The sequence below is a fragment of the Lactuca virosa genome, chromosome 9 (genome assembly GCF_052849685.1).
Source record: "Lactuca virosa cultivar CGN04683 chromosome 9, Lactuca_virosa_CGN04683_v6, whole genome shotgun sequence".
Lineage (NCBI taxonomy): Eukaryota > Viridiplantae > Streptophyta > Magnoliopsida > Asterales > Asteraceae > Lactuca > Lactuca virosa.
Window position 1 is genome coordinate 278,413,997 of NC_136434.1, and position 72,089 is coordinate 278,486,085.

Here is a 72,089-nt window from a genome sequence, read left to right on the forward strand (position 1 = left end):
TGAAAATGATGAAGAAGACAAGAATGGATCTAACTGAAACTCAAATCCCTAATAAAACACAACATAAGATTTGCGTATGTGTTACACAATATTTAGCTCCGATACCAATTGTAGGAACAATAAACCTTAAGATCGATAGATTCTAAACAGTAAAGTGAATCAAATAACAAGCACAATGATCAAAGATGTTTCGAATGCTTAATATTATCAAAGCTTTAGAAGAGTTCAACGTCAACTTTTCTGTAAAAGCTAAATAGGGCAATACAATCGATTCACCCTAAACGATACATGCATGCATCTTAAATAGTCTAATCCTGGCATCATAAATACACGGATGGGCAGGCCCAATCCGTTAATAAAAGACTAAATAATTACATAAGAATTTGACACAACACATTAAATAACCCAACAAACTTTTGTGTGTGTGTCTATATATATATATATATATATATATATATATATATATATATATATATATATATATATATATATATATATATATATATATATATATATGAGAAATTAAATATCCTCTTACTTTTTTTCCTAGTTACATTCCTACCTATTTAAAATGATGACGAGTATCCAAAAATATAATTAATTTAATCAAAATATGACATTTGTCATTATTTCATATGGATAGAAAGATATGTAAGAAAAAAAGATAAGATGATATATATATATATATATATATATATATATATATATATAAGGGAAGGCTCATGCAAAAATACAATTAATTTGCGAAAATGAAAAGAACCAATCAGAAAATAACACATTATTAATCATATGTTTTAATATAAATCATATTCGAAAATAAAACTGTTATCTTCAAGGACATTTTCGTAATTCATATTAAATCCATTATAACTTCCATTCCACCCCACTTTTAACACATAACTTACACACACCTAAATTACATAATACGACTGGGAAGAAATTAAAACTTTTTTTTTCTTTTTTACTATAAAATCAAACTTTAACATATATTTTATTTCACAGAATTAGCTCAAAGACATTTGGTACCAAAATTTAACTTTTTTTTATGCACATCATCATTTTTATTTTTTTGCAAAGTGAAAAGGCTACTTTAAGACCAAAATTTGTATCAATCACGACTTCAATATTCTAACAAAATAAATTAGAAAGATTATGATGCACCAAAAATTAAAATTAAAATATAACAATCTCTTTATATTAGTGTAAAGAAAATTCTGAATTTCACCATAGAAAACTGAAACGTAGATGAAACAATGACTTTCATATTTTCAATCTACAAAAACAATTGTTTTTTGTTTAAAAAGTTAAGATCCCATATCATCTTTCTCTCACTAACTTCCATCTCCTTTGGGTCACCGATCACCAAATACGACTTTGCTACCATAAATTTCCTTCCTATCTCGTCTCCAAACATGCAACACGTCAAGCCACCACCATCGCTCCATTCATCTTTAACCCAGAAGCCATCGTTGTTACGTCTGCAAACCTGCAACATTCCAATCCACATGTGCAAGGCTGCAAGTAGAGCTATTGATCACGTATATTTTTTGGGTTTCAAGTTAATCGGGTAATTTATGTTTGAATATGTAACTGATACCCAACGTGAATTACATATCAGTTATTAGGATTTTGGGTAGGCTCGGTTATTTAGACAGATACCTGAACAGAGCTAAGAAAAAATCAAACCATTTCAGCAAGGGAAACCTCTAAACATCAGGTACTCCAAGATGCATCTTACTTAATTTATCCCTACTATTTTAAATCAAAAAGGAAAACTATATTCAATGGTATTGAAATCACATATTTAGACCATTAAATTCAGTTTTGTAGTATAAATTAACTTACGCCTAATGATAAAGATAACTTAACTTGAGCGCTTTAAATGACTATTAGTGATCCACATCATTAATTTTAAATTAACCTACTTGAAGCACTAGTAGCACATATAGATTATTATTTAATTAACAAAAATTGTTACAGAGCCTAATTCCACAAGTTCTTTCCAACATTCACTAATTTACAAACTAAAATGGTATATATCAATTTAGAAAGCAAAAGTTGAAGAGTTAAATGTCAATTTTAAAACCAAAGCCATGTCTATATAAATTACATTGCAACATTTAAAATTTTCAGGACATAATTTTAAATTTTTTAAAGAAAACCATACAACTTAAGCTATTAACAAATTCTAAAAGCATTATAACATTGGTAACCAATTTATAAGAAACCCATATGAGTTTGGAAGAAACTAAAATACCAAAGTGAGGTAAAAGAGACAAACATGACACCAAAAACTTACCATGAATGAGCATTGGCTGAAGCAATTGGAGTACATAGAGTAATAGACCTTCAATTCTTCAATGTTCCATAATTAGTCCCTGGAGTAGTGAAGTACATCAGGTATTCGGGTATACTCGCTTCTAAACTTTCCTACCCGAAACCCAAATTATAATTACAACGGGTTAAGAGATTACCCAATATAGCTTACCCAAAACTCGATTAATACAACCCAGTCTACCCGAATCATAAATGGTTCAGCTGATTTATTCAGGCATTGGTTTTTTCAACACCCCTAGCTGCAAGTCCAACTCAGGAGGAAATTAAACATGTGTATCTATTTTCTCCACATTAGAGCCATAATTTCTTAATCTTTTTAAATGAAAAACATAAGTTGTTTATCAGCAGACACTTTTTCCTTACAGTTGTACATGTAAACTTCATTTCTTCATCTTTAAAGTTTTCAAGTTTTGTAAATGACGCAAAGGCACTTGAAAGACTACTTGTATCATCAACATAAAACAATCCCACCAACATCAACATACAACCATTGAAATGAATTCAAATAATTTGTTGGAACAAAAATACTAGGTTTCTCATTTCCAGAAAACACTCCAACAACTTCATACATCATTTTATCCTCTTCATGTAGACGTGTAATAGTTCACACTTACTTGTCATAGTTGTTCTTATAAATCACTAATTTTGAAAAAAAAAGATGAAGATGTAAGAGTAGATCAGGAAAATAAATTTATGATACCGATTAACACAAAATCGAATCGTGTTAGTAGACTAACTCACTTGTGTCGTAGATAAGGGTGACAACTAATAATTTAAAAAGATTGAGATATCTTGAATGAAACCGATTTTGGGTTAGGGTTCTTGAGATACCACAATCGTTGAGTTATTGAGAGAAGGAAAGAGAGGTACCATCAAGTAAAAAAACCTGGTGCATGTGTAATCAAAGTCTGTCATGTTCCTGTGTGTCACAAAACCGCTACCATTACCATCCACACCTTTGCATTTTCGGCGAAGGTTGGGTCGACAAACATCACCTTCTATTATTTTAAATGAAAGTCAATAAATCCTCCGAGACCTACAAAGAACCTTCAATATCAAAATCCAAATCCACGAAAGGGAAATCAATAACTACGAAAAAGATAAGAAGAAAAAAGTGAAATGGGTACCACATCAACCGGTGATTTGGTGAGAAAATGTGAAGCTTTAGATCCAAAATTGGACCGATTTCACCAAAATGGTTTATCTTTCTTTTGCCGATTGACCAGTCTGATCTTTTAGATTTTGTTTGCTTCCCCATTTTTCTTTCAATGTTACAATTGGTATTGAGTTCGCGGCAACAGGCAGAAGAAGCCGATGGAGAGGGTGGGTGGGAGGTCGGAGGGACAAATCACTGGAGAGAGAAGGAGATTGAATAGCAAAGATAGTGGAAACAAAGGATTATAACCGTCCATAAAACCAACATGTAAAATCTCAATTTTATCCTTCCGTGTAAACTTTTAAATTACCATAATATAACAATTACTTTTATTCTAATATTACACTTGTCTTCTCCTTATTGGTTATTTTTATTTTCACAAATTACTTATATTTTTACATGAACCTACTTTTACATATATATATATATATATATATATATATATATATATATATATATATATATATATATATATATATATATATATATATATATATATATATATATATAAAAGACATTTTACCTGCATAAAATGGATAGCTCAAATAAAAAAATGGTAAAGATAACAATAAAACAACTATAATTAAGGAAATATATATATATATATATATATATATATATATATATATATATATATATATAGTGTTGTAAAACTTGCCGAGTCGGTCGATTACTGTCGAGTACTCCGCGATCACCCACTTACTGAAGTGAGCAGTGTTGTAAAACTCGGCCAATTCAGTGATTTATATATATATATATATATATATATATATATATATATATATATATATATATATATATATATATATATATATATATATATATAATAGTTAATGATTTATTATCTAACAGACACACGTGTAATTATTACTACATATATATATAAATTTTCAGTAATTATTCACGAAGTGAGACCATTGTGTGTTTTTCAATGTTGGTGTATTAATATGTATCTAATTTTGTTATATATTTCAATCAACTTATGATTTTGACATATATAATTTCCCAAAAAATATTTCTACATGAATTACTAAATCCGAATATTCTCAGAATAGTCACTACTCGACAGTCGACCGAACAGGTACCGAGTAACAAGTTTTAAATAAAACAGATATCTTGATATTCAACCTCAGCCACATAATTCGCATCTGACACTCTAACCTTTCGATGTACCGGCACGACGGGTCAGTTATACTTATAAATGATTAGGTAGCGCCACATATTCCTTTCAATCCCGCACCTTCCCCACCACCACAACTGACAGGTCCACCGCTACCACCACCTCTGCCACCAGCCGACCCCATCATTGCCACCTCCGTCACTTACACCACCGTCACCTATGCCACTACCATATTTTATGCCACCAACCGTTATAATCATATATGATTATTCAATATATGAACAGACACATAGGTATAATCATTTATGATTAGGCATATATGTATAAACATGTATAATCATATATGCTTATACCTCTCTACAGTATAATCATTTATGATTAGGTATACCCCGCTGATGCCGGTATGCTGGAGCGTTAGATCAGCAAATGAGAAATATGTGGTTGAGGTTGAATCTCAAGATTTTTTTCTTTTTTTTGAGTCTCAAGTGATCCGTCGCATATATATATATATATATATATATATATATATATATATATATATATATATATATATATATATATATATATATATATATATATATATATAGAGAGAGAGAGAGAGAGAGAGGGAGAGAGAGAGAGAGAGGTTCTTTTAAGACCATGTGAATTTTCTGAGACATTGTGACGCGATCCTAGCCACTCATCTTGGAGATCAAAAAATGGAAAAACAAATAACTCTAAAATGCAAAATAAAAAAAAATCTAAAATAAAAAATAAAAAAAAATAAGACCATGTTATTTTAGTAATTTTATTTACCCAATAAAAAACAAATTAATAAAAAAAATTACCGTCTTTTTTAATATATGTGAAATAATCTAATACTATATTAAACTCTAATATTCAAATGTAATTTTTAGAATGTTAGAATATTCTGATATTCTACTAGAGTTGTTATATATGTTAAAAGATTCTAATATTCTACTAAAATTGTTAAAATTTGTAGAATATTCTAATATTCTATTAGAACTGTTCGAATATTTGTAGTCTAATATTCTAATAGAATATGTGAATATTCTAACAATTTTGCTGTAATTTTTATACTATAATATTGTATTAGAATACTTCACAGATATTTCAGAAAAACGGTAATTTTTTTTATTTTTATTATTTTTTAAAAAACATTATTTTTTTGGAAAATATAAATGACGAAAATAATATTTAAAAAAAATTTCAAAAATTTCAATTATTTTGAATTTTAAAAATATTTTTTTAATCTCCAAAATGAGCATATATATATATATATATATATATATATATATATATATATATATATATATATATATATGGAGTGGTTTAAATGAGAACCACAAAAGATTAAGAATCATAAAAACCCCATTTTATAAGTAAATATTTACACAATACTTATTAAACATGTTAAAATCCTGATTTTTTTTTTTTGTCTTTTTGGTACGAAAAGGGTAAAATTATAATTTTTACAGTCTAATATTTTCATCTAATATTTTCATTCATACAATGATTCACATTTTGACACAACTTATATAAACTATAAAATTTAGTAGAGTTCATTTATAGTTATTCACAATTTAATACAATCATAATATCACCAATTCATTAACTTAGGAGAGTCAAACTCGAACTCCACCACCACCAACTACCACATGTCAGCACCAACCATCTACGTCAACGTCACAACCATCGTTCCTTTCAAACCAAATCTGTATATAAAATCATGTATTGTCAGTTTAAATACTATATTCATTGTTTAATAAGCCTATTAATTCAGTAATTTAGAGTTTAATACAACAATTATAAAAAATAATACATTCTTACATATTACTCCATAAAAAATACTCACAAGAAAATTAATACAAATATTCATATTTGAACATAAAGTTCATAAAAAATCACAAATTAATACAATCAATTCACGGTTTAATACAGTGAATTCACAATTTAATACACAAAATTAACAGCTTAATATATTAAATGCACAGTTTAATACACAAAAACAATATATTCACATGCATACTCTCTACTTAAAACTTACACTTATACATTTAGATATGTGGGCTAGTGTTTCTTTCAAATTTTAATTTACATAATATTTACAATTTAAATTTAACATATTTTATTCAAAATTAGAGAAAATAAAATCTATGTATAATGCTTCTTTCATCTCATATTTTAGAAGCAAACATAAATTTCATAAAATAAAAATAACAGCTTAATATACTCACTGCACAGCTTAATACATTTAATTCACAATTTAATACAAAAATTTACAGTTTAATAAAATATATTTACAGGATAAAACTTACATATGATGATGTTTGGAGCCTTGGAGGTTGTATTAGATAGCAGTTCACACACTCGCACAATTCACAACATAAAAAACCTAAATTCACATTATTTGAGAAAACACCAAATCGCACGTCGAAGATCTGGAAACAAACTTGATATGGACTTTGGAGTAGAGTGTGATGTTTTTGGTGTTCCGACGACGAAGCACAGTAGCCGATGTTAGGCGGTAGTCGGTGGTGATAAGTTCGACTATTAGATCTTGACCAAATTGCACCAGATCTAATATGTTTTGCCTTTTAGAGAGAGAAAATGAAGCTGAAACAATTTCTTGGCTCCAGATCTGAAACCAGGTGGCGACCGACGGTGGATATAGAAGTATTTTCATAAGATCTTGTCAGATCTATGTTTCTGTTGGTGGTAGGGTAACGACGGGGAAAAGGAATTTGTGGCGACAGTGATGGAGGAAGGTGTGGTTCTCATCGCTCGTCGGAGCTCATAATATGTAGGAGAAAATCGAAGATTTAAAGTCGAAAATAGTAGATCTGAAGACGAAAATCATAAATCTAAAGAGAAAAATCGTAGATCTGAAGCATAAATTGTAGATCTGAAGAGGAAAATCGTAGATCTGAAGATGAAATTGTGGATCTAGAGCCAACCAGAGCGTATGGATCTGATGGTGGTGGTTCGTCGGTGGTAAGAGGCGGTGGCGGTAAACAAGCGTGGTTCTTAATTATCGGTATGATTTCCTTAGTTCGATTTATGCATTTTGATTTATAACCAAAGACGACTTAAAATTCGGTGTAAGAATAAGATACTTTTATATAAGTATTTAATATTCTAAATACTTGAGCAATCCTTGATCATTAAGTTGATTAATTATAAGTAGGGAAGATACCCATGCTCTGCATGGGTCAGGTTGTCTTGATTGGTACTTTGCCAATAATAGTATTCTACCTATGTTTCTTTAAATATAGAAGAAAAATACAAACAAATTCATACCTATAAAGTAGGTTCTTATTATGGTTAAAAACTATAAGTACGTTGCTGTTATGGGAATAAGGCAAACACGTGGATCTTTTGCTGCTTTCCGGAATTATCTTTTTTATCTCGTTTGATTGATACGTAATGCAGAAAGCTCGCCTTTTTCTCCTGATGGCTGTTCCAATTATACGAACCTTATTCTTTTTTGAAAATACAAACAAAATTTTCCAAATAAAAGTAATAATGTTTTTAGGACTAGTCACCAGCTGTTTGTAATATTCCTTCCAGTGTTCCTCATTCATACCAAAGTTGGAAAAGTATGATAAATCAATATCTTGAAGTCTCCATGGCTTTTCCTCAAACCCATCAATATCCACTTCAAATATAGTCCTAAAGATATCAAAGAAAAGGTAGAACTTATTATAGAAACATAAACTTATAAATCTAGTTATATATGAAATATGATATTTATTCTAAAAGGTTAATATGGTCATTACTTATTTGAAGGAAGTGTGAAATTGAGTCTACTTCAAATATACTCGATATTCTTCCTTTGATCCCGTGTCTTTGCATTTTCCAAATCCACCGGATCCATATTTCCAACTCCTCTACAAATCAAAACCAAAACAACACCAAAACCATATCAATTAAAATCCAAAATACCTCAAACCACCATAAAAATGTAATTAAACATAATCTCAAAAGAGAGAGAAACAAAACTCAATGACCATATACGTACATAAAGTTTGATTTTTATATCTTCAATCAGCACCAGTTCCATTTTCTGCCATTGCAGGAACAATGTTGTAGTAGAAGAAAGAAAAAAATCACAAATGTCTGAGTTATAGTTTTAATTTAATGCTAAAATGTGGAGTTTACCTATATTATAACTGTGTAGTAACCATGACCAGATAAACCATATTGGTTTATCTGTCAAAGATCATCAAAACTGGGAGTTGTTAACATTTGTCTTCTCTATGTTTCATATACACTTTCTCTGTTGAAACTCTTTCTCAGGTAACAACATCGCTAACCAAATATTTTTCATCCTTTCAAATTGATTATAATTAAGGAATATTATGATTGAACGTAAACAATATTGGTCAGGGTAATCGTCCGATAAGCCTTTTAATTTGTTTGTTAACTCATGAAGCGGAACAAATAGAGGCATTACTAAGAAACTGCATATTTTGTTGATGGTAAACAAAAATAGGCATCTTTAAGTTGAATATCAAACTTTTTGTCAAGAATAATACACACAATCTGATCAAACTTTTATGATGTATAGTAGTTTTGAATGTGATAATCAACTAATTGACATTATCAAACAATCATATGGTAATGATCAGTTTACCTAAAATGGAAGAACTTAAACTATCAAAAAAATGTAAAAAGAAAACAGAGCAACCAAGTAGAAAGAATCTTTGACCAGAAGTAGGACCAAGAACAGATTGTTGAAAAGTTGTACTTAAAATGTAATTTTGAACTTGGGAGATTGTAAAATAAAAGAAAAATTTTACAGACACTGATTATGCAAGAGAATTGGATGATAATGGAAAGGCCATTGGAAGTTGATTCGTTTGAATTAGCAGTACTAACCTGATGATAAACAGTTGGTAAGGTGCATATGGTTTGAAACATTGTATGTTATCCCTCAAAAGGGGTCATTGGTCAGCGGTAAGATCACCTTCATAAAATCAACATGATACCGATCAAAAAAAGTTTGGGGTGTTCATTGAGGAAATATCACAAACACTTGGCGTGCAAGGTTGGAAACCAAAAATTAGGATTGAAATCTTACTCTGAAACTGAAGCGCTTAAGTATACACTTCTTCCCCATAAGGCTACACAAATTTCACTAATATTAAAATTGTTCTTGCACCACCACTTGCTTCTCATCAAACATTTAATAGAAACAAAACTTGAGATGAGTCTGTAATAACCGAGGTGCACCATAGCGACGATGTATAAGGCGGTGGTATTAAGAGCTTTTTCTAGGAAAACAGACAAAGAAGAAACAACACACAGGAATCAGTGAAAGGACAGGATAACAACACATAAAAGTACTGGGGACAATAAAAAGAGAAACTTACCAAGGGGGATGCTGACGGAGAGCGGCGGTGGAAGTGGGTGTTGTTGGCGGAGGGGCAGAACGGGAGGAGGACGGTGTTGGGTAGCCCAACGGAGACGACATGCCACTTTGATAAATCGATTTCTAGAAAGATGTAGAGATTGATCAGAAAAGGAATACAATTGAACTGAGTTTGTGACACCACCTTAGGAGCAAGAAATCGGTGGATCAAGAGAAGAACACGTCGGCTTGTAGACAGAAGAGTCGATGATTCACCCCTTTAGCCGCCAAGCCAATGAATGCGAACCATTGAGAAATTGTTGCTGAGACTTTCGAAGGAAAGCGAAGGGGAAGTATTGGACTGTGAGGCAGTGAAGATGATGGATGAAGAAAAAGACGTGGTGAAAAGAACTTGGTGGAATAGTGAGGATCTGGAAGGATGAATCAAAAGCAATGGACGAAACTGGATCAATCGTTGGGTTAAGAAGCGATTGGGTTCTTTGAAGAAGGAAGCCGGTCGGTGTAAAGGAGAAGGTAGCGGTTGAACAGTGGCGTTATATCCAAGGGATTCCGCCCTGAAGGAGAGGAAGAGAGATAAGAAAAAAATAAATAAATAAATAAATAAACGTGGAAGGATTCGGTGAGGATGAGTAAGCAAGTCTACATTATGTCACGTAAGGGGATATAACATTTCCCAATACCGGGTAGAAAATAAACACCACGTGTAAAGGACTTAGAGTAAAAGGTATAACAGAAAAGAAAAAAAAAGGAAAAAAATATTGGAGTGGTCCAATAACATTAATTTACTGTTTCTTTAGGAACAAAAACTTAATATATATATATATATATATATATATATATATATATATATATATATATATATATATATATATATATATATTCATAGTTAAACAACCGATTAATCAAACAATCCCATAATCTACTAAATAAGAAAAATATTATTACTTTTTTTATAATTACGTATGTAACTAACACTATTTTGTTGTATAGTTCAACCAAAATTAAATATTTAGTCAAAGTTATTCATAATACATTTATTATATTAGATGAAACATTAAAAGTGAAAGATAAATATATTAGAAAAAAAAATACTTAGTTAGACATATTTTTTAATAAACTAAATATTATTCTACTTATTTTTTCAACGTATCTTCGTATCACTTCACTTTTAGACGCATGACAATGTAATAAACTTTTTTTAACTTTATTAAATATAACAAATAATTTTTTTTTAATTTTATAAAATATAACAAATGTCATAATTGTGAGTGTACAAGATGATAGGAGAAAAGAAGTATGAGAATATTTGATTTCTATTCTTTTACAGTAAATTATATGAATGGTTCCTATGGTTTGGGTAATTTGCGCGTTTGCTTTCTAACTTATTTTTTTAACTCGGAAGGTCTCTACCATTTGTTTTTGTTAGCGCTTGGTCCCTACTATTTGTTTCTGTTACGCGCTTAGTCCTATCTTACCTAAAAAGACTATTATTTAAATAGGAAAAAAATGGTGGTATAGGTACGGTAAAGTGAGGGGGTGGGGTTGGGATGTGTTTATTTAAATAAATTAAAAAATCAATGGAAAAATAGTCTTTTTAGGTAAGGTAGGGACCAAACACGTAACAAAGACAAACAGTAAAGACCTAGTTAAAAAAAAATAAGTTAGGGACCAAACACGCAACTTACCCTAAACCATAGGGATCATTCGTGTAATTTACTCTTCTTTTTAGTGTTCATGACCTAGAGTTATAATAAAAATATTATTTAATAAAAATAATACTTAGTTGTATTCATTTTGAACATGAATTAATAATATCTTCCAAATTTACTCATAAGTATTACTGATATTAAAAAAGTTATATAAAACGTCATATTACTTAGTAATTAAAATAATTACGTAGATATATGATTTATTTCTAACTAAAAATAACAAATTGTTGAATGATAAAACACATGGGTATAGACCCACAATGACCCAACTGGCCTCACTCACAATTTTCTTGAAAAACTAAATATTTACGCCTTCTTATGACATATTTTAAACACCATCACATAAGTTTCTAATCATATTAATTTTTCTTTCATGTTGAATAAAAAAATCAGAGGAAGACAATCATCATAAAAATAACAAAAAAGGTTTACATTTCAAAACAAAACAATAACAAAAACAAAATATTTTCATCTCTAGATCTCTGCATACATAAAGGAAATAGGAAATATCATTATAAACCAAAAATTCCATATCTTTTCAAAACATAAACGATATATTAGTCTTTCTTTAAAATATAAATATGATTGAACTCATCATATATGCCGTTAAATCTTTAATATTAAACAAACTTTGAAAATTAAATCTAAATTTATTCTTCTATAATATTTCATGTTAGGTGTGATATTCGTGTACTTTTTGGGTTTAAAAAAAATATATATTTAATATAAAAGTTGTGAGCATTATATATATTTTTTAAGAATATATTTACATAAATACAAAGGATATAATGAATAAAGTAAATATTTCAATATATATATATATATATATATATATATATATATATATATATATATATATATATATATGGAAAAGTTCAATAGAAAACCTTTATTAATTAACGAACCAATAAACAAATCCAAAACGACGAAATTTAAAGCGATCAACAGCAAAACGAATGATTGTAGACTTTTACAATTTACGCACAAGCACCAGATTATAACAAAAACTAACTTCCTTTTTTTTAGTTTAATTTTTTTTGTCATGTTTTTTATCGAAAAAAAACAAAATATATTGTTGTTTATGATTTTGTGTCATCTTTCCAAAACGATCCATATTAATATATAAAAATGAATTTTTTTTTCAAAAAAATCCACTTCATTTTCTTTGTTTTTTAAAAAGTTACGGTCTATTCTTTATCGAAAAAAATTAATAAATATATCAAAATTCATATTTTTTGATACTCTTTAAACATAGATTAATATTGATGTTAAAAAAAATTAAATTTCCATTTTAGATTTACATTGTGAATCTGCTCAGATTCACAGTAGAAATAATAGTAATCAGATTCATATTGTGAATTCTCAAAAGTAAATTATATACAGTTTAGATTCACAATGTGAATAAATTAATTTATTGATTTTACAAACTAATTTACGAGTAATCAAAATGTTAAAATATTATAAAACTACATGGAAATATATTTCGATTCATATGTAATTTTACTTAATTTGTGACTAATCAAAGAGTTGGAATAGTAAATCAGATTCACATTGTATATGTTAAAAATAAAATATTTACAGTCACGGTGTCAATCTGAATTGATCGAGTTTTTTATTTTTTTTTAATTGATGTTGATGTTTATTAATAGATGATAGAAAATTGTGATTTTTTATATAATTAGTTTTTTTTTAAAATAAAATTAAATATAGAAAAAAAAACAACAAAATCAAGTAGGTTTTTTTTTCGAAAAAAAAAATTGTTTTTTAAATATCAACATGGATCTCTATGGAAACAAAATAAAAAATCATGAACAACGGTATATTGGGGTTTTTTTTCGATAAAAAATGTAGCCTAAAAAATATTTAAACAAAAAAAAAGAGGTGAGTTATAGGTAAAGATGTGAGTTTTATGATATTATACGGTATATGTGCGTCTAATTGTACAAGTGTACATCAATACCTTTGGCTGTTGATCATTATAATTTCCGATGCTCACGATTGGTTCATTAGTTCCTTGTTGATAACGGTTCTCTATTAAACATCACCCTATATATATATATATATATATATATATATATATATATATATATATATATATATATATATATATAACATATTTACATATTTTTGTAATGATGATGAATTTCTAAAAACTTCTTTACTAATTAGCATATGGTGTTCATTGTGTCATTTACATGGAGCACAAGAGTTTGAGATATCTGATGGACCAGTCAAATCTGAACATGAGGCATCGAGGTGGCTCGATGTGGTAAACGATTATGATTGTGAGATCCTCTATCACCCTTGGAAGGACAGTGTGGTGGCCGATGCCTTGAGCCGCAATGCGGCGTGGACTCCTATCCTGACATTCTGTATCTGAGGATGACAGTGATTGCTCCATTAATAAAGCAGATTCGCAAGGCTCAGGTCGAGGCCTCGAAGTAGAAGCACCGAAAAAGAGAGCATGTAGCGGGTTAGGTGTCCTCTTTTGATTATTATAGTCGGGTTTTGGTGAATTTGCATGTGAGGGTTTGGGTTCCGTATTTTGGTGGTTTATGGAAGATTTTGATGGATGAGGCGCACAATTCGAGATTTTGTATCCATCCGGGAGCGGAAAAGATGTACAGAGACCTTCGAATTGATTATTGGTGGCCCAACATGAAATGGGATGTGGCTTGGTATGCGGAGATGTGTCTAACTTTCAGGAAAGTCAACGTCGAGCATCAGTGACCTGACGGAAAAATGAAGTTGTTGGCTATCCTCATTTGCAAATGGGAAGAGATCACGATGGACTTCATCACAAAGTTATCGCGGACAGCGCGAGGGGTGGATTCGATTTGGGTCATCATGGATCATTGACCAAAAATGCGCATTTTATCCCTAATCAAGAGAGAATCTCCGCATAAAAGTTAGAAGACATCTATATCCGTGAAGTAGTTGCGCGTCACGGAGTCCCGGTATCAGTGGTTTCGGATCGACATGTATGTTTCACTTCCAGATTCTGGAAGAGATTTCACGAGGATTTTGGTACTTAACTACACTTCAGGACAACTTTCGACTGCCAGACTGATGGTCATAGTGAGCAGACTATTCAGACCCTAGAGGATATGCTTCAGGTATGTGTTTTAGACTTTGGTGGTAGTTAGGATTCGTACCTCCCATTGGTTGAGATTTCTTACAACAACAACTACCATGCCAGTATCGATCAATCTCCTTTCGAGATGCTCTATGGAAGGAAGTGTCGGACCCCAATTTGTTGGGGCGAGGTCCGTTAGCGATTCATGGATAGCACGGAGGTGGTTCTCCGGACTACCGAGTTGATACAACAGATATGCGGGAGGTTGCAGACTGCACATAGTCGGTAGAAGAGCTATGCGGATCAGCATCGATCCGATCTTGAGTTTCAGGTTGGCGACATGGTACTTTGATTGTGTCACCTTGGAAGGGTGTCACCCGATTTCGGAAGTGGGTCAAGCTGGGCCCCAGATATATTGGTCCGTTCAAGGTTGTTTCCTGGGTGGGTAGTGTTGCATACCATTTAGAGTTACCGGATGAGCTCAGTCATATTCATAGCACGTTCCACGTATCTCAACTGCCTAAATGCTTGGTTGACAATTCTGTAGTGGTGTCATTGGAGGATATTCAGATAGACGAGAGCCTAAACTGTATAGAGAGACCAGTTGCGATCCTCGATCGGAAGACGAAGACGCTGCACAACAACGAAGTGGGATTAGTGAAGGTGTAATGGCAGCACCAGAAGGGTTCAGAGTGGACATGGGAACCCAAGGAAGAAATGAAAGAGAATTATCTAGAGTTATTTGCAGCAGAGAACTTTGAGGACCAAGTCTGATTCAAGTGGGGGAGAGTTGTAACTCCCATTTCAAGTATGAAATAATCCATTATATTTTTAAGCCTTCATTTTGGGTGGCCACGACGTGGTGGAGCCTCACCACGACGTGGCATTATCTTCAAGGATCGCGGGATTTAAAGACTAGCCATGGCGTTGCAGCTGATTTTAATGAAACCATAATTTTTGAAATTTACACCTTATTTATAGGAATATGAACGGTAGGGTTTATACATCCTTAGCCTCCATCACCCTCAAGCTTCAGAACCCTAACCCTAATTCCTATTTGTGAGTTGTGAGTCCATTTTGGTTGCTTTTGAAGGTAGAAGAGACTTTAGAAAGGATTGTGGTGCTTCTTGGCTGGTGTGAAGATCTCTTTTGGATACCTATGGACCATTGTAAGTGTCCAAGCTCCTTTCTTTATGCTCATATGATGATACATCTCAGAGTTTGTCCCATTTTCTTCTTGTGTGACCGAGTTGGAATGGAAGGATTCCATAAAGTTTGCAACTTTATGGATCCTAGAGGTCCCTTTGAGATAATATGTTGTACATCTGGTGTTCTATGGTGAATGTTATCCTGTGTATGAGTTTGAAGCCTTTTATCACTCTTTTAGACCTAAAATGGAGGAGATGTGCAATGGGCATGCATCTCCATAAAGCAACCAACTTTATGGCTATTAGGGTAAAGAAAAACCCTTTTGGAAAGTTTGGGCTTCTTTCTTTTTTAATTAAGCACTTAATGGTTGAGTTGTACTTCTTGATGACCTTTAGAACATAGGTTTAGAGATCTTGTCTTAAGAGAATGTCTTAATGGATAAAGTTGGAAACTTTATCCATCAAGGTGTTGGGAAGAATTAGATCTGGGTTTTTGAGCCCTTAAAAATGAGTTACAAGCAGCTTATCTCGAATTTGTCATTCAGATTGGTCCCCATGGTGTGACACTAGGCCACCACGACATGGTGACCGAAGATCAGTCGGCTGTTTTGTCGTCTTGCGCCCGTGGTGTGGCCAAGGAAGGCCACGACGTGGAGGGGGTTCTGATGGAATTTTGAATTCTTTGACTTAGACCCAGATCAAGTTTAGACCCGTAGGCTACGACATAGACAAGGATGGCCACGACGTGGAACTCAACTAAAATTTGACTTTGTCTTGACCGTTGACTTTTGATCAACGATTAGTTTTTGGAAGGTGAACTAAGGGACTAACTTGTATGAATGACTAGGTAGGGTATAGCACCTGTATTTCGGTAGTGGAAGCAATAGAAGTTGATTATTGTCGGAGAGGTGAGTTTGTTCACTGTGCTTGTGGGTCGAAGGCAACAATGTAGGCTCAATAGATTATGTATGTAGGATGCTAGCTATCTTTGTGACTCTTGCTTCTGTTTCTATGTATTCCGGGCAGGGCCCATTCTTTAATACCAGGTGGGGCCTGATGTCAGGCAGGGCCCGATGCGAGGCGGGGCCTGCTGAATACCGGGCGGGCGCCCGATTTATGCATGATATTTCGTATTTTATGGAACTCAATAAGCTTTGTGCTTAGGGTTTATGTTTATGTTTCAGGTACTTTCGGTTCCAAAGGGAAGAACTCAACGTAATTGTATCGCATCCACCGGTGTTCCGCATTTTATGACATTGTTTTGTACTCTGATAATTATTTGACACTTTTCTATACTTTGATGGGCATTTGGAGTAAATGAATGGTTGTTTTGGTTAATTTAAAACAAAAATTTTTACTTCGTATTTTTGGGATGTTACACAAACTAATTTAAATGTATCCAAAAAACAGTATCTAAATTTTTTTGGTGACCTTTGGCCACACTTTTAATAAAAAGTGACACTTGCCGTTTTTTTGAAAAATATGACCATAAGTCATTTTTGTACTAGTGATTAACTTACATTAAAAAAAAACACTACTTCTAATTTCACCTTATATTAAAGATGGAACATGAACCCTACCTCAAAAAATAAGAAAATAATTAATACCTCTAGGCTAAAATTCTTTTTAATTTGATTGTTTTCTTGTATTAGTTATGGTAGTTCTAACAAAATTTGAGAGTAAATTATATGGATGGTCCCTATGATTTGGGGTAATTTTGTATGTTTGGTCCCTAACTTTTTTTTAACTTGATCAATTCCAATTGTTTTTTTTTTGTTGCACACTTACTCCCTGTCTCGTATAAAATAACTATCTTTCCCTTTACGGTTTTGTTTTTTAACAAACTAATTATTATTTATAATTAAATTATTAAAATAATAATAAAATCCATAAGCCCACCCCCACCAAAACATATGTCCCACTCTCCTTCTAAAAGAAAAGACAATCAAAACTTAATATGTTCATCTTCAAGAGAGGTGTAAATCAATAGCGAACCAGATCTCTCCCCTATCTCTGCGTGTGAATTCCGATAGAGTTTTACGGTGACCAATCGACCTTTTCACTTTCCCATCTCCTAAGCCATCTATTAAATCAACTAAAAGGCAACAGTGGAGAGGTGAAGTGTCACACCCCGACCGATGACGGAATCACCAGGGTTGCGACGTGAAACGTTGGTTCATAGTTAACAACATACATCGAATATTACAGGATTAAAATAACATTACATTCTTCCAAAGTATGAAAAAGAAGAAATACATTGTTTAGTAAATCCCAAACGACGACTAATACATAATTCAAGTTCTACAAAGCATATAACAAGTGGACCGGTTACTTGGTCAATAGTTTATTTAAGGAGAAATATCCTCCTTAACCTGCAGGTATTCTTCCAGCTTTTAAGATCATGAAGATACATACGTTTTAAAAATACGTCAACAAAAATGTTGATGAACTTTATAGGTTTAGACTCGAATGGTTTATAATCGAAAATACATTTGTGACCTTTTAAGATTATAAATATGTATTTAGTCCACACTTGTAATCCCATACAAGTAAAATAGTTTGGTTCAATGTTTATAACCAAGAAATCATGAGGCGTGAGTATCGTGTTGAAAATATTATAAATACGAATTATATGTAATAATGTTTTCAATACTTATCCATTTTGTTCAAAAGTTCCTTTTTAACGATAAAACTTCTAGATTAAAATTTATGGGTTCTAATATGAGCCTATAACCGGACTATGCAAGCCTCTATAAAGCAGTACCGTGACCAGATGTACTGTGACCATCACAATGCTTCATCGACGTCGTGAAATATATAAGTGACTGAACGATTACACCCGTTTTGACTCGTCAGACGATGATTGTAGCTAGCAACCGCAGGCGGGGCTGTGAACCCATATAGATCTATACAAATGTTCCACGTACCTTTCAGATTAACTGTTATAGCACAGATGGTTTTATACTAAGGTTTTGAGTTATTAGTGATGAAGTGTTTCTCATAGAGAATATCCTTAAATTGTTAGATCTAGTATTTTTGTCGTCATTTGTATTCTGAGCCTTAACAATGTTTGCAATTTCTTTGTCGTCACATTCAAATATATAGTTGTACATACACTATTATACATATATTTTTAAGAGTATGTAAATATGTATGTATATATCATTGAAGGCATAAAAATATTATTTCAATTCTTTGTTTTCTTGAAGCGTTAATAGTCTTTTATAAGTTTTCTTGTTATATAAGATATCTATTTTATAGAAACAATCATATTCTATAAAACTACATATTTTTATAAAATATTACAAGATCACCTTATAAACTCCATTTTTATATAACATATCATTTTTATATAAAAATTATCATATTTTATAAATACTACTTATTTTATAAAATGTTACAAGATCTTTTTATAAACTTCATTTTTATATAAAATAATAATTTTATATTAAAATAATCATGTTTTATAAAAAATACTTATTTTATAAAATGTTACAAGATCTTTTTATAAACTCCATTTTTTATATAAAATAACAATTTTATATATAGAAATAATCAAATTTTACAAAAAGTACTTATTTTATAAAATGTTACAAGGTCTTTTTATAAACTCCATTTTTATATAAAATATTAAATTTATAAAAATAATCATGTTTTATAACATAAATCCAATGGAACACTTACGTATATATAGGTCTAGTTATCTCATATTATATTTACACATTAGACATTGCTTGTAAATAAATTAACAACGTAGGTCCTAAGCCTATACTTTTCTTTGTTTGTTTTATTAATGACCATTCTATCATTAATGGTTAGTTTTGATTATCAGCCAAAAATACTTGCATGGACTTATGTCACAAGCATAATACCAACACATATATTTATATTGACATCTAATATTTCATATACTTGTATTAACGCTACATGAATAACAAAGGAGGCTAGTTTATCATGTATGAAATATTTCTGTATACTCGTTGCATGTTTATTTTGATATAGATAAGATGTTGGGTGGTAACATGTTAGAGAAAATGTTAAGAGTATATGACATATTATGGTATTATACTTTCTTGTCTAGCATGCAAAGTGTCTATGTATCTCCCCAAAAAATTTGTAAAGCTCAAAGAAAAAGGGCCATAAAGACTCACTTTCATTGCGTGTTTTAGTTCGTTTTTTAGAAGTTTTTCGTAGTAAACCGCAAGGGATGATCCGGGGCTGTTTTGGTGACTTTTTAACGAGAGGAATGCTTCCCGTTTTTCAGCTTGGTCGAAGGAGAAGAAACCGAGAACATCAATGGGTTGTTTCACCAACGAAAATAAAGGAACTCGGTGGTGGTGGCAGCGAATCTTGAGGATATTTGGGTTGTTTATTTCGAAAACAAGAAGAAGAAAAAGAATAAGATTGTTTCCTCCTTCTTTTGCTAGAGGAAAACCGAATTCTTACTCCTCTAAATGAGGTCTTCTTTGGGTAATTTTTAAAACAAAGATGATGAGGTGAGTTGGAAGTATTTAAGAGTTTGTGGGTGTCTCAATTGAGGAAACATGCATGGGTATTTATTTACCTAGTCTTCACCAGTAGGCTGGAGTTAAACATATTCATCATGTGTAGGGGCAATGAATGAGGCACATAGTGAGTAGTATGACTATGATGTTTGAAACTATTCCTGATGAAGGCTGCCACATTTGAGGACAAGGTTTTTTATTTCTTATAATTATTCAAATAGTATTTTCATGTGTCATACTATGCATCTCTGCATATGAAGGTGACTATAGATGGAAGGGAAGTATGTAGATGAATAGAGGGTGGTGAATAATTCAATATTCTCATAATTACTTTTCCTAGCACTTTGTACAATGTTTCCTTCAATTTAGAAAAGTTGTCATACAAGCCTTTTATGGAGAATAGGTACATATTGGGTTAATATTATATATATATATATATATATATATATATATATATATATATATATATATATATATATATATATATATGGTGCCATGTATGTTAATGAATATAAATCATTCTAAACAAATGAAAGTGATTTAATTAAGCAAGTGGTTAGTGGCATCCCATCAGTGATATTTAACCCATTCAAAATAAATCCTCACTTCATGTGTTCTGTTACGATATTCGTTAGTTTTCTTATCGTTAGACAAGATTTTTAATAAGTTGGGATATTTGGCAAATGACTATAAATTTTTGTGTCATATATATATATATATATATATATATATATATATATATATATATATATATATATATATATATATATATATATATATATATATATATATATATATATATATATAATTCCACCGTTTTATTCCTTGGTTATAATATAACAATTTTTATTGCAGCGGTTTGGTCGACGTTTTTTGACCTAAAATTACCATTTGTTACATTCTCCCCCCGTTAAAAGAATTTCGTCTTGAAATTTAACTTGTTATCGGGGCATCTTTGAACAATTTAGGATATTTCTACATCATCTGATTTTCCCGTTCCCAAGTGAACACTGGTCCTCTCTGAGAGTTCCAACATACCTTCACAATAAGTATGCGGCTCTGTCTCAATCGTTTTATTTCTCGGTCCATTATCTCTATGGGCTCTTCAATGAAATGAAGTTTTGTGTTCAATTGGATTTCCTCAAGAGGTATTTTGAGTGTGTCGTCAGACAGACACTTTTTCAAGTTCGATACATGGAAAACATCATGTACCCTTTCTAACTATTGAGGTAGTTCGAGTCGATACACAACAGGACCAATCCTTTCCAGGACCTTAAATGGTCCTATATATCGTGGGTTCAGTTTTCCTCTCTTTCCGAACCTGATCATTCCATTCCAAGGTGATACCCTCAACATGACTCTGTCCCCTACCTGAAATTCTAAGGGTCTACGCCTTACGTCAGAATAACTCTTCTGACGATCGCGTACATTCCTCAGTCTATCCCTGATTTGCACTATCTTCTCGGTTGTCTCGTGAATTATCTCGGGTCCAGTCCGTAGAGTATCTCCTGAATTTACCTTGGCCAATTGGGTGTCTCCAACCTCTGCCCAACATAGTGGCGATCGACATTTCCTTCCATACAATGCTTCAAATGGTGCGGCCTTTATGCTGGTGTGATAGATATTGTTATAGGAAAAATCAATCAAGGGAAAATGAGTGTCCCATGAATTCCCAAAGTCTATCACACAGGCTCGGAGCATGTCTTCCGGAGTTTAGATGGTCTGTTCACTCTGACCATCTGTCTGAGGATGGTAAGTCGTGCTCATGTCTAGACGGGTACCTAAGGACTTTTGCAATGATTGCCAAAATCGGGAGGTGAATCTAATGTCTCTGTCAGATATAATAGATATTGGGACTTCGTGTAGTCTAAAAATTTCCTTCAGGTATGTTCTGGTTAACTTTTCCATCTTGTCTGTCTCCTTAATTGGTAGGAAATGGGCAGACTTTGTAAATCTATCGACCACCACCCATATTGTGTTGTAACCACATGGTGTTCTGGGTAACTTGGTAATGAAGTCCATAGTGATTGGTTCCCACTTCCATTCAGGTATCTCTGGTTGTTGTAGCAAACCCGAAGGTTTTTGATGTTCTTCCTTAACTTTAGAACAAGTTAGACACTTGCTCACGTGTGTGGCAATCTCAGCTTTCATGTTTGGCCACCAGTACAACATCTTTAAGTCGTGATACATCTTATCGGAGTCTGGGTGAACGGAATATTTCGTCTTATGAGCTTCGTCCATGACTAGGCTCCTGACGTTTCCGAATTTGGGTGTCCAGATTCAGTTCATGAAGTATCGCGTTCCGTTGTTTCTAAGATTGAATTGCTTATCCATTCCTCGCAAGGCCTCGTCCGAAATGTTTTCTTCCTTTACAGCTTCAAATTTGGCTTCTCTTATCTGTGTACTGAGGTTAGAATTGATAGTCATGGTTAGTGCTCGTATGCATCTGGGTTTGACGTGTTCCTTACAACTTAGTGCATCTGCCATAACATTTTCCTTCCTGGGATGATAGCGAATTTCACACTCGTAATCATTTAGTAATTCAACCCATTTTCGTTGTCTCATATTTAGCTCCTTTTGATCAAGATGTGTTGGAGACTCTTATGGTCGGTAAAGATAGTACAATTTGTACCATACAGGTAGTGTCTCCATATTTTGAGTGCAAAAGTCACTGCTCCTAATTCAAGGTCACGAGTTGTGTAATTGGCCTCATGCACCTTGAGTTGCCTAATTCAAGGTCACGAGTTGTGTAATTGGCCTTAAAAGTCACTTTTTCATGAGACACGTCGCAGTAGACGACGAAGTCTTCAGTTCCCTCTGGGAGTGATAGGAATGGTGCACAACACAACATTTGTTTTAACTTCTGGAATGCATCCTCCTTCTTGTATTCCCAGATAAACTTCACATCCTTCTATGTCAATGCAGTTAGAGGTTTGGCAGTCTTAGAGAAGTTCTCGATAAATCTCCGGTAGTAGTCGGCAAGGCCTAAAAACTGGCCTCATGAGTTGTGTAATTCAAGGTCACGATAAATCTCCTAATTCAAGGTCACGAGTTGTGTAATTGGCCTCATGCACCTTGAGTTGCCTAATTCAAGGTCACGAGTTGTGTAATTGGCCTTAAAAGTCACTTTTTCATGAGACACGTCGCAGTAGACGACGAAGTCTTCAGTTCCCTCTGGGAGTGATAGGAATGGTGCACAACACAACATTTGTTTTAACTTCTGGAATGCATCCTCCTTCTTGTATTCCCAGATAAACTTCACATCCTTCTATGTCAATGCAGTTAGAGGTTTGGCAGTCTTAGAGAAGTTCTCGATAAATCTCCGGTAGTAGTCGGCAAGGCCTAAAAACTGGCGCACTGCGGTTGGTGTTCTTGGTGCTTCCCAGTTCCTGATTGCTTCAATTTTTGCGGGGTCCACATGTATTCCTTTGTTACTTACGACGTGTCCTAAGAAGTGTACTTATTTGATCCAAAATTCGCAAGTGGAGAATTTTGCATACAGTTTCTCTTTTCTTAGCAGTTACAATATTAATCGTAGATGTTTGACGTGTTCTTCCTTTGTGTGTGAGTATATCAGGATATCGTCAATAAATAAAATCACAAAATCATCTGAATAAGGCTTGCAAACACGGTTCATGAGGTCCATGAATACCGCACGGGCATTCGTCAAACCGAAAGGCATAACTAGAAACTCGTAATGTTCGTACCGAGTTCTGAAAGCCGTTTTTGGTACATCTGATTCCATTAATTCAAGTTGGTGATATCCTGAACGCAGATCTATCTTGGAATAGTAGCTAGAGCCTTGTAATTGGTCAAACAAGTCATCGATTCTTGGGAGTGGATAACGGTTCTTGATGGTTAATTTTTTCAGCTCCCGGTAATCGACACACATTCTGAAGGATCCATCTTCCTTCTTGACAAATAAAACTGGTGCTCCCCAAGGTGAGAAACTTGGTCTTATGAAGCCTTTGTCAAGAAGTTTCTGCAGTTGGCTTGAGAGCTCTTGTATCTCTGTGAATGGTTTTGAGCATTCTAACATTCCTATGGTGTACATGCAACCCTAGAAACCTTGGATCTATGTTTTGTCTATGATACATGCAAAATTGTTTTTCCAAGGTTCATAACCTATCTAGCATACATGGGGAACTTTTAATACATAAAAGTTAGTAGGAAATACATACGTTGTAGTAGTTTGGATTCCTTGAAAACCTTGTGAGCCTAGCACCTTAAGTGTGATGCCTCAAATGTCTCACACAACACCAAATGCACTTGGAATAACTTAGAGAGAAATGAAGAACACTTAGAAATCAGCTAGCCCTCACTTGTATGCTTAGTGGCCGATTTTGGTGAACAAAGTGAAGCTTATATAGTGTGTTACAATTAGGGTTACACCATGTAAACCCTAATTGTCATGACTTTTCATTTCCATGACCCATGGGTTCTATAACCACCATGGAGCATCCATGGAGCATCCTATGGGTTTTAGCCCAACTTGATAATCCATGAAGCATTAGCCCACTATATAAGTATGGATGATTTACACAATCAACCCATATATTTAATTAGTCTTCTTTTGATCACTTAATTAATTCCAAATTAATTCTTGATCAATACTAACTAAATAATACTATTAATATATTAGAACTTATAATATATTAATAAACCTTAAGTGTTATTTCTCTCATTTTAGTCTATCCAAATGCATGATGCCATGCAACCCAAATGGACCATGCTAATCGGGTCAAGTACATTCCAGAAATAGTTATGAACTTAGACACCTAATCCAACAATCTCCCACTTGGATAAGTCTAATAACTATAACTGCAAGAATGACTTCAGGAACCGATCAGCAATCGTAGCTCTTTCAAGGTATCTCGGAACTGAGATGATGATGATATGCCATTTAAGATAAGTGATCATATACTCCTCTGTTCTAGATATCAGCCGGACAAATACATGGAACAATGTCTTACTTATTGTCCAGCAGTTTGTTTCCCGATTTCCGATTTGTTTGACATAGAACTTAATTGAACACATCAACTTAGTTCTGAACGGGCCCGGTACATGGGTCAACACAAAATCATCGAGGGGCCCAGATATCGCTTCTAATCGAAGAAGGAACAGATAAACTTCAACTCATATGCTTGTTCTACTACTTGTTGAATCATACACAAAGGCACATTTTATAACATCGAGTTACCAATGCGTTTTCGTACAATCAATGCATAACCAACTCATAGGCAACAAGTCATATCTCTAGGTTTGAAGACTTACATGATATTACCGTCTCGCGATCACTCGAGATCAATTCCATGAAGTGATACCAGCGAGCGTGGGTTGAATCCAATACTCAGAACTTATGAGCACTCATGAGTGTTGTAGCCATGTCCAACATCTTAGACCTCTACAACCAACTCATGACAGTATTGATTCATACCTACTTCCAACATATGACCGACTGTGGAGAATTCGAATAATATGATATACCAAACATAATTATTCTGGAAGTCAAAACATGCAAAATGAAACGATAGTAAACGATTGACAAAAGATAGCAACACTTTACTCATAAATAAATACAACTTTTATTCATCATCAAATGTCAATTACACTTTACACATTTCAAAGCTATCTAACTACTAAAACTAATATCATCCTTCAGCCCTATGCGCCTCGCATGTTGGAGATGCTTAACCCTACCCAGTCCCTTCGTGAGGGGATCTGCTAGGTTCTCATCCGATGATACCCTCTTTGCCACGAGGAGTCCTTCTTCTATTCGATGTCTGATGAAATGGTATTTTCTGTCGATGTGTCTGGATCTCCCATGATCCCTTGGTTCCTTGGCTAAGGCAACTGCACTTTCACTATCACAGAAAATCTCTATGGGCTCCTTTATAGCTGATACAACTCCAAGGTCTCCAATGAAGTTCTTTAGCCATATAGCCTCCTTTGCTGCCTTGCTTGCCGCTATATACTCTGATTCGCAAGTTGAATCAGCCACTGTCTTCTGCTTGGAACTTTTCCAAGAAATTATCCTCCGTTTCAGGTAAAGACCCTGCCTGACCGAGAGCGGAAATTATCCCTATCAGTCTGAAAGCTAGCATTACTATACCCTTCTACTCTCAAGTCATCACTCCCACCGAGGGTAAGGACCCAGTCCTTAGTCCTCTGCAGGTACTTGAGAATGTTCTTTACCGCAGTCCAGTGAGCCTTGCCAGGGTTCCCCTGATATCTGCTGACCATGCTCAATGAAAAGGCCACGTCAGGACGAGTACAAGTCATAGCATACATGATCAAGCCTACAGCTGAAGCATAAGGTACTCGACTCATCTCAGCTATCTCAGCCTCTGTACTCGGGCTCTGAGTCTTACTCAGTCTAGCGTTACTCTGGATCGGTAACTCTCCTTTCTTGGAATTATGCATGTTGAATCTATTCAGCACCTTCTCCAAGTAGGTACTCTGACTAAGTCCAATTAGTCTTTTACTCCGGTCTCTCAGAATCCTTATCCCAAGGATATAGGTAGCTTCTCCAAGGTCCTTCATAGCGAAACACTTCCCAAGCCAGGACTTCACTTCCTGCATAGTTGGGATGTCATTTCCTATGAGTAGTATGTCATCCACATACAATACCAAAAAGCTAACTCTACTCCCACTAGCCTTGACATATACACAGGACTCATCTTCACTCCTCGAAAATCCAAACTCTTTGACTTTCTCATCGAAACAAAGATTCCATCTACGAGGTGCTTGTTTAAATCCATAGATGGATTTCTCAAGCTTACACACTCTATTAGGGTACTCTGCACTGACAAAACCCTCTGGCTGACTCATATAAACATCCTCAGGCAACTTTCCATTAAGGAAAGCGGTTTTGACATCCATTTGCCATATTTCATAGTCATGAAACGCAACAATGGCTAGCATAACCCTAATAGACTTAATCTTTGCTACTGGTGAAAAGGTCTCATCATAATCAACTTCTGGAGTTTGAGAAAAGGACTTTGCAACCAGTCGCGCCTTATAAGTGTGTACATTACCATCCATGTCGGTCTTCTTCTTGAAGATCCACTTGCACCCAACTGTCTTACGACCTGGTACATTGTCAACCAAGTTCCAAACTTGATTGTCATACATGAACTGTATCTCGCTGTCCATAGCCTCTTTCCATTTAGCAGCCTCAGGGCCTGCCATGGCTTCCGTGTAGCTGTTAGGTTCATCCATACTTACCAGTGTGCTATCACTGATAAGTGTATCACCTTCCGCAGTAATATGGAAACCATAGTAATGCTTAGATGCATTCCTAACTCTCGTGGAACGCCTCAGAGGTACAGACTCTTCTGTCGGATCAACAGGAGTTTCCTCCTCAGGTTGATTGCTAGGATTTGAGGTTCCTTCACCACTTGACTCTTGAATTTCTTCAAGGTCAATTTGCCTCCCACTGTTTCCTTGGCTTATGAATTCTCTCTCGTGAAAGACTCTTCTCCTTGCTACAAAGACCACATTGTCACTAGGTCTGTAGAAGAGGTAACCAAAGGATCCCTGTGGGTAGCCGATGAAAATACACCTCTCACTTCGAGGTTCGAGCTTATCGTGAGACTCGCACCTCACAAAAGCCTCGCAACCCCAAATCTTGGTGTGGTCCAGATTGGGAACTTTTCCGGTCCACATCTCATGAGGTGTTTTGGCAACCTTATTTTTAGGGACTAGATTAAGCATATGGGCGACAGTCTCTAAGGCATACCCCCAGAATGAGATTGGTAGCAAAGCTCGACTCATCATGGAACGAACCATATCCAACAAGGTTCAATTGTGCCTCTCAGCCACACCATTCAACTGCGGTGTCCTGGGAGGTGTCAATTGTGAGATAATCCCACATTCCTTAAGATAGTCAAGGAACTCTATACTAAGATACTCACCACCTCGATCGGATCGAAGCATCTTAATGTTCCTGCCCAATTGATTCTCCACTTCCTGTTTAAACTCTTTGAACTTTTCAAAGGTCTCTGACTTATGCTTGATTAAGTAGACATATCCATATCTACTAAAATCATCAATAAAAGTCACATAATAACGATTAGCGTCCCTTGTGGCAGTTTTGAAGGGTCCACACACATCAGTGTGTACAAGATCCAACAAACCTTCACCCCTAGCACAGGTACCAGTGAAGGGTGACTTTGTCATTTTCCCAAGTAAGCATGATTCACAACTATCATCTGACTTTAAATCAAATGACTCCAAGACCCCATCCTTTTGGAGTTGGCCTATGCGTTTCTTGCTTACATGTCCAAGACGACAATGCCATAATGATGCTTTATCCAAGTTATTATTACAAGAATCAATACACAACACATTATTTCCTAGATTGTCTACAACCGACACAACTTCATACACACCATCACAAGGTAATGCTTTAAAATAAAGAACATTATTAAAGAAAGCATAAATACCACCACTATCATTATCAAATGAAAAGGTAAAACCTTGTTTGTACAAAGCATGAAAGGAAATAATATTTCTTTCCATTTCAGGCGAGTAACAACATTTATTCAAATCTACTGTAAACCCACTACTTAGCAACAAAGAATAAACTCCAATCTTGGTGACAGATGAAGCTTTCTTATTCCCCTTGATCAAGTTTATCTTTCCATGCTCCACATTCTCACTTCTTCTTAGACCCTGCAAATAAAAAAAAATATGAATACCACAACCGGTATCAAGGACCCAAGAGTTAGAATAGGGTGAGTTATTAGACAATATAGTGTAAATACCTGCATGGTTGGGTTTTACTTTCCCATCCTTAACATCTTGCTGGTACTTTGGGCAGTTTCACTTCCAATGCGACTTTTCATGACAATAGAAGCATTCAGCCTCTTTAGGGTTCGCAGAAGGAGTGACAAAACCTTTCTTGGTTCCACTTGAAGAGGAGTCATCAAAGGAATTTCCCTTGGTACCCTTCGAAGGGATCTTCCTCTTCTTTCCTTTGCCTTGCCCGATTGCCAAGACAGGGGCCGCGGTAGGAGTAGAAGTAGTAACAACCGACTTACCTTTAAGACCACTTTCCGCGGTCTTCAAAAGTCCTTGAAGTTTGCTGGGTGTAACTTCCTCCTTGTTCATGTGGTATGTCATGCGGAATTGATCATAACATGAAGGTAAGGAGTGCAAAATGATATCTATTGCCAACTCCTCTGGGAAGTTCGCATTCAGTTTCAGCAAACGGTCCACATACCTTTGCATTTTCTGCATGTGGCCCGTGATGGGTTCACCATCCTTCATTCTGGTTGTTATCATGGAGGAGATGATTTCATATCGCTCTTGACGAGCACTCTGATGGTAGCGGTCCATCAAATCCTGGTGCATCTCAAAAGGATAGTGGTCCTCATAGGACTTTTGGAGCTCGGCTGTCATAGTGGCCAACATGATGCATGCCACTTTGGTAGCATCCCTTTCATGGGCCTGATATTCAGCGATCTCCTCAGGAGTAGCAATCGGCTCGAGTTCCTTAAGCTCCTTGTCGAGGACATATTCCTTGTCCTCATAACGAGTGACCATCCTGATGTTCCGGATCCAATCCATAAAGTTGGAACCATCAAAGATGACTCTCCCATAAAGGTTCATGAGAGAGAAGGAGCCGGTAGGGTTTGAGCCAGAAGCAGCATTGTTGGAAGACATATGAAAAGAAGAAAGACAAGTTTAGATTAGATATAAAGATAGTCCTTAATAAAACACCCAAATGTAATATTAAGGCTAGGACCCAACACAATATTTTATAACTTAGAAGAGGGATGCCGTAATCCAAGCTATAAAATATTTGAAGGTAGGTGAATGACGATTCACCAATTTCCACCATGAAAAACGAAATAAATTATTAGGTTTTAATTGGTTTTGAAACTCCTAGATTCTTTGAGATTCATTGAAATTTTCAATGGAATGTTTCAATCTCGAGTGTGCCCTTCAGGTTTTGTGACTGGGATGCCGAGGATCACAAAACAAGGTGTGAAGTAACCATGCAAATTACTTGGTACCCTTAATATTTACCCCTCAATCGATGTTCCGGTTAACCACACGCGCTCCACCGATACTATGATAAATATTAAGTTACCCTTTGCCTACCTTGTTAAGTCCAGGTTAGTGTGCCGGTTAACCACACACACTCCACTAACGACTTAATCAAAGTGCAAAGTGTAATTTCATGGGTTAGCACCTTATTCACATTTTCCTAAAGTAACTGAGATTGGGAATTTATAAAAAAAACATTTAGTTACTTTATATTCATCATACTTTTAATGAAGATTTAAAAGTCCTTGTCCTACCCATTCGGCTAACGACCCTCCACCAGTCAAGGAAACGGTGGGTGAGAGTGGACACCCATTAACCTGCCATTTTATAGGCAACAACCTTATACCTCCCTTATAGACCGACTTCGTGAATGAGGCCTACTAACGGTAAAACGACTTGTTTTTATACATATATAATTATTATTAAACTTATAATAATATAAAGTATAAGGGTTGAATTTTAACTTTTAAAATTCTAGGGGTTGGAACTAAAGTTTTTTTTAAAGTGACTTTACATGTTCCAAAACTTGAGGGCAATTTTTTTAAATTTCAAAACTTTTCATCTTTCATAACTTATGAGTTAATGATGTAATAAAATGAGTGACTTTTCATTTTATGTAACCTATGTGTTTAATAATGGACTTTAAAAGAATGACTTTTGGTAATCCATAACTTGAGAACAAATTATGGATTCCATTAAAACACATAATGATCATGAATTAAACATTAAACAATTTTAACAAGTAACTCCTATGATCTATCAAGAACTCATAAGAACATGAATATTCATATCAAAATTTCAAGAACATATGAACACATATAAACATGGAATTTTGATATTAGCCATTGTAAATGGATTAGAACAACCATTACACCATCTAAAACAAGTTTTATAACACCAAAACAGTTTAGGGTAATGTTTCTAGACCATTTCCAATAGCAAAACTCGAAAATTTGCATTCAGGGGCTCCTACTCGTCGAGTGCAAGATCCTACTCGTCGAGTAGGATGAATTTGGTCATGGACTCGTCGAGTCCCCCCATGGACTCGGCGAGTTCATGCTTCAGAGTGCAGAAAAACTGAGTTTTTTCAACAATTTGCATCAAGTATCAAATAAACAAGCCTAGTCTCTAATACCACTTAAGGGTTTTGAGCATTCTAACACTCCTATGGTGTACATGCAACCCTAGAAACCTTGGATCTATGTTTTGTCTATGATACATGCAAAATTGTTTTTCCAAGGTTCATAACCTATCTAGCATACATGGGGAACTTTTAATACATAAAAGTTAGTAGGAAATACATACCTTGTAGTAGTTTGGATTCCTTGAAAACCTTGTGAGCCTAGCACCTCAAGTGTGATGCCTAAAATGTCTCACACAACACCAAATGCACTTGGAATAACTTAGAGAGAAATGAAGAACACTTAGAAATTGGCTAGCCCTCACTTGTATGCTTAGTGGCCGATTTTGGTGAACAAAGTGAAGCTTATATAGTGTATTACAATTAGGGTTACACCATGTAAACCCTAATTGTCATGACTTTTCATTTCCATGACCCATGGGTTCTATAACCACCATGGAGCATCCTATGGGTTTTAGCCCAACTTGATAATCCATGAAGCATTAGCCCAATATATAAGTATGGATGATATACACAATCAACCCATATATTTAATTAGTCTTCTTTTGATCACTTAATTAATTCCAAATTAATTCTTGATCAATACTAACTAAATAATACTATTAATATATTAGAACTTATAATATATTAATAAACCTTAAGTGTTATTTCTCTCATTTTAGTCTATCCAAATGCATGATGCCATCCAACCCAAATGGACCATGCTAATCGGGTCAAGTACATTCCAGAAATAGTTATGAACTTAGACACCTAATCCACCACTCTGATGGAGCCAGTCTGTAAGGTGATTTGGCTACCAGGGCCGCGACGAGGGTTAGATCAATCCTGAGCTCAACTTGTCGGTTTGGCGGCAATCCAGGTAGATCTTCTGGAAACACATCGGGGTAGTCACATACTTGTTGTATGTATTTTATCTCCTTTTCCTTGTTCTTTTTATCTACTATGTGAGCCAAAAAGGCGTAATATTTCTTGTGTAGATATTTGTGAGCCTTTGTGCAAGAGACTAACTTTAGGTTTTGTCCCGATTTATCCCTATAAATCGTCATGATCTCCCCATTGGGTAGGGTCAACCGTACAATCTTCTCGTAGCATTGGATCTCAGTATGATGAGGGGAAAGCCAATCCATTCCTACAATAATGTCGAAGCTTCCGATAGGCATCTGCATAAGGTTTATATGAAATATGTGGTCATTTAGAGTTAGTGTGCAATCTATCAATATTTCAGTAGTGCTCTCTATCTGACCGTTTGCTACTTCTACTTCGTATGCTACTTCTAAATTCCTAATCTCATGGCTTAAAAGTTGTTTAAATTTTGGAGTTACAAAAATTTTATCGGAACTTGAGTCAAAAAGTATTGTAGCATACAAGTTATTGACGATAAACGTACCAGTGACCACTGATGGGTCTTGAATGGTGTCCTTGTGTCCAATAACAAATGCTCTTCCGTGATCATTTCCCGTCTTTCCCTTCAGCTTTGGGCAATATCGTTTGAAGTGTCCCTTTTCGCCACACTCATAACATGTCCTTACTCCTCCTCTTCCTCCTGCCCCAGTGCCAATCTTCTGATTTCTCGCTGCTCCTGCCGGGATCTTACAAAAGGGGGCGGTATGTCCCTTTCGTTTGCAGTTAGTGCATTGAAAACACTCCCCGATGTGGTTTCGGTTTCAGGTGACACACAAGGGGTGTTCTCCTGCATAGTTTTTCTGGGGTGTGGGTGTTAGGATTGCTGTTGCAACATAGACCTTTTTTCTTTTCGCTGCGTGTGTATATCCTCCATCCGCTTTCCGTTTGTCGGGTTCAACCCTAGGAGTTTCAACTTTTGCCTCCAAGGATACTCGACTGACCTCGTTGTTGGTCAAACGTTTGATTAGGTTCTTAACACTTTCTTAGCTTGTAACTCTTGAAGAAATGACCATTCCCTTGATTTGAGGTGCCAACCCCCAAATATAGCGTTCAATCTTTTTGTGCTCCAGCGTTACAAGCGTCGGGCACAACAGGGAAAGGTAGATGAACCTCATAGTGTAAGCTTTAATGTCCGAACATTTCATTTTTAGGTTCCAGAGTTCATTTTCTAGGTTTCGGATCTCATCTCTGTGATTTCATCATATATTAAGGTTTTCTTAGTATTTCGTACCACTATTGTCATTTTTTTCTTTTAATTTTAACTAAGATTTTTACAAGATTTTTAACAAATCAACTATTTCTCTTAGGTTAGGTAGTGCATAAATATGACCATAATAAAACTTAGGTGCGCAACTAGGTTTAGTTGTGGTACGAATCATGTACTAAGGAACCTAGTTGAATATTTTATTTTTAATTCCTTGTATTTTTCTTATCTTGGATTAGTGTTTTCTCATCGAGGAACTGAGTTTTTATATAAATCTATATATTGTTTATGTGTGTGTATTATAAATTATCATTTGTTTACGTCGGGAGGTATAATTAATAATACTTATTATTCATAGATTTATTTGAAATAAATCTAAGCATGGGGTCTTTATCATTAAGAACATAATTATTAAGTATTATAGATCTATGGGGATAGACTTAAGGATTTTAGTTTTAAGAATGACTAGACCTACAAGAGTAAGCCCTTAGACTATATTTGTCCTCGTCTAAGGAAAATACTATCCGCTATAGTCGTTTAGCTCTGATACCAAACTGTCACACCCCGACCGATGGCGGAATCATCGGGGTTGCGACGTGAAATGTTTGGTTCATAGTTAACAACATACATCGAATATTACAGGATTAAAATAACATTACATTCTTCCAAAGTATGAAAAAGAAGAAATACATTGTTTAGTAAATCCCAAACGACGACTAATACATAATTCAAGTTCTATAAAGCATATAACAAGTGGACCGGTTTATAAGGAGAAATATCCTCCTTAACGTGCAGACATTCTTCCAGCTTTTAAGATCCTGAATATACGTACGTTTTAAAAATACGTCAACAAAAATGTTGGTGAGCTTTATAGGTTTAGACTCAAACGGTTTATAATCGAAAATACATTTGTGACCTTTTAAGATTATAAATATGTATTTAGTCCACACTTGTAATCTCATACAAGTAAAATAGTTTGGTTCATTGTTTATAACCAAGAAATCATGAGTCCAAAGTATCATGTTGAAAATATTATAAATACGAATTATATATAATAATGGTTTCAACACATTTCCATTTTGTTCAAAAGTTCATTTTTAACGATAAAACTTCTACATTAAAATTTAGGGGTTCTAATATGAGCCTATAACCGAACTATGGACGCGCAAGCCTCTATAAAGTAGTACGGTGAGCAGATGTACTGTGACCATCACAACGCTTCATCGACGTCGTGAAATATATAAGTGACTGAACGATTACGTCCGTTTTGACTCGTCAGACGATGGTTGTTGCTAGCAACCGCAGGCGGGGCTGTCAACCCGTATAGATCTATACCAATGTTCAACGTTCCTTTCAGATTAACGGTCAGAGAGCTTTATGCTAAGGTTTTGAGTTATTAGTGATAAAGTGTTTCTCATACAGAATATTCTTAAATTGTTAAGTCTAGTATTTTTGTCGTCATTTGTATTCCGAGCCTTAACAATGTTTGCAATTTATTTGTCGTCACATTCAAATATATATTTATACATGCACTATTATACATATACTTTAAGAGTAATGTAAATATGTATGTATATATCATTGAAGGCATAAAAATATTATTTCAATTCTTTGTTTTCTTGAAACGTTAATAGTCTCTTCATAAGTTTTCTTTTTATATAAAATATCTATTTTATATAAACAATCATATTATATAAACTACATATTTTTATAAAATATAACAAGATCTCCTTATAAACTACATTTTTATATAAAATATCATTTTTATATAAAAATTATCATATTTTATAAATACTACTTATTTTATAAATGTTACAAGATCTTTTTATAAGCTTCGTTTTTATATAAAATAACAATTTTATATAAAAATAATCATGTTTTATAAAAACTAATTACTTTATAAAATGTTACAATATCTTTTTTTAATCTCCATATTTTATATTAAATAACAATTTTATATAAAACAATCATATTTTATAAAAAAAACTACTTATTTTATAAAATGTTACAAGGTCTTTTTATAAACTTCATTTTTATATAAAATAACAATTTTATATAAAAATAATCATGTTTTATAACATAAATCCCATAGAACACTTATGTATATATAGGTCTAGTTATCTCATATTATATTTACACTTTAGACATTGCTTGTAAATAAATTAACAAAGTAGGTCATAAACATAGACTTTTCTTTGTTTGTTTTATTAATGACCATTCTAACACTAATGATTAGTTTTGATTATCAACCAAAAACACTTGCATGGACTTATGTCACAAACATAATACAAACTTATATATTTATATTGGCATCTAATATTTCATATAATTGTTTTAATTCTACATGAACAACAAAGAAGGCTAGTTTATCATGTATGAAATATTTTTGTATACTCGTTGCATGTTTGTTTTGATATAGAAAAGATGTTGTGTGGTAACACGTTAGAAAAAATGTTAAGAGTATATGACATATTGTGGTATTATACTTTCTTGTCTAGCATGCAAAATGTCTATCCCAAAAAAAAAATTCCGGTGTTGCCCTCCCTCCTTGAGGTTGAGGGTTCAAGTCCCACTGTAGACATAGGTGGAATAATTTAGGACTAGTTTAGTATAATATTGTATTTGCCGTTCCAAAAAAACAATCTCCCCCCAAAATTTGTAAAACTCAAAGAAAAGGGGCCATAACGAGTCACTTTCATTGCGTGTTTTGGTTCGTTTTTGAGAAGTTTTTCGTAGTAAACCGCAAGGGATGATCCGGGGCTGTTTTGGTGACTTTTTAACGAGAGGAATGCTTCCCGTTTTTCAGCTTGGTCGAAGGAGAAGAAACCGAGAACATCAATGGGTTGTTTCACCAACAAAAATAGAGGAACTCGGTGGTGGTGGTAGCGAATCTTGATGATATTTGGGTTGTTTATTTCGACAACAAGAAGAGAAAGAATAAGATTGTTGCCTCCTTCTTTAGCTAGAGGAAAACCAAATTCTTACTCCTCTAAATGAGGTCTTCTTTGGGTAATTTTTAAAACAAAGATGATGAGGTGAGTTGGAAGTTTTTAAGAGTTTGTGGGTGTCTCAATTGAGGAAACATGCATGGGTATTTATTTACATAGTCTTCACCAGTAGGTTGGAGTAAAACATATTCATCATGTGTGGGGGCAATGAATGAGGCACGTAGTGAGTAGTATGACTATGATGTTTGAAATTATTTCTTATGAAGGCTGCCACATTTGAGGACAAGGGTGTTTATTTCATATAATTATCAAAATAGTATTGTCATGTGTTATACTATGTATCTCTGCATATGAATGTGACTATAGATGGAAGGGAGGTATGTAGATGATTAGAGGGTGGTGAATAATTCAATATTCCCATAATTACTTTTCCTAGCACTTGTACAATGTTTCCTTCAATTTAGGAAAGTTGCCTTACGAGCCTTTTATGGAGAATAGGTACATATGGGGTTAATATATATATATATATATATATATATATATATATATATGGTACCATGTATGTTAAAGAATATAAATCATTCTAAACAAACGAAGGTGATTTAATTAAGCAAGTGGTTAGTGGTGACACATTAGTGATGTTTAACCCACTCAAAATAAATCCTCACTTCACATGTTATGTTACGATATCTGTTAGTTTTCTTATCGTTAGACAAGATTTTTAATAATTTGGGATATTTGGCAAGTGACTATAAATTCTTTTGTCATATATATATATATATATATATATATATATATATATATATGTTGTAAATAATTGGTGGTGTTGTAAATAATTGGTGGATGACATAATAATTGGTGCATGGCAAATTTGTCAACATTTCTAACTAATTACAGTTATATGTTAGTAAAATTTGTAGTATAAATACCCCTCCATTGTAAAGAATGAAACACACCAAAAGTTATAAGAGATATAACTTTCATATTCTCTCTAAATATTCTTTCTTCTCAATTAAAGTTCTTATCAAAGTTTACTAGTTTGGTTTGATTTATAGTTACATTAATTACGCTTAATTCATAACACGTTATCAGCACGAAAGCTCTAATCAAGGTTACTAAACAAGTGGAAAATCACATCTATCTTAATCAAGGTATGTATTACTTAGTAAAAACACTATTAATTATAAAAACCTCAATCATATTAAAATAATAATACTAATGAATTAATGAAACTTATACATTATGAACATTATGGACTACTAACAATTTTTATTTCTTATACTAACATTTCTTTATGTATTCTAATTTTTATACTAACATTTACATTATGCAACTAATTTTTATTTATGCAAACTAACATTTACATTATGCAACTAATTTTTATTTATGCAAACTAACATTTACATTATGCAACTAACTTTTATTTATGCATACTAACATTTATATTATGCTACTAACTTTTATTTGTGCATACTAACATTTAAATTATATTTATTTATACATGTCAATGTTTATTTATATTTTAGATACTCTTCATAATTTTATTTAAACATTTACTAATATTTATTTATGTTTCTAATTAGTAAAGTTATGTATTAGTTATAAGTCTTATTATATGATTTATAAAATACATATACATATATACACAACGGGAATATATATGCAACGGTTATAAACAGCAAAAACAACGGCTATATTTTTTTTACCATAAATAAACATCTTTACCCTGCTTATTTTACCCACAACAAATATTTCTCTCTTCTATCAAATAAATCAATTTCAAGAAATCAAGCTTCAAGATGATTCATCCTTTTGTGATAATCATGACTATAATAGTCATGTTACTTTTCATCCCAATCCTTAACATCGAAGATAATATGGAATTTCATCTACTTTTAGGCTTGTATGCAATGTTAGCTTTACCGCTTCTTTTTTGTGTAATATTTATTGAAATAAATGGATTTTAATTTTAATTTTTATTTTGTTTAAAATTTATAGTTACATTATATCCAACATTGCAAAGCTCGAGTTTGCAGCACTTGAAGTTAGTGGGAAAAACTATGTGCCATGGATGATAGATGTAAAAATGCATCTTGAATCCATGGGTATCTCAAATACTATATATGAATTTAATAATTGCTTGGCACAAGACAAAGCAAAAGCACAAGTTTTCCTTCGTAAGCATATTGATGAAATGTTGAGATTTGAATATCTTGATGTTACTGATCCAAGTATTCTCTGGAATCTTTTGAAAGAAAGATTTGATCATCAAAAGGAAGTTATACTTCCAAATGCTAGAGATGAATGGAGAACACTAAGGTTTCAAGACTTCAAGAAAGTAAATGAATACAACTCAGCTTTGTTCAGAATATGTTCACAACTCAAGTATTGTGGACAAGAGGTTACTGATGAAGATATGTTGGAGAAAACTTACTCAACATTTCATGCAACAAACATTACTTTGATGCAACAATATCGGATGCAAAAGTTCACAAGATATTCTGAACTGAATGCATGTCTGCTCGTTGCAGAACAAAACAATGAACTCTTAATGAAAAACCATGAATCTCGTCCAACGGGATCAGTAGCACTTCTTGAAGCAAATGCTACAAATATTGATTGTCATCGAAACAATACACGTGGACGAGGGCGATGTCGTGGTCGAGGGCGAGGCCGTGGCTATTTTAATCGAAACCAAAGCCATAATCAGAACCATAATTCTGGTCGTGGACAAGGTAATAATCGTGGTCGTGGCCAGAAAAGAAATAATTACCAATATTCACAAAGAAACAATGTCCACACACAAGATAAGGCCAAAGTGGCAAGGCATGATACTGGGACATCACAAAAATCTGATGGTTCATGTTATAGATGTGGTAGCACAGGCCATTGGTCAAGGACCTGTCGCACACCTGCACATCTTTGTCAACTTTATCAAGAGTCCATTAAAGGAAAAGGAAAAGAAGCAAACCTCATTGATAATGTTGAATTCACTCCACTAAATGTTGATGATTTCTGCAATGACATGGAAGACATAAACTAAAAAAAAATCTATTATTTTTCTAGTAAAACTATTTTTCCTTCGTTTGTTTTTCATGTAATGTCTTTCCTACAATAAATGAGCTTTCTTTTTAATAATAATTATGATTATGTTTATTTACTTATTATTCCTTTTATATGTGAAGTTTAATATGAGTCCAACTGGAGCACAAAAGATTGGAGATCTTTGTATAGCAGATAGTGGTAGTACACATACTATTCTGAAATCAAAGAAATATTTTTCAGAATTAGTACCAACAAAAACAGTCATACATACAATATCAGGTCCTGCAGACTTGATAGAGGGAACCGGGAAAGCCCATTTTATATTACCAAATGGTACAAGCTTCTGTATAGAAAATGCCTTATTTTCTCCAAAGTCTAATAGAAACTTATTAAGTTTCAATGACATATATTTCAAAGGTTATGACACAAAATTTGTGACCATTGAAAATAAGAAATATATGTATATTATAGACAAAAACCATGTGCTTGAAAAACTACCAACACTTGATTCTGGTACGCATTATACATATATACATATGATTGAATCAAATATGGTAGTAGAAGGAAAACATTGTGATCTTGGGACATTCAGTTTATGGCATGATAGGTTGGGCCACCCAGGATTAACAATGATGCGAAGGATAATTGAGAATACACACGGGCATCCATTGAAGGACCAAAAGTTTCCTCAATCCAATAGCATAAAACTATGTGCATCTTGTTCCCTTGGAAAGTTAATTATAAAACATTCTCCAATGAAAGTTGAAAGGGAGTCACCTAGATTTCTAGAAAGAATTCAAGGTGATATATGTGGACCGATTCACCCACCATCTGGACCATTTAGATACTTTATGGTCTTAATAGATGCATCCAGAAAATGGTCTCATGTTTGCCTATTATCAACTCGTAATATGGCATTTGCAAAGTTTCTTGCCCAAATTATTAAATTAAGGGCACATTTCCCTGATTATACTATCAAAAGAGTGAGACTTGATAATGCTGGTGAATTTACTTCACAAGCATTTAATGACTATTGTATGTCTGTAGGAATTGTTGTTGAGCATCCAGTTGCTCATGCACACACACAAAATGGTTTAGCTGAATCACTGATTAAACGTCTCCAGCTAATAGCTAGACCATTGATAATGAGGACCAAACTTCCTGTTTCTGTTTGGGGCCATGCAATCTTACATGTTGGATCATTGATACGCATGAGACCAAGTTCATATCATGTATATTCTCCACTACAACTTGCTTTCGGTCAAGAGCCGAATATATCCCATTTGAGAATTTTTGGGTGTGCAGTATATGTCCCTATTGCACCACCTCAACGGACAAAAACGGGTCCTCAAAGAAGGTTGGGAATATATGTTGGTTATGAGTCAGTCTCTATTATAAGATATCTTGAACCATTAACAGGTGATGTTTTCACAGCACGCCTAGCAGATTGTCAATTTGATGAGGCAAATTTCCCATCATTAGGTGGAGAAAAGAAGATTCTGGAAAAGGATGTGTCATGGCATGAGCCTACTTTATCATATCTTGACCCTCGCACAAAGCAATGTGACATGGAAGTTCAAAAGATAATGCATTTCCAAGAAATGGCAAATCAATTACCTGATGCATTTACTGACACAAAAAGGGTGACTAAATCATATATACCAGCTGTCAATGTTCCAGCTCGAATTGACATTCCACATGGACAATCTGATGATAAAGTCACTCAAGAGTCTAAAACACGCCTGAAGCGTGGAAGGCCATTTGGTTCTAAGGATAAGAACCCACGAAAAAGAAGAGGAGCAGAAAATGCACTAGATCACGATGAAAGTGTTCCTGGAGAAACACGAATTATTCAAATTCCCCCAGGAAAGGAGGATGATGCATTAAATTATGGTCAGACAAATAGAATATGTGACCAAAATGAAACTGACAATATAGGTGCAATATTTTCTTATTCAGTTGCATGTGATATTATGAATGATGATCCCGAACCACAATCTGTCATTGAATGTCAAAGAAGAAATGATTGGGCTAAATGGAAGGAAGCTATGCAAGTTGAATTAAATTCTCTTAACAAGAGAAAGGTTTTTGGGAACATTATCCTCACACCTGAAGTTGTGAAACCATTAGGATATAGATGGATCTTCGTACGAAAAAGAAATGAGAAAGACGAAATTGTAAGATACAAGGCCAGGCTTGTTGCTCAAGGTTTCTCTTAAAGACCTGGAATTGATTATGAAGAAACTTATTCACCGGTAATGGATGCAACCACTTTCAGATATTTAATCAGCTTGGCAGTATCTAAAAATTTAGAGATGCGTCTTATGGATGTTGTTACAGCTTACTTGTATGGATCACTTGATAGTGATATCTATATGAAAATCCCTGAAGGATTTAAAATGCCTGAAGCGTTAAGTGCAAAACCCAAAGAAATGTATTCTATAAAATTACAAAGATCTTTGTATGGGTTAAAGCAATCTGGGCGCATGTGGTACAATCGTTTAAGCGATTATTTGACAAGTAAAGGTTATAAAAATAACACTATTTGTCCATGTGTATTTATTAAGAAAACAACATCTGGATATGTGATCATAGCAGTCTATGTTGATGATCTAAACATCATTGGAACGAATAAAGAAATCCTTGAAGTGATTGAACTTTTAAAGAAAGAATTTGAAATGAAAGATCTTGGAAAAACCAAATATTGTCTTGGTTTACAGATTGAGCATATGCCTAACGGAATACTTGTGCATCAATCAAATTACACAGAAAGAGTCTTGAAACGTTTCAATATGGAAAATGCAAATCCTTTAAGCACTCCAATGGTTGTTAGATCATTAAATATTGACAAGGATCCATTTCGTCCATGCGAAGAAAATGAAGAAGTCCTTGGTTCAGAAGTACCATATCTAAATGCAATTGGAGCTCTTATGTATATTACCAATTGTACTAGACCTGACATTTCTTTCGCTGCAAACTTGCTAGCAAGATTTAGTTCAGCCCCAACAAAAAGACATTGGAATGGAATCAAACATATTTTTTGATACCTTCGAGGAACTAGTGATTTAGGGTTATTTTACCCTAACAATTCAAAACAAGGCTTGATTGGTTATGCAGATGCAGGTTATTTGTCTGATCCTCATAAAGCTAGATCTCAAACTGGATATGTATTCATGAATGGAGGTACTGCAATTTCCTGGCGTTCTCAAAAGCAAACACTTGTTGCCACATCCTCAAATCATGCTGAAGTAATTGCACTAAATGAAGCTAGTAGAGAATGTGTTGGATTAATGTCTAAGTCCATAACTATATTTGGTATGTACTTGACCCGACCCGGCATGGTCCATTTGGGTTGCACTTCACCGGCACAATTTATATGGATAGTCTTTTGAGAATAGGATATTTATGATTTATATTAATATATTATAAGTTCTAATATATTAATATGAAATCATATTATTTAATTAGTATTGATCAAGAATTAATTTAGAATTAATTAAGTGATCAAAAAGAACTAATTAAATATGGACTCTTATATATATGGAATGGGTCAAGTTCATTTAGGTTGGGCTAAGCTTTCATGGATGGTCCATGGAGCTTTTAACCCATGGATCCTATGTAAATGAAAGGTCATGGGTATTAGGGTTTACATGGATGTAACCCTAATCCTCCATAATATATAAAGGGGTCCTTGGCTCACAAAATTGGCACAAGTGTGTGAAAATAAGAGTGGGCCGATTTTAGTGTGCATACATATTCTCTCAAGTTCTTCCAAGGTGTTTTGGTGATTTGTGATTCCATTTGAGGCTTCCACACTATTGGGGCTAAGCTCTTAAAGCTTGAAGACATCAAGCTACATCAAAAGGTATGTCATCTAACTAGAACTTTGTAGTATAGGTGCTTCATAATATGCTAGTTAGGATGAAACCTTGGAATAGTTAATATTTGCATGTATAATAGAGAAAACATAGATCCAAGGTTTATAGGGTTGCATGTACACCGTAGGAGTGTTAGAATGCTCAAAACCCAACAGTGGTATCAGAGCCATGGGCTGTTTTATGTTATATTGATGCAAATGTTTTATTTTCAAGTTGAAAAAAAAAAGGAAAAAAAACATGACGTTTATCAAATTTTAAGATAATTACTTGTTTTGTGAAAAACGAATTATTTGTAAAATTTGAATCATTTTTTATATGAGTTGAATTAGGTCAAATTTAGTAAAAGATAAAATGATATGATTATTTTATTAGTTTTAAAAGTTTGATCTAAATGTTTTAAGGAGTTACATATTTTGTCATAAAATTTTGGAGCTCAAAAGTTTTTTTTTTTAAGTTGTGATCTTAAGGGTTTTTGAAACTTCCATAAGTTATGGATATGAAAGTTTTTTTTTAAAAAAAAATTGATTCAAAGTTTTTATGGAGTTACAAAATTTGGTGTTAATGTTTTAAAGAATTCCATAACTTGTTCTTAAGTTATGGAACATGGAAAGTTTCATCATAAAACACCATTAATTCCATAAGTTATGGAATCCAAAGGTTTTCAAGAATTACAAAACTTGCCCTCAAGTTTTGGAATTTGAGAAAAGTTTTTTATGAAAAAAAAAATTGAATTCCAAAACTCTTGGGTTCATAACTTAAACAATTAATTAAATGGTTTTAATTTTGAGTTTAATAATTGGAATTATGATGTTTTTATTGAATAATTCAATTAACTTTTATGGACTTTATTAATAGATAATTAAAGTGTTTAATTAAAAGAGAATTAATAATTCCATAATGACATGGTTTAAGTTTAATTAAATTAAGAGTATAGTTTAATTAATAGATTAAACCACCAAGTATTTTAAATGTCTAAAATACACCCTTATACTATTATAATATTAAAAGTTTAATATATTATATGTATAAGAGCAAGTCGTCTTACCATTAGTAGGCCTCATTCACGAAGCCGGTCTATAAGGGGGTATAAGGTTACTGCCTATAAAATGGCAGTTTAATGGGTGTCCACTCTCACTCACCGCTTCCTTGACCGGTGGAGGGTCGTTAGCCGAACAGGTAGGACAATGACTATAATTCTCCCTTCATTATAAGTATAATGATAAATACTAAGTAACTAAACACTTATAAATTCCCAATCTTAGTTACTTAGGAAAATGTGAATAAGGTGCTAATCCATGAAATTACACTTTGCACTTTGTTTAAGCTGTTAGTGGAGCGTGTGTGGTTAACCGGCACACTAACCTGGACTTAACAAGGTAGGCAAAGGGTAACTTAATGTTTATCATAGTATCGTTGGAGCGTATGTGGTTAACCGGCACATCGATTGAGGGGTAAATATTAAGGGTACCAAGTATATTTGCATGGTTACTTCACACCTTGTTTTGTGATCCTCGGCATCCCAGTCACAAAACCTGAAGGGCACACTCGAGATTGAAACATGCCATTGAAAAGTTCAATGAATCTCAAAAGAATCTAGGAGTTTCAAAACCAATTAAAACCTAATAATACATTTCGTTTATCTTGGTGGAAATTGGTGAATCGTCATTCACCTACCTTCAAGTATTTTATAGCTTGGATTACGGCATCCCTCTTCCAAGTTATAAAATAGTTTGTTGGGTCCTAGCCTTAATATATCATATTGGGTGTTATATTAAGGACTTAAATCAACTTTACGTGAATTTCTCCCATTGTTGATGTCTGGTTTAGACAACAATGATCTTCCCAAACCAAGCTTTCCTAATGAATATGACTTCCCGAGTTTGGCTCATGGAAGTCATACTTCTCTTCCTCCACCTCCTCCAATTATTCTCCCTAACCCACAAGTTCAAGGTCACTCAAGCCGTAATGGCAAGCAAGGTCTATATGTGATCACATCTTAGAGATGAAGTCACATATTGACAAGCCGGGAGAGTTGGGTGTCAAAGTCTTGAGAAAGTTGGATGTTCAATCACTTTCTAAGTCACATAGTGAGTTCCTTTGGGACTACTATGAAATAGACTATGACATGAACCTTAATGATCATATCTATTTGCTTGGTGCTACTGAATCAGCAATGATTTGGAACGATAGTAAAACAAATTTGATTAGAAGATAAACTTCCCAAAAACTTTATGGACAGTGACAATGGTGACACTGGAAATCCAGAAAAGCATTCTCTTCCCAATGGAAAGGGATTGGCCATAGTCAACCCGGTTGACCAAATGGTAAAGAGAAAGGCTAAGTCTGAGATAGTCCCATTACCAAAGGGTCCATATGTTTATTTTGCCAAAGGAAGGGGCGTTGATTGCAAAGCTGCCAAATTTACTTAAGGATGTTAAAGTCAATAAGTTTGACTCTACATCAGGTAGAGCCCATTATCTAACTCTGTTAAGTTATATTCTGAGATCCTCATTACATGATGTGACTGGGTCACATGTTGATGTTTTAAGAATCAAATAATAGAGATAAATCTTAAAGGAAGTATATGCTGATTCTGATCGCGAAGGTGGATTTCGATCGCAATAGAATTTTGAGCAGTTGCTTAGAAGTTATGATATATTGCTAAGGAATAGATAACAACAATTTTCCATATGGATTGTAAGGGTGAGTTTTTCCGCAAAGTTTTAAAATAAAAGAGAATTGTTTAATTTTATTTATTTGAAGTATCCTTACAATGACATTTGTGGAAAATTGTTGCTTATATGATTCCACTGACAGCAATATTGGAAAATGGATTTGATTCTTTCATTTGTGGTAGTGTCTAAATTTACCAAATCAGGAAAGTTCCTCATCACCCAAGTTTCAATTGGACCGAAACTTGGAATCATGCAAGTTGAATAGTATGATGAATGAGAACTTTCAAGCATTGGAAAATCAAGACTAATTACTTGTTCACATGGATGTGTGAGTCAAGTGAAGGACTAAAGGGATCGAGTACACATTCTTGTGCACTGGTCATGTCCACCACAAAGCTCGTTAAGACTATTTGATTTACTAAAGTTTAGTAAATATAGTTATACTTACAAGTTTAAGTATAATTCTGAAACATTGGAAAAATCTCAATGTATGGCAGAACGAATGGGAAGAATCATATTAGGCAAAAAGATAAAAGTTTCTCCCATCTGAAAAGATGGGAGAGTACTTTAGTATCATGTTTGTGATCATCTTAATGATTTAGAAATCATATCACAATTAGTCCTCTAAAGGTCATCTTAGTGCATTCTTATGACTAAGAAGAGGAGTCATGAATTGTTGAAATGGTTAGATCAGGAAGATGAGTCATACTTCGTTCCAAAACAATTCTTAGAGTCATACTCCAAGATTGTAACTTGAGTGACATATCTTAAAGAAATGTTTAAAACACTTGTCAAATGTAAGAGTAAAAGTGTCCTACTCTTGTACTTTTGAAATTGGTAAGTTATGATGTTTTGGATAAAACAAAGACCAACTAAGGCCAATTGTGTGAAGTGTTTGTCTTGATAAAGAATCCGCACTATCTCTTGAATATTTGGCAAGATAGTCTTATATGTCAAGAGGATAGTGGGAGTCTTAAAGATCCTAAAAATAATTTCAAGAACTAATCAAGAATAAAACCTGAGGTTCTTCACTAGCACACGACTTGAGGTTTATAACCTATCGTGTTGACATATTCCGTGCCCATTCCAGTTAAAGTTGGCTTTCCATAGGAGTTCTGAAAGTTCTTAATTGGTTGCATAACAACTTGGAAGCAATGGCAGGCCCTGTACTGCCAGGTGGCAAGAAGTTAAGATTGCATAAGTTCAGTCCATATGAGTTTGGATTTGTCATTATCCTTGTCTTGTGACTATGGTTTTGACGATTCACATGGATAAGAACACATACACCATAAAATCTAAGGGTCATAAGGTTTCTCTCCGATTCATGAAAATGATGGTGAGGAAACACTTCCACCAAGTAGATTTGAAGCAGATGGCAAAAGGTCTAAACAATTGAGACTATGATTACGGCATCCCTTTTCATAGTTCTGAAATTGTTTAGACACACATGCATGCTATCTAAGGAAAGGTGTATGATTTTGATAAAGTTTTATCAAAGCATCTCGTATCAGAAATCTGAACTTTGGTAAGAAAGTCAATAAAGTATTGATTTCTAGAAGTCCAACTGATTTTTGAGTACATGTCAAAGCTAGTGGGAGCATAAGTGTTATGCTAATAATCATCATGTTAGTGGGAGCATGATAATTATTGTTAGTGTTGCAAGTTAGCAATGTTAATTATAGAAAACAAAAGTTTCAATTCGTGAGGCTGCAGGGATTGAAAAAGTTGTTTTGCTATAATTAAGGGAGATGATATACTTCATTTCAGTTCTAAAGGCTTAGATTGAGACCTTAATCATCTTTAGTCAAGAATATATATATGAATTTCATGTTGGATTGGTTCAACTTAAGGAAATTCTATATATTGCGTTCTCAAAATTCGATTATGATTACGGCATCCCTCTTCATAGTCAAATTTTGAAAACATGGCAAATAAAAATATTGTAGCAAAAGACTGGTCTAGAATCATGTCTTTATGTGAGACATCATGAATCGTGTACCATTTGCTTTGGGTACAGGATCGATTGCATGTGCTATAATATTTGTCATTTCTAAATTTTTCCAAATGCCCAGAGGCATTAAGAAGGGAAAATGTCTATAATTGGATATGACTAAAATGATTAAGCAATTGTCGAGGACAATCTGAGGTTTACCAAAGATTGGTTGCTCAGGGACAGTTGGAAGTATAGTGCTAATTTTGGAAGGACCATATTGACATATTCTGAAAAGAGGCATCTCTTATTCAGAAATGATAGTCAAAATGAGAATATGGAGTTGTCTCCATAGGTGGAAGTTATCTGTGTAAGATTAGAAAACTTAATGCAAGAAGCATGTCCAAAGCAATGTACTTTGAATATGAGACTTAGTTTCCATGGGGTTGAACTCCATTGGAATACCTTATAATGATTGTTGACAAGTCTTTGTAACTTTGTACACTTTCATTACAAGAGGTCAGTGCATATAAGTTTAAAATCTAAACAAATTTCAATAAATGATAGGAATTTGGAATTCTTACATTTTTTGATAAGGATTTGGGAGTGTGAAAATAGAATCATTGAAAGTATGTTCAATCGATCTAGTTCACAAAGTAAGGATCATAGACAAACATAAAGTGCATACTTGGTGTATGGCAAATCTATTGTTTAAGAAAAAACATAGTGTACATGCTTGGAGCATGGGACAACTAGTGTTTTTTAATTCAAGAATAAAGTTGATAAAACCGAAACAATGAATAATGAGTAATCAGTATGGTGATAAATAAAAGTGTTTATTTATATTCATAGATTTTGATACCATATTTTTGATTCATTTATTCTTGTGTTTCTCTTTGCATGTTTTGACTTCCAGAATAACTAAGTCGCTCTTCCTGAATGATTAAGTTATTCAAACCATCCACAGTCGGTCATATGTTGGAAGTAGATATGAATCAAGACTGTCATGAGTTGGCTTGTAGAGGTCCAAGTTGGTGGACAAAGTGGTGCTACAACACTCATGAGTGCTCATAAGTTCTGAGTATTGGATTCAACCGACGCTCATTTGAATCACTTCATGGATTTTATCATGAGTGATCATGAGACGATAATATCTTATATTCTTCAAACCTAGAGATATGAGTTGTTACTATGAGTTGGTTATACATTGATTGCACGAAAACACATTGGTAACTCGATGTTATAAAACGTGCCTTTGTGTATGATTCAACAAGTAGTAGGACAAGCCATATGAGTCGAAGTTTATCCATTCCTTTTACCTTCGGGATAAAAGCGATATCTGTGGGCCCCTCGATGATTTAGCGATGACACATGTGAGTGCTTGGCCAAGCCAGGACTGATTTGATTTGTTCAATCAGTCAGTCATCATAAATCGAAAATCGGGAAACAACAAATGGACAGAGAGAATGATTATAATCCATGTCTCAGTCCATATGATATCTAGAATGGAGGAATATATGATCCCTTATCTAATGGACAAGTTATTGACAAGGTCAGAGTTCGACAGCGGCTTTAAGAGCTACGATTGCCAGTTAGGTTTTGAAGTCATACTCAATAATAGTTTTAGACTTATCCAAGTGGGAGACTGTTGGATTAATGTCTAAGTCCATAACTATATTTGGTATGTACTTGACCCGACCCGGCATGGTCCATTTGGGTTGCACTTCACCGGCACAATTTATATGGATAGTCTTTTGAGAATAGTATATTTATGATTTATATTAATATATTATAAGTTCTAATATATTAATATGGAATCATATTATTTAATTAGTATCGATCAAGAATTAATTTAGAATTAATTAAGTGATCAAAAAGAACTAATTAAATATGGACTCTTATATATATGGAATGGGCCAAGTTCATTTAGGTTGGGCTAAGCTTTCATGGATGGTCCATGGAGCTTTTAACCCATGGATCCTATGTAAATGAAAGGTCATGGGTATTAGGGTTTACATGGATGTAACCCTAATCCTCCATAATATATAAAGGGGTCCTTGGCTCACAAAATTGGCACAAGTGTGTGAAAATAAGAGTGGGCCGATTTTAGTGTGCATACATATTCTCTCAAGTTCTTCCAAGGTGTTTTGGTGATTTGTGATTCCATTTGAGGCTTCCACACTATTGGGGCTAAGCTCTTAAAGCTTGAAGACATCAAGCTACATCAAAAGGTATGTCATCTAACTAGAACTTTGTAGTATAGGTGCTTCATAATATGCTAGTTAGGATGAAACCTTGGAATAGTTAATATTTGCATGTATAATAGAGAAAACATAGATCCAAGGTTTATAGGGTTGCATGTACACCATAGGAGTGTTAGAATGCTCAAAACCCAACAGAATGTACATGGTTAAGATCGATGACACAACTAGTTTTAACTTCATGTGGACTTGAAAAGGATATATGTCCAACTTTAATTTATGAAGATAACTCAGCATGTGTCACTCAAATGAAAGAGGGATATATCAAGAGCGACAGGACAAAACATATACCTCCAAAGTTTTTTGAGTACACTGAAGAGCTTATAAAGAACCATCAAGTTGAAATCAAATATGTTCAATCCAGTAACAATGCAGCAGACCTTTTTACGAAGGCACTTCCTACTGCAATCTTCAGGAAACATGTCCATGGCATCGGAATGCGACATGTGCATAGAACATAATGTGACGGATGTCTAAATAAGGGGGAGTCAACTATACACTGCACTCTTTTTCCCTTCGCTAAAGTTTTTTTCCCACTGGGTTTTCTTTAGCAAGGTTTTTAATGAGGCAGTACGTCAAAGTTGAATGCTAAAATAATGTCATCCAAGGGGGAGTGTTGTAAATAATTGGTGGTGTTGTAAATAATTGGTGGATGACATAATAATTGGTGCATGACAAATTTGTCAACGTTTCTAAATAGTTACAATTATATGTTAGTAAAATTTGTAGTATAAATACCCCTCCATTGTAAAGACTGAAACACACCAAAAGTTATAAGAGATATAACTTTCATATTCTCTCTAAATATTCTTTCTTCTCAATTAAAGTTCTTATCAAAGTTTACTAGTTTGGTTTGATTTATAGTTACATTAATTACGCTTAATTCATAACAATATATATATTATTCCACCTTTTTATTCTTTGGTTATAATGTAACTATTTTTATTGCAGTGGTTTGGTCGACGTTTTTCGACCTAAAATTACCAATTGTTACATGAAGGTAGTTTCCAGGGTGCTGAAATCCTTGCTTGAAAACAACCAACAGCCACTAAACATGAAGCAATAGGTGTCGATGAAACAACCACCCACAACCGATGCCCGTAACCTTGGCGGTTCCCTTCAACCTCGTTGACGCCCTTATCTCATGTAGCTTCAGTTCTAGCCCTAAATCGATAAAACAACCACCCTTGACCACCGTCGCATCCACACCTCGAGCTTCCAGAGTGGTAGGACAAATTTTAGAACCCACGATCAACCACCATACTGTCTTTTTTATTCAGTTCCTCACAAGTCGTGACCGTCATCCATCAATTTCATTTAGCTATTCTCGGTTCGGTGGTGTTGGTAGGCGGAGCTTCATCAACATGAACAAAATCGGTACCAAGACATCTAGTTGAAAGACCTAACTATTTCCAACTTTGATTCATCCATATTTTTTTTGGTTTCATCCATGATTTTGTGCTAATTTTGATTACATTTTGTTGAAAGCCATGAATTTGATTTCAGTCAAAGGAGAAATCGGTTAAAATAGATTTCAGGTTTAGATTTCAGAATTTGAATTTATATTTAGGTTTAATTTTGATTTTGGGTTTGTTTTCATCTTGAGTTCAGGTTTAATTTGAGATTTTGATATCAGCATGAGCTTAATTTTTTGGAGCGTTTTCAATTCAATACTTCAATATTTTGTTGATGGATCACATGAGAAGAGAGCAAAAAGGGTAAGGGAAAAAAAAGAGAAAGGGGAGAAATGAGAAATAAGAAGAAACAGAGTGGGAACGATTGCAGGGGAGTTCGCCAGAGTTTTGATGTTTACCGAAGTTGATAAATATACAGGTGGTGGTGTCGATGGTCAATGGAGAAAGAGAAGTATGGGTGATGGATGTGGGTTGTGGGTCCCATATGTGTAATCAAACTATTTTATTATTAGATTAATTACAAATAAATAACAGAAAATTAAAAATAAAATAAAAAAGACAATATAGTCTTTTTAGGTCTGACAGGGACCAAATACGCAAAAAAAATAGATTTTAAACACCTTCCGAGTTATAAAAAAAGGCAGCGGCCAAACACATAAATTAACCTAAAGCACATAGACCATTCCTGTAATTTACTCTAAATTATGTTAAGTTCACTGTCTTCTAAACCTGCTTTACATAATAGTATTTAAATATACACATTCTCATGTGGTCTTCTTGTTTAATTTCGATTTTTGTTTTTACGACCGACTTTATTATGTAGATTTGGACTTTAATCGACATCATTTTCAAACCCCAGCTATAATTATACCTCGTCACTGCCCATACCAATCCGACAACCTTTACTTCTGTTGGCGATGGCATCTGCTTCTTCTCCATCACCTTTCACCGATCTCCACCCACTCATCATCCAGACCCAAATCTTACCAAGACTCGACGGTCAATCTCTCTCCTCCGCCGCAACTGCATCATCTTATATACGAGCCCTATGCGCCGATGACATGCTCTGGGCTGACATCTGCAAGTCCACATGGCCGTCGATAACCCACCCACGTATTCACAACCTCATCTCCACCTTCCCCGCCGGTCATCGCTCTTTCTTCCAAGACTCTTTTCAGCCACCAATCACCGTCGTTAAACATCGTAACCACCATCGTTCCCGGTCTATCTCCCACCCAGATTGCTCCTTAACTCATCAACCTTTTCCATCTGAACTTATTTCGGCTGTGGATATACGCTACCATGACGACATCATTTACTCCAGAGCCGAATTCACCGACACCACAACCGAATTTCTATCATCCGCGTTTAAGATTGTATTAAAGGATGATCCTGAAGTCACCGGAATGCCTCGATCCATTGACTTTAATGTCGAAGACGTGGTAGACTCCGACGACGCAACAATATCACACCTTCAAGAGTCGATAACGCTAAACTGGATCTTAATTGATCCGACCCTGAAACGAGCTGTAAACCTATCCAGTATTAAACCTGTTCTTGCATGGATAACTGACAGCATCTATCTCCGATACGTCGTCGTTCTACCCGGGTGCGGCTCAAATGAAACGGTTGAATGTAGAATAGAGGTGAAGTTGGGCGCTGGTAAAGGAGGGGTGGCGTTGTACGTAAGGGAGGTTATACTCAATGTACTAAACGTGGCTTGTAATCATTTGAGCGGGAAGGACTTTTTGGTAATTACAAACAAGGCATTTTTGGAAAGATATAATATCAGGAGGGATGTAGTCGAGTGTGATGTTGGAAGGAATCAAACAAAATGCGTAAAAGGTGATGAAACCATCAGCGGTTTCCTGGGTCAGAGTTATATTATTCCCAGGCTGTCATTCTTATTGTGCTTTTGCTTTTTGCATATATTATATTGTAACATAATATGATGTTCAACCAACTTTTGGTTTAAGTATTAATTTAAATATATTCTCTTGTACTACTTGCTTTTGTATAGGAATTTATGGAGATAGTGTACTATTAATTATATATATATATATATATATATATATATATATATATATATATATATATATATATATATATATATAAAGATTTTAAAATAGAAAATATAAAGTAATCATATAATATCTTTTATGTATATAGTTTAAGTGGACTTTTAAGAATATTCGTAGTCATCGAACCGTTAAAACTTGGGTATGGTTTTCTTGTTTGTTTCTATATTTCGCTTGATTTGATTTGTTCGTTTCATCAATTTCGTGGGTTTCGTTTTGCTTGTTGTTTTTGTTGATTTCGAGATCTTGATTGTTGCTGCTGCTAATCATATTTACCTTTGTTTTTGTTATTCTCGTTTGATTGATATTGGAAATATGACCCCGAGAAATGATTATCTTCTGTCTATTAATATCCAACTCGAGGGCAAGAACTATACCTATTGGAATTATGTTATGAAGAATTTCATGCGAGGCCACACTATGTGAGAGATTGTTACAGGTGACAAAAAGAAACCAACAGATAACAAGGCTGCAAGTTATGTAACCTTACTTGATTAATAGGAGACTGTTAACTCCAAGTTCATTACTTGGATTAATAATTTTGTTATCCAGTCTATTGGTACTCAGTTGGCGAAGTATGACACAGTAAAGGAGGTTTGAGACACTTGGCTAGGATGTATACTCAGTCTAATATTGCAAAGCAATATCAGTTAGAGTTTGATATTCAATCCCTCCAACAGAGCAATATCAGTGTCCAAGAATATTGTCCAGCTATGTCGGATTTGTGGGATCAGTCGGCTCTTACAGAACCTGATGTGTTGAAGGCTTTTAAGCCTTATGTTGATAGAAGGGAAGTGCAACGTTTGGTTCAGTTCTTGATGGTATTACATTTAGATTTTAAAGGCTTAAGCGGATCAATCTTACATCACACACCTCTTTCCACTGTTGATTCGGCTGTTCACGAGTTCATTGTTGAAGAAATTTGGTATCAAGTCCCATGCTGACAAAGGTCCCATGACAGCCAATGATGTTGTCTTTGCTGTTCCACAACAACCTCAGTCTTCAAACCATAATCGCTCCAAATTTGCATTTAATGAGTCTGCTTTCTGTGATAAGAGGAACCGTTGGAAGGCAAATTGTCGTTTGTTGATAAGCAAGGGAAATCAGCAACAACAACAAACAAGATCACCTGCACAGTCCCAGCCTTCACTACATAACAAATCTTCTGGACAGTCTCAATTACGTACCTCGTATCCATCTTTTAGGCCACCACAATATGTTGCTATTGCACCTTCAGTTGAGAATGAGACAGATTTTACACCACGATCTGCCCTGGATCCCCAAATTGTTGAGCAGTTCAGAAAGTTCATTGTTGCCACACCAAATGCCATGTCAGCTTCCATTTCTCATTCAGTTCTGTCTTCATCCAACACTTCAAGTACTCCTCATCCTTGTGGATATTGGATTCTGATGCATTTCATCACATGTCACCATATTTTTCATCTTTTGCTTTGTTATCATCTTGTACTCCTTTGTCAATAGAGGGTGTTGGTTCTATTGTCACTCCTTATATATCTTCAACAGATGTCTATTACATTCTCACACTTGCTTTGAATCTTTCTTTGGTCAGTCATTTGTGTAAGTTTGGTAGTTAGGTCTTCTTTTCGTATTCATTTTGTTGTGTATAGGAAATTCGGTCTCAGTGGTTGATTGGCATATCCGTAGACTTAGGGAGCTTTATGTTTTGGAGAATCTACATGTTGATGATGTTGTTGCACCTAATTTCGATTTTTCGTCTTTTCTTTTAAACCCTTCATCGTCTATTGTTTATCTTTCGCATTCTCATTTGGGACATGTGTCAGCATCTCGTTTACAGTTTTTGGTTTCCATTGGTGTGTTGGGTTCTTTGAAAACTGATAATATTTCTGATTTTTGTGGTTGTAAACTAGGAAATTTTTTTGCTTTACCGTTTAATAAAAGTGTCACTCGTTTTGTTGCTCCTTTTGATATTATGCATTCTAATGTGTGGGGTCCATCTTCGATAACCTCTAAATCGGGAACTAACTATTATGTTTCATTCATTGATGATTACACTCGTTATACGTAGGTTTATTTAGAAAGCGCATGTCTGACTTTTTCACCATATATAGTGACTTCAGAGCTCTTTTCAAGACTCAACACTCTGCTGTCATTAAATATTTTCGGTGTGATTTAGGAGGGGAGTTTACCTCCACTGATTTAAACATTTATTGGCATCTGATGGCACTATGCATCAGTTATCTTATACAGACACTGTAACACCCGGTCCTTGTAGGAATATTTCATTTCATTATTGTAAAGTTAAGTGTTGGGAAGTTTGATCCTAAGCGGGGTACATGATAGTCTCCTACACGTCATGTAGGAGGAAACATGGATGTGAGACATAAATGATCTACGTAGGGAGTAGATAGAGCTATGCGAGGGGTAATGGCCCATAACCAAAACCTTAATTTTTGGGGTTATGAGCCCTATTTAAAGGGTCTAACCCCTTGAGGCCCTCTTCATGCTCAGCCTCTACCTCCTAAATTATCCACCTCGATACTCTAACCTTCTTGTGTGAAAGGATGCAACAATAATGGTATGCTGGTTAGAGTACTAGTAGGCTGGTTATCATCATGTAGAGTACCCTAGGGGTTGTATGTAGTCTTGTAAGATAGTCTGAGAACTCTTGATCTAGGCTTTCTTCACTGTTCCGCGTTTAGTTGTGGCTCTAGAGTATGATCATCTGTCCGGATGGCTATCTCACATCTGGTTACTTATGGTTATGCATTCCATGGAGGTTTTCCAGTAGCGGAGCAGTGTGCTGTGAGAGGTTAAGGCGGATAAGTGGTCTGTATTTATGTGCCTACTTGATCCTTGATTGTTTATATGTCAAGATATGGTGTCAGGTGAGGTTAAGGTGGTCATGTTGTGTGATGTAGGCGAAAATACCAGGTGTGTGACGACTGTAAGCAACATGCATGGAGGCTTGGGAGGAGCGATTAGGTTGAGGCTGCAGGCTAACAAACCCGAGGCATTCCACTCGGGGGATTGTGGGTCAGGGTATTCCAGTCCGATGACTGAGGACCCAATATGCATGCTTATATGTTTTTTGTGTGGGGTATTTTTTTTTGTGGGGGGGGGGGGGCTCACTAAGCTTTGTGCTTACCCATCTGTTATTGTTTTTCAGGTATTATCGGTTATCATGGGAATGCGAAGGCGTAACTGTACACATTCATCAGCAGACATGAAGACTTCGTGTTTGCTATAATAATCTGATTTCAAACAATGTATCATGGAACTATTGGTTTTTCCTAAGTTGTACTCTAAAAATGAGTAGTTTTATCTTAATTAAAAACGAAAATTTTGATGTTAGGATGGGTCGTTACATCCACGTTATGTTGAAGAAAAAAATGTATCACAATACCAACAACTTGGTAGCAAATGGAGTCAAATAAGTAAGTGATGCACAAAATTCAATGGTATTACACCCAACTTCAGGCGCAACAACATAACGGACCAACAAGTTTGATTTGTTCAGATCTGCAAAAGAACAATATCTGGTCGAAATGGGACATGTGTTCAAGCTCAAGAAAACATAGGAATTGGTGCGAGTAGATCCAAAGTGGATTAAAACTCATCATCCATCATAGGTAAAATCAAAGAAGTCTCGTAATTGGAGTTCGTTCGATGTTTCGGACGCACAAACTCACATTGACCTCAATGTCGACACTGATGACATTTGGATTACATCGAAGATATCTCCCCGCCGCGACGACCGGAAGGACGTGACAAAGCGAGGCGCGCTGCAGCGGAGGAACTGGAGACAAAATCCAGAGACATGGCAGAAATGAAAGCAAAGTTCGATGAAGACAAACTAATAAAAGAAAAAAAAATGAGTTGAAACGTCAGCACTTGGAGTTCCTTGAAAGGAAAGTGCGGGAGGAGAAGGAGAAAAGAGAGGGAGAACAAATGACAAATCAGTTATCAATTCTTCGAGATAGGTGTGAGGATTTGGCGCTCCGAGATCTCATAGTGCTACAAGTGATTAAAGAGCAGATTAGGAAAACTTATTTGGATGATTAGGTCTATGGTTATTTTAGGTTTAATTTAAATGTTCTGTTTTATTTTTAGTTTTTAAATGTTATGTTTTTTTAGTTTTTAAATATTATGTTTTTTTTTAAATATTATGTTTTACTTAAATATTATGCTTTATAAAAATATATTTGGATTTATAATTACAAAAAAAGAATTTCGAAAAAAATGATGACATGAAAATTAATGGGTGTTATAACATGTTATAATATGATGTCCATTTTTTTAATTAATGTTATAATACCATTGGTGATGTGATATGTAAGGTGACATCAAACTAGGGTTGACAATTCTCGACCCAACCCGTAACTCGACACTGACCCAATCCGAAAATAGACGGGTTTGGGTTGAGATTTTTGACCCGCCAACCCGTTTATCTCATGGGTTGGGTTGGGTTACTTGTTTGGGTTCGCGGGTCAACCCCCAATCTATATATATATATATATATATATATATATATATATATATATATATATATATATATATATATATATATATATATATATATAGAGGTAGTTACTTAGTTAGTTAGTTATTAATGGAATATGATTTCCTTACGTATTCGTATGTTGCTAATCTGTGTTTGCGGTGTCCTAATAAAATAAGAAAAAAAACACATGTTGTCATTTTTAGATACGCACGAGTCACGAACGAAGAACGCATCCACTTTATATGAATGTTTTCATTTTTCAATTTTATTTGGATGTTAATGACTTTATGAATTTATGTTGAAAACCTCTTTTTTTATGTTAATTATTATAATCACTTTATGACTTTATGTTGAAAAGACCTTAATTTTTAAAATGCGTTGCTTATTTATTAAACGGGTTATATGGATTGGGTTTGACCCACTAACTTGTACCTACGAACCCATATACTTAAACAAGTTATATGGGTTGGGTTGGGTTGAGGTTTCCAACTCACCAACATGTGACCTACCAACCTGCTGTCACACCCCAAAACCGGAACGGCGGAAACGTTCTGGGGTGGAGGACGTCATGTACAGTATCATAACAATGCATAATAGTAAAGACAAGCAACAACATCCATTGCATTAATATAATAATTGTAATACAAGCGTGTTCTGTATAGTTTGTAAGACACCCACAAGTATAATCAAAATAAAAGATGAGTCTTGTATGTGCTCCATCTTCTCAAAAGCTTCATCGGTACCTGTCTACTGATGACCTGAGAATACAAATTATTTTGAAAGAGTTTATCAGCATAAAGCTGGTGAGTTCATAAGTATTCAGTGTCATTGCTTGTATGAAAATGTTTGTAACAACTTAATGTAGTAACTGATTTCAAATGTTTGTAAATAGTATACTCCCTAGAAAATCCTATATTTTCCAATAAAAATGTAGTCTTTTTCCAAGACCCGATTGTTTGTATGTTTGTTCTTTCGTAATAATAAGAGTTTTCCCCAGTGAAACTATCAGTATGAAAATATAGTTTTAGTCTTCACTCATGAAAGGTGATTACAAAATAAGTGTATTAAGGGAAAATAATTTTTTTTCCTCAGCAGTGACACTGCTGGTCATAAAGTGATAAAATACAGACTCCAGGTAGTACTAAATGTACAGTACACCTCGGGGAGTCTAAGGTAATGAAAATGTAGACTCCAGGTAGTATTAAATGAACAATACACCTCGGAGAGTCTATTTTGCCTTTAATTCTTAATTGGTTCATTAAAGGTTTGAATGTGAACTCGTATGTAACCATGCTGATCGACGGCTGGATAACTGATGACCCTCCAGGTCATGTGTAGTGAGGTAACATTCTGTCACCCTTTGGCCTTTCGGCTGGGACTGTAGCTAGCAGTCGGGATGTAGGAGTGTCTGTCCCGTATAGATCTATACACATAATGCCCGCTCTCCCTCCAGGAGACTCTGGTTACAAAGTGATACCACGATGAAGTGTCGTATCGAGAAGTAGTATGTCACATTCGGTTTATAGTATTCAAAAGGTTGTATATTATGTCATAGTGTAGTGATGTTTTCTCTTTACTAGTATATAATATGTTTCTGTATAGTGTATAGTATGTTCTCTTGTATAGTGTATAGTATGTTTTGTTTCTCACTGTAGTACTCATGTAGCGACTCGTAAATGTACCGACTCTTGTATGTATCTTTGTAATAGTAGTAGCGAGTAGTAATCCCTTAACTATACCTATTATAGTTAAATAGTAATGTGGTTTGTATGCCTTTGTTACACAAAGGCATTGAACTGAAGTGAAAGCTTTTATATCTAACACACACACACACACACACACACATATATATATATATATATATATATATATATATATATGATATATAACTAAGAGTTCAACGACATTCGGACAAATAACGGAATACCCTAAGTCCACAACCAAACAAGGAACAGGAAGTAAGGTGAGCTATCAGTCCTAAGTCCTTCAAGTCTTACTTATATAAATATATTAGTGTAGATATGAGTTTGGAAACAGTTTTAGTATCTAAAAGTTTAATAAAAGGTTTGAAACGCTTGAAAACCATAATTTTGATAGTAACTTGAAAGTAGTAGTAAATCTTTCTGTTTGTTCTAGTCATTAATCACATGTGATTAAAGCAATAACTAGAATATTTCAACTTGTATTTCCCCCCATAAAAGCATTTAAAATCATTTCAAAGGTTGATTAAGGGGTATGAACTCACCTGTAGTGAATGGTTTGGATGGAAGTGCCGGACAGGATGCTAAGTGTCAAGTGAAGACTTGAACACACACACGGATCCTATTTAACATGTAATGACACATATATGTATCTAATTAGTCATTTAACAACTAATTAATCAAGTAAGGACACCCTAAAACATGGATAACACTTTGATTCAAGTGCTAGGAGTATTAAGGGGTTGCATCTAAAGAGAGTATGGCCTCACATTGGAGTTTACTGCTCATATGGTAACACCACATGAGTTTACGGTTTATGGTCATTTCCCCCATGAGTTTACGGCCGTAAACTCATGGTAATTAGTACCATTGTGTTTTAGGGTCTTACAAGTCAAGGTTAAGCATCCTATGATCAAGTCCAAGCCTTAGGAAGTAATAGTGGCACAATTGGCACCAACTTTTAGAGTTTACGGCCCATGGTCATAACCCCATGAGTTTACGGCCGTAAACTCATGTGTGCTTGCTTCCTTTGCTTGTTTAAGGTGCTATACTCCTCAAAGAAGTGATCTAGACTTGGTTCCAAGGCTTTAGAAGGGACTAGGGCTCACAATGGCCCCCTTATTAGGGTTTACGGTTCATGGACCAACTCCCATGGAGTTTACGGTTTTGGGTTTACGGTCCAAGTGAGTTTACGGCCGTAAACCCATGGTAACTCCTACCATTTCGTGGTTTAAGGTCTTTAGCTCATACATGCAAGGTTCTAGTCCAATATCCAAGCCCTAGAAGGTAATGGTGACACATATGCACCACCTTATGGTGTTTACGGTCCAAGGAGATTGCCTTGGCCGTAAACCCATGTGTTCTTGGGTATTCTTGATGTTTTTCAATGGTTTAACAAGCATTCTAAGTAAATAACTAGTTAGGAGGAGTGTACTTACTTATAGGAAGCTTGTAAGAGTGTTTAAGGTCCAAAAACACTAGTGTGTGTTCTTGGTGTTTTGAAGAACACTTGAAGATCTATGAAAAAGACAAGATTTCATGGATGAAATCATGTATAACTACTAGATGAAGTGTTATAACAACAAATCAAGAGAAGAAACACTTACATTTTTGGAAGTTTGGAAGAAATATGTTATGATACTTGAGAGAGAAATGTGGGTGTTCTTGAACTTGGAAGTGAGAAGTGAGGAAATGAGGAGTAAACTCATGCCTTAAGCATGGGTTCACGGCCAATAGGAGTTTACGGCCCAAACTCCCAAAGTTTGGCCGTAAACACCTTGTTATGGTGTGAAATGTTTATTTGCTACGCATCACTCCTAGAAGATACTTCCTTTTATTTGTTCGTTTGACGAATTTATTTAAAAAACAAACACCCAAACGGACTTTAAACCGGCTAAAATTTAGCAGAAATGAACTTGACTAATATTTGTATTGCTTGACTGCAGGGTTTGTAAAAATAGAAATTTCGGGTTGTCACATCATCCCCCCGTTAGAGGGAATTTCGTCCCGAAATTAGAGTTCAAGCAACTAAGTTATTACAAATAACTAAGTAAAAAGATGAGGATATTTAAGTTTCATTTGATCCTCGCGTTCCCATGCGAATGCCGGTCCTCGCTTGGCGTTCCAGCGAACCTTCACGATTGGAATGCGGCTTTGTTTCGTTCGCTTGACCTCTCGGTCCATAATCTCGACAGGTTCTTCCACAAAGTTGAGGCTTTCGTTGATCACAATCTTGTCGAGTGGGATTACAATAGTCTCGTCGGATAGACACTTTTTCAAGTTCGAGACGTGGAAGGTAGGATGTACATTACTAAGCTCGCGGGGTAAGTTGAGTTTGTAAACTACGGGGCCGATTCTAGCGAGAATCTCGAAAGGCCCTATGTATCTTGGGTTTAGCTTTCCACGCTTTCCGAAGCGTATCAAGCCCTTCCAGGGTGAGACTTTCAAAAGGACTCGGTCTCCCACCTGGAATTTCAAAGGTTTCCTCCGTTTGTCCGCATAGCTTTTCTGTCGGTCCCTAGAGGCTTTCAATCGTTCACGAATCTGAACGATTTTCTCTGTCGTTTCCCGAATGATCTCCGGACCCGTGAGAGTGCTGTCAGGAACTCGTTCTTTAGCTAACTGGGTGTCACCCACCTCGGCCCAGCACAGAGGGGACCTGCACTTCCGGCCATAGAGGGCTTCAAATGGAGCAACCTTGATGCTCGTGTGATAACTGTTGTTGTAGGGAAATTCGACAAGGGGTAAATGAGTATCCCATGTCCTTCCAAAGTCGATCACACAGGCTTGCAACATATCTTCTAAGGTTTGGATAGTTCTCTCACTTTGTCCGTCGGTCTGTGGATGGTAGGCTGTACTCATGTCCAGCCTCGTTCCTAAGGAGCTTTGTAGTGACTGCCAGAACCTCGAAGTGAATCTATTATCTCTATCTGAGATAATAGATATAGGAACACCATGCAGTCGTACGATCTCCCTAATGTATGTTCTTGTGAGTTTTTCCATCTTGTCAGTTTCCTTGATAGGCAGGAAGTGTGCGGATTTGGTCAATCTGTCGACGATGACCCAAATGGTATCAAGTCCACCCGTTGTCTTGGGCAACTTGGTTATGAAGTCCATAGTGATCCGCTCCCACTTCCATTCAGGTATCTCCGGTTGGTGGAGTAGACCTGATGGTTTCTGGTATTCGACCTTGACCTTGGCGCAAGTAAGGCATTTACTTACGAAGGTAGCGATCTTCGCTTTCATGTTAGGCCACCAGTATAACTTTTTAAGATCCAGATACATCTTATCTGAACCTGGGTGGACGAAATATCGAGTGTTGTGCGCTTCCTTCATGACCAAGTCTCTGAAGCCACCGTGTCTCGGTGTCCAGATCCGATCCATGAGATATAAGGCTCCATCACCCTTGGCTTCCAAGTTCTTATCCATTCCACGCAGGGATTCTCCCGCCACATTTTCAGGTTTTAAGGCTTCGAATTGAGCCTCCTTAATCTGTGCGGAAATATGCGAATGGATAGTCATGGTCAATGACTTGACTCTTTGGCCAGAATATTCTTTCCGACTTAGGGCGTCTGCTACCACGTTGGCTTTACCCGGGTGATAACGAATTTCGCATCCGTAGTCATTGAGTAGCTCTACCCACCGTCGTTGTCTCATATTGAGCTCCTTCTGGTTGAATATGTGTTGTAGGCTTTTGTGGTCTGTGAAGATAGTGCTCTTTGTACCATACAGGTAGTGTCTCCAGATTTTTAGGGCGAACACAACCGCTCCTAATTCGAGATCGTGTGTGGTGTAGTTGACCTCGTGTGTCTTCAGCTGTCTTGAGGCATAGGCGATGACCTTACCTCGTTGCATCAGAACACAGCCGAGCCCCTAGTTGGATGCATCGCAGTATACCACGAAGTCTTCTATCCCTTAGGGGAGGGATAGTATCGGTGCGGTGCATAAGGCTCGCTTCAGCGTTTGGAACGCCTTCTCTTGTTTCTCTTCCCAGTCAAAGGCCACGCCTTTCTGGGTCAACGTAGTGAGGGGTTTCGCAATTCGAGAGAAGTTCTGTATGAATCTGCGGTAGTAGCCAGCGAGGCCTAGAAATTGATGAATTTCTGTAGGCGTCTTTGGTGCTGACCAGTTCTCGATGGCTTTAATTTTGTAAGGGTCCACGTGGATTCCTTTTTCGCTAACCACGTGTCCTAAGAATTCGACTCTTCGGATCCAAAATTCGCATTTAGAGAACTTCGCATAAAGCTTCTCTGATCGTAAGGTTCCTAGGACTTGTCGTAAATGATCGCTATGTTCCTCCTTACTTCGGGAGTAGATAAGTATGTCATCGATGAAAACGATAACGAACTGATCTAAATAAGGACGACATACCCTATTCATTAAGTCCATGAATACTGCGGGCGCATTGGTCAATCCGAATGGCATCACTACGAACTCGTAGTGTCCGTAACGAGTTCGGAAGGCTGTCTTCGGAACGTCCTCCTCAAGCACTCGTAACTGGTGATACCCGGATCTTAGATCAATCTTAGAAAAGTAGCTCGCCCCTTTAGCTGGTCAAATAAATCGTCTATGCGAGGAAGAGGGTAACGATTCTTGACTGTAAGCTTGTTGAGCTCCCTGTAATCGATGCACATACGGAACGATCCGTCTTTCTTCTTCACGAATAAGACTGGTGCTCCCCGGGGTGAGAAGCTTGGTCTTATAAAGCCCTTGCTGAGCAGTTCGTTAAGTTGACCGGACAGTTCTTGCATCTCAGCAGGTGCTAGACGATAGGGCGATTTGGCTACGGGAGTCGCTCCTGGAATTAAGTCGATTCGGAACTCGATTTGACGTTGCGGGGGTAATCCTGGGAGTTCTTCAGGAAAGACGTCAGGAAAATCACATACTACGGGGAGGTCTTTTAGGTCTTTTGTTTTCCGGTTCGTATCGACAACGTGCGCCAGGAATGCACGATATTCCTTACGCAAGTACTTTTGGGCTTGAATACTTGAGATGATGTGAAGGCTCGTACTGGGCTTGCCTCCGTAGATCAACAAGGTTTCGTTATTCGGTAGGTTCAGGCGAACTACCTTTTAGAAGCACAGAATATCGGTACGATGGAGACTCAACCAGTCCATGCCCACAATGGCATCGAAACTCTTGATCGATACGGGTATGAGGTCGATTGGGAATGAATAGTTATCTAGCGTGAGGGTACAACCTATGTAAATCTCGTTAGAACTCTCTGTCTTGCCATTAGCCATTTCTACGACGAAGGTTTCTTTTAGTGTTTGCGGTGATTGTTTAAGTAAGTGTTTAAATTTTTGGTTTACGAAGCTCCTTTCTGCCCCACTATCGAATAGGATACAAGCATAAGAGTTATCGAGAAGGAACGTACCTGTGACTACTGTGGGGTCTGCCACAGCTTCATTGTGGCCAATAGCAAGTAATCTTCCTGCTCCTCCCGCATTCCCAGCTTTCGGACAGTTTCTTTTGAAGTGCCCTATCTCGCCGCACCTGTAGCAGGTCTGGCTGACTCCTACACCGGGGACCTGGGTGATGGGTTTGGGTGGTGTTCTGCAAAACCGGGAGGTATGGCCCTTCCGGTCGCAATTTATGCAGTGCATTTCCCGGCAGGGGGCGTTATGATGAAAGGAGCACTTGGTGTACTTGGGTAGGTTCCCTACATATGGTTTGGCTGGTACAGGGGCAGCAGGAGTAGTGGCAGCATGGACAGCCACCGCCTGTTGGTTCTTGGAAGAGGGTTGAGCTGATTTGCCCTTCTTCCGGTCCCAACGCTTCCTCTTGTTGTCAGTTGTTTTGGTTGGTGCAGGGGCAGTCATTGTGGTTGTTGTTGGAGTAGAAGGAGTCTCGTGATCGATGAGTCTTTCGGCCAATTCCTTGGCACATTCAAAGGTCACAGGGTGTGATGCTAGAACGTTCCCTCGATATGGGGGTACCAGACCCTAGCTGTATAAGCCACTATGTCGGAACCCTTCATTTTGAGGTTCCACAGTTCCTCCTCGAGTTTCTGAATTTCGCCCCTCGGGCAGTACTCCCTTGTCATCAGGTCTTTCAGTGTATCCCAGCCCATGGCGTTAGTGTTGGATTAATGTCTAAGTCCATAACTATAATTGGTAAGACTTGACCCGACCCGGCATGGTCCATTTGGGTTGCATGGCATCATGCATTTGGATAGACTATAATGAGAGAAATAAGACTTAAGGTTGGTTAATATATTATAAGTTCTAATATATTAATAAGGTTATTTAATTAGTATTGATCAAGAATTAATTTGGAATTAATTAAGTGATCAAAAGGAGACTAATTAAATATATGGGTTGATTGTGTAAATCATTCATTCTTATATATGTGGGCTTGTGATCCAAGATTCCTTATGTTGGACTAAGTCCATGGGGTGACCCATGGATACTCCATGGAGGTTAAAATCCATGGAGCATAAGGAATGGGTAAAGTTATGAGTTACATGGTGTAACCCTAATAGCCACCATATAAAAGAATCCTATGGCTCAAGAAATCGTGCACTAATGTGTGAATATGAGGGCTAGACGATTTCAAGGAGTGTTCCATTTCTCTCAAGTCATTCCATGTGCATTTGGTGTTGTGTGAACCATTTGAGGTGTCACACTTGGGGCACTAGGCACTCAAGCTTCATGAGGTCATTCTACATCAAAGAGGTATGTATTCTATCATGTTATATTTCATATGAATCAAAGTTTTGGTATGCTAGTTAGTATAATACCTTGGATATTCATATTTGCATGTATCTTAGAGAAAACATAGATCCAAGGTATTTAGGGTTGCATGTACACTTAGGAGTGTTAGAATGCTCAAAACCCATCAGTGGTATCAGAGCCAGGTTTGTTTTCTTGTTATACTTGCAAAATTAGCTGAAAAATCGAATTGTATTAGTTTAAAAGTTATGCTAATTACTTGAAAAAAATTTGATGTGAATTATCTTTGTTCATATGAGTTTATTAGATTAATAGAAAAAGTTAATTGATTATGTGTTTTCAATCCATTTTAATCTAAGAGTTGAATCTAAAATGTGTTTTTGTAACTTGTCCTCAAGTTATATGAAAAGTCACATTTAAGTTTCATAAAACTCATAAAAAGTTGGCAATGGTTACAAAAATGAAGAGTCTTGTCCTCATTAAATGGTTTTATGACTCCATAACTTGTCCTCAAGTTATGGAGGTTCAAGAGTCACCTCATTAAATGATAAAATGTGTAACCTTAATTAGTTCCATAAGTTACAAAAATAAAGAAAAGTTACATTCTTTTATTAGTTTAAAGTCTTCCATAACTTGTCCTCAAGTTATGGAACTTGAAGGGTTTTTTTTTTTAATTAAAACTACTTTAAACACATAAGTTATGGAATTAATTAGTTTTGAATATTTTCAAAACTTGCCCTCAAGTTTTGGAATTTGTAAAGTTTTCCCCATGAATGCTTTAATTCCAAGTTAGCCCTTAGAATTTTAAAAGTTAAAATTCAACCCTTATACTTTATAGTATTGTAAGTTAATAATAAATATATGTATAAGAGCAAGTCAGTCTTACCGTTAGTAGGCCTCATTCACGAAGTCGGTCTATAAGGGGGGGTATAAGGTTACTGCCTATAAAATGGCAGTTTAATGGGTGTCCACTCTCACCCACCGCTTCCTTGACTGGTGGAGGGTCGTTAGCCGAACGGGTAAGACAAGGACTATAATTCTCCCTTCATTAAAAGTATTAATGATAAATACTAAGTAACTAAACACTTATAAATTCCCAATCTTAGTTACTTAGGAAAATGTGAATAAGGTGCTAATCCATGAAATTACACTTTGCACTTTGTTTAAACCGTTAGTGGAGCGTGTGTGGTTAACCGGCACACTAACCTGGATTTAACAAAGTAGGCAAAGGGTAACTTAATATTTATCATAGTATCGGTGGAGCTCGTGTGGTTAACCGGCACATCGATTGAGGGGTAAATATTAAGGGTACCAAGTATATTTGCATGGTTACTTCACACCTTGTTTTGTGATCCTCGACATCCCAGTCACAAAACCTGAAGGGCACACTCGAGATTGAAACATGCCATTGAAAAGTTCAATGAATCTCAAAAGATCTAGGAGTTTCAAATCCAATTAAAAACCTAATTACATTATTTCGTTTTTCATGGTGGAAATTGGTAAATCGTCATTTACCTACCTTCAACTATTTTATAACTCGGATTACGGCATCCCTCTTCTAAGTTATAAAATAGTTTGTTGGGTCCTAGCCTTAATATTTCATATTGGGTGTCATATTAAGGACTTTAAATCAACTATCTTGAATATCTCCCAAAAAGATGTCTGGTCTAGACATTTATGATCTTCCTAAATCTCTTGAAACAAGCTTTCCTAAATGAAGATGATGTCCCATGGATATCATACTTCTTTCACCTCCTCCAATTATTCTCCCTAACCCACAAGTTCCTAAAAAGTTTAAGGTCACTCAAGCCCTATTGGCAAGGCAAGGTCTAGGTGTGATCACATCTTGGAGATGTAGTCACATATTGACAAGCCGGGAGAGTTGGGTGTCAAAGTCTTGAGAAAGTTGGTGGCTCAACTAATTTCTAAGTCACATAGTGAGTTCTTTTGGGAATCCTATGAAACAGACTAAGACAAGACCCTTAATGATCTTATCTATTTGCTAAGATCAACTTCCTAAAACGCTATGGACATTGACAATGATGACATTGGATATCCAGTAAAGCTCTCTCTTCCCAATGGAAAGGGATCGGCCATAGTCAACTCGGTTGACCAAATGCTAAAGAGAAAGGCTAAGTCTGAGATAGTCCCATTATCAAGGGTCCATTGCCAAAGAAAGGGGCATTGGTTGCGAAGCTGCCAAATTTACCTAAGGATGTTAAAGTCAATAAGTTTGACTCTACTTCAGGTAAAGTCTACTATCTAACTCTGCTAAGTTTCTATTCTGAGATTCTTGATACATGATGTGACTGGGTCACATGGTGATGTTTTAAGAATCAAAGAAAAAGTGAAGAAACTTAAAGAAAGAATATGCTAAATCTGATCGCATAGATGGATTTCTATCACATAGTTTGAAGATCGGATTCTTGAGCTACTTCTTAGGAGTTATGATATTTTGCTTAGGAATAGATAACAACAAGTTTTCATATGGATTGTAAGGATGAGTTTTTTCCGCAAAGTTTTAAAATAAAAGGTAAATCTTTTGATTTTATTTATTTTAAAATATCCTTACAATGGCATTTGTGAAAAACTGTGTTGCTTATAAGATTCCATTAAGAGCAAGAGTGGAAATATGAATTTGATTCTTTCATTTGTGGTAGTGTCTAAATTTACCAAATAAGGAAAGATTCTCATCACCCAAGTTTCAATTGGACCGAAACTTGGAATCATGCAATTTGTAGAGCATGATGAATGAGAACCTTCAAGCATTGGAAAAATTAAGACTAACTACTTGTTCACATGGATGTGTGAGTCAAGTAACGGACTAAGGGATCGAGTACACATTCTTGTGCACTGATTAAGTCCACCACAAAAGATCGATAAGACTATTCGTCATGATTTACTAAAGTTTAGTAAATATGGTTATACTTACAGGCTTAAGTATAATTCTGAAGCATTGGAAAAAAAATTCAGTGTATGGCGGAACGAATGAGAAGAATCAAATTAGGCAGAAGGATAAAAGTTTCTCAAATCTGAAAAAGATGGGAGAGTACTTTAGTATCATGTTATATAATCATCTTAATGATTAAGAGACCTTATCACAATTCATCCTCTAAGTGCATTCTGGTAGCTAAGAAGAGGAGTTATGAATTGTTGAAGTGGTTAAATCAAGAAGATGAGTCATATTTCATTCCAAAACAATTCTTAGAGTCATACTCCAAGATTGTAACTTGAGTGACATGTCTTAAAGAAGGTTTAAAAACACTTGTCAAATGTAAGAGTAAAAGGTTTCTACTCTTGTACATTTGAAATTGGTAAGTTGTGATGTTTTGGATAAAACAAAGACCAACTAAGGCCAATTGTGTGAAGTGTTAGTCTTGATAAAGAATCCGCACTATCTCTTGAATATTTGACAAGGGAGTCTTATATGTCAAGAGGACAGTGGGAGTCTTAAAGCTCTTGAAAGTTTCAAGACTTAATCAAGAATAAAACCTAAAGTCCTTCACTAGCACACGACTTGAGGTTTATAACCTATCGTGTTGAAATTTTTGTGCCTATTCAAGTTGGCTTTGCATAGGAGTTCTGAGAGTTCTCAATTGGTTGCACAACTACTTGGAAGCAATGGCAGGCACCTGAGCTGCCAAATGGCAAGAATTTAAGATTGCACAAGTTTAATCAATATGAGTTTGGATTTGTCACTAACCTTGTCTTGTGATTATGGTTTTGACAAATTCACATGGATAAGAACACATACACTATTAAATCTAAGTGTCATAAGGTTTCTCTCCGATTCATGAAAATGATGGTGAGGAAACACTTTCACTAAGTAGATTTTAGCTAGATAGAAATTGTGATCTTTGCATTCTCAAAGTCGTTAGTGGAGCGTGTGTGGTTTACCGGCACACTAACATGGACTTGTGAGAAGTGGCAAAGGTCTAAACAATTGAGACTATGATTACGACATCCCTTTTCATAGTTCTAAAATTGTTTAGACACACATGTGAGCTATCTAAGAGAGGTGTATGATTTTGGTAAAGTTTTATCAAAACAATCTAGTATCAGAAATCTGAACTTTGGTAAGAAAGTCAGCTGATTTCTGAGTACATGTCAAAGCTAGTGGGAGCATAAGTGTTATGCTAATAATCATCATGTTAGTGGAAGCATGATAATTATGACAAAGGTTGCAAGTTAGCAATGTTAATTATAGAAAACAAAAGTTTCAATTCGTGAGGCTGCAGGGGTTGAAAAAGTTGTTTTGCTATAATTAAGGGAGAGGAAATTATACTTCATTTCAATTCTAAAAGCTTAGATTAAGATTTTAATCGTATTTAATCAAGGATATATATATGAATTTCATGTTGGAATGGCTCAACATAAGGAAATTCTATATATGGGTCCATTATCTGCGTTCTAAAATTCGATTATGATTACGGCATCCCTTTTCATAATCTGAATTTTGAGAACTTGGCAAATTGAAATGGAAATATTATAGCAAAATACTGGTTTAGTCTTTATGTGAGACATCATGAATCGTGTCCCATATGCTTCGGATATAGGATCGATTACATGTGCTATATTCATCCTTTCTAAAATTTTCCAAATGCCTGGGGCATTATGAAGGGAAAAGGTCTAGAATTGGATATGACTAAAATGATTAAGCAATTGTCGAGGACAATCTAAGGTTTACCAAAGATTGGTTGCTCAAGGACAGTTGGAAGTATAATGTTAATTCTGGAAGGACCATATTGACATAATCTGTAAGGAGGCAACTCTTGTTCAGAAGTGATAGTCAAAATGGAATATGGAAATGTTTCAAAGTTAGAAATTATTCAATCTGTGTAAGATTAGGAAACTTAATGAAAGAAGGATGTTTCCAAGGAGCTGATCTCCTTTGGAATGCTCTGTAATGATTGTTGTCAAGTCTTTCTGACTTTGTGCATAATCATTAAGAGGATCAATGCATATAAGTTTAGAATCTAACAGATTTCAGTAAATGGCATGAATTTGGAATTCTTACATTTGCAGTAAGGATTTGGGACTGTGAAAAGAGGATCATTGGAGTGATGTTCAATTGATCTATTTCACAAAGTAAAGATCATAGACAAACATAGTATGCATACTTGGTGTATGGCATGACTAGTGTTTAGAAAACATAGTGTACATGCTTGGAGCATGGGACAACTATTGTTTTAAATTCAAGAATAAAGTTGATAGCTGAAACAGTATACAATGAATAATGTGTAATCATATGGTGATAAATAAAAGGTGTTTTA

At 35.2% G+C, this 72,089-nt stretch overlaps 1 protein-coding gene and 1 long non-coding RNA gene across 6 annotated transcripts; one reads left to right on the forward strand and one right to left on the reverse strand.

Annotated features, from left to right (window-relative positions):
• Window positions 1-7,742: 7,742 nt before the first annotated feature.
• Window positions 7,743-10,603, reverse strand: LOC145135747 (uncharacterized). Of its 5 annotated transcripts, none has more exons than XR_013720019.1 (6): window positions 9,989-10,603; window positions 9,697-9,889; window positions 9,495-9,582; window positions 8,635-8,924; window positions 8,393-8,503; window positions 7,743-8,285 (listed from the first exon to the last, which is right to left on the reverse strand). It is a non-coding gene; the product is annotated as an uncharacterized LOC145135747 (long non-coding RNA). The 5 variants fall into 5 exon arrangements; XR_013720018.1 differs by having other exon boundaries at window positions 8,635-8,944; XR_013720016.1 differs by having other exon boundaries at window positions 8,635-8,679; window positions 8,775-9,582.
• A 42,159-nt stretch (window positions 10,604-52,762) lies between these two features.
• LOC145138153 (F-box protein At2g27310-like) lies at window positions 52,763-53,886 on the forward strand. The gene has a single exon (XM_079072287.1). The coding sequence runs from the start codon at window positions 52,799-52,801 to the stop codon at window positions 53,831-53,833; it is 1,035 nt and encodes a 344-aa protein (XP_078928413.1). The 5' UTR covers window positions 52,763-52,798; the 3' UTR covers window positions 53,834-53,886.
• Window positions 53,887-72,089: the final 18,203 nt, after the last annotated feature.

Excerpts from the sequence above, each read along its gene's own strand:
- LOC145138153 (XM_079072287.1), top strand. The coding sequence starts at position 52,799 with ATGGCATCTGCTTCTTCTCCATCACCTTTCACCGATCTCCACCCACTC.